We start from the raw sequence: 62,034 nt of genomic DNA on the forward strand, positions 1-62,034 counted from the left end.
CTGTGCACTGTCAGAATCTGCAGGCTAAATTGGGTCTGTGTTCTCAAGGTCTGGGCCATTTGGACTCCAGAAATGTAATTTCTGTCATGGTTTGTCCTGCTCACATCAGGACCTGCAGCCCTGTGGAGCCTGGCTTTGCTCAGACACTGGGGTCATGATGAGTTTTAACTTATTTTAAAATGTAGAGGCCCCAGAGTGTAATGTCCCATGCAGTTGTGATTGGGATTAGTGCGCCTTACCCTGACAATATTATGGCCTGCATAATTTCATTTTAATTCTTGCACTTGGCTTTTTCCTGGAGGCTGTGACGGGGCAGTCAGGGCCAGCAGAAACTCCAGGACAAAACATTTCTCCTCCTCTTTTGGGGGAGGATTGAGATGTGAGAGCAAAGTGGAACCTCCAGGAAAAGAGACCTGGAAATACAATGAAGAGCTTTAAAAACAACCCATGCAATTTCGCAGAATTGCTTCTCTTCAGCAATTCCCTGTGAATTTGGGGAAGGGGGGGATTGCTGCTGCGCAGGGTTCAGGCACAGCAGTGGTGTAAATTGCAAATTGAAGTGCCAAAACCAGTCTGGCCTGTGCAGGTCACTAGAGTAGACACAGCTCTTGCCTGCAAGCATTTGTAATCTAAAACCCCAGCTCTATTCCCACTGGAGGTAATGACAAAACTCCATGTGATTGCAAACGGAACAGGATTAGACCCTAACTAAATAAAAGGAGCTTTTTTTTTTTTTTTTTTTCCAGTCACTAGATACTCCTTCCCTTCGACAAATTCAAACAGCTTTTGTTCAGGAGTCCAAGAACCGAGTTTAGTCTGGAAAAAAACAGCACAACTTCTTTCCTCACTTTCAAGCGGGTTTGGAAAGACAAGATTCGAAAGAGAATTCCCATCTGTTATTGGAGCATTTAATCATTCTCTAAAAGCCAGCACAGTTTTATTTTCTCTGGGGAGCGAGCAGCATTAGCTGAGGCATAAAGCAAACTCCACCAAGTGTAGAAAAAACTCACCCTGATGTCCTGTTTGACAAACTGACCTGCGGGTCACAACCTGAGTTTATTGATCCGTGGGGCCTTGTCTGGGTGCCGGGCATGTTTTCTGGACTTTGGTTTCAGCTGCATTCCTCACTTCTCAAAAGAGGGGGTGTGGATTTCTGCTAGGAGTAACCACTGGGAAGGAAGTAATGTTCATTAAGTGTGCAGGCAGTGCAGGACGAAGCATGCTCAGTGCAAAAAGCTTCGCTCCCCTGCCTGTCAAGCCCGAGGTTTGAACTCGTTCCAGAACGCCGGATTTACTTTTCAGGAAGAAACACTACCTGCCTGGGCTGCTTTTTTCCCTTCCCTCCTCCTTGGAGGAGTGCAAACAATGTTCTTTTGATGCTTTCCTGCGAGTGGGAATCTCGCCTTGGAGAAGGAGACAAAACTTTGATACCTGTGAAACGAAGACTGCTTAGGTCAGTACGAGGGGGCGCAAAGGAACTTTGCGAGCAGCTTTTGTGACTTTTGAACTCCCCCTGTTTCTGCTCTCCTCTATCCCTTCCCATCTGGAGCAGAGCTGAACTTTTTGGGGGAAAAAAGGAATAAAAAAAGAAAAGTTCAGCAGTTCTCTGCTCGTTCATTCTCTCTGCTGAAGGTAAACTTGGTTTAAGTGAAAACTGCCCAAATTTGCTGGGAGCTGAGCTTAACTTTTGCAAAGTCGACTTGCTGATATAACAAAGATTTGTTTTCTTTACTTTTTCTTCTCTTTCTTCTTTTTCCTCTAAATGCAATCCTGGGCTTCCAGTGTGTGCTTTAAAAGCCTGTTCCCCCCTTTCTCTCCCCGCCCTCTGCCTTAGAGCTGAAAATGAGACTCGTTCTTGAATAATAAACTCTGTGTTATCAAGCAAATCTTGTGGCTTGTCCATGTGATTGTTCCCAGTCCCAGCATCGATGTTTTTTGCCTTTTAATACATTTTCCAGTTCTTTCTGGAAAAGGAATTGCAAAACTGTTGGAAGAGAGGTGAGACAAAGCAATTTTCTTGATAACTAAATTTTACTCGGTGGCTGAATTTTTAAGCTTTTCAATTTTTAAGTGCTCTCTAGTGTTTGCTTTTAAGAGTATATTTAGAACTTCTGTCTCTCAAGGATTCAAAATATTCCCAAGTTTAGAATGGGAAAAGAGAATTTTTCTTCTTTTCTGAGACTTTGTGCTGCCTAATGGAGATTTTTCTGAACATAGGCCAAATGGCCAAGAAACAAAATGACCACTGAATAAGAAGTGAAATGAACTTAAATAATTAGAAACTGCCTGTAGTTAATGATTGTTTGAAGTGGGTCAGAAACATTTGGCAGCTCCTGGTGTTAAATTTTGTCCTCGGATATACTTGGGAATAGTTATGTGGTTTATCAGAAATTGGGATTTAAGTTTGTGTGTTTGAGGAGTGGGTACAAACTTGGATCTTTGTTTTAGAAACAGAAGAAATGACTTAAACATATGCAAACGTGAAATCCTTGTGTTTAAAAGCTGAATATTTATTATTTGGTTGTTCTAAACTGGGAGTTATCCCATGCAGAGGATCTCGGTAGGAAAAAAAAGGATAGCAGGTATGATGAATAACTCCTAGCTGGAGCATTAGGGGTGGAAAATATCTTTGTAAACTCCACAAATTTTGCTAAAAAACCTCTGCACAACCCTCTCTGTGCAGAGGGGGAGAGGAGGAGTGGGTTTTGCTGGATCTCCTGGGGGATTCCCACTGGGATTACCTGCCTGGAGCCTGGGGAGGGATGGGGAGCAGCCAGGCCAGGCAGAAGGAATCTGCAAATACCCAAAGCTGGAGCTCTCTGATCTTTCCCCGCGTCCACCCCCTGAGATCCAAGGGAGTTTTTGATGAGGGAAGGCTGGGGAAATGTCTTTGCCTTTTGATTTGGGGGCCTGGTGGGGATGGTGGTGCTGCAGATGGACACGGTGTGGCCACGGGACTCTCTCCCCCTGTACATTCCAGCCCTCCATTTCCTGGGAAATGGGGAGGGCCTTTTGCGAGGCACTTTGCATATTTATGGGAGAAAAAAAATGCCTTGTGCTTTGAGAGATGAATAAAGCCAGCCTGCAAAGCTGCACATCCTCGTCTGAGTTTTGAACATGGACTTTTGGTGCCTGAGATTGATCCCAGATCCAGAGGCCATGGGAAGGCAAAGCATTGTCCTCGTCCAGGCACAGACAACGTGGCCTCCCCCATTGTTCCTTTGCAGGTATCCAACGTGCACTAATCCAGCTTTGTACAAACCCACTTCATGTGGAAAATTACAATTCAGGACAGGAAATATTTTGTGATTATTTAATTTCCCTCCCCAGCGATGAAATTTTGCAATTTGTCGGTTTGCAAAGGTTGGAAGTGGGAAAATCTCTTGGTCCACAGAGGCCAGACTTTCACCTGTGATGTGGAATATTCAGGTTCCCCATTGTTCCTTTGCAGGTATCCAAATTCTACAAATCCAACCTAGTACCAACCCAGTTCATGTGGAAAATTACAATTCAGGACAGGAAATATTTTGTGATTATTTACTTTCCCTCCCCAGGGTTGAAACTTTGTAGTTTGTTGGTTTGCAAAAGTTGGAAGTGGAAAGCAGCTTTTGGCCCACGGAGCCAAGACTTTCACCTGTGATGTGGAATACTCAGATCCATTAAATGAGGATCAGCCAGGTTTTGGCCAAGAATCCATTTAGTCTCCTGTCCTTCTTTGTTTTCATCCTTAAATAGAGATATATTTCTTCCTCCACCTCCCCAGGTATTCCCAGGGCAAGTCTGCTCCTGTTTGTTGGTTGCATTTAAATCTTTCTTAATTTCTAAACCAAGGGAGGGGAATTCCACAGTTCCTGGAAAGGCCCAGGTCTTTCTAAGGTTTCATTTACCTCCAGAGTGGAGCAAACCATTGCAAATGTGCTTAACCTCATTTTCTGTCTTGCATTTTTGTGCTGAATCCTGGGGTTTTTGAACTATTTAAATAGGGAAAAAACCTTAATGCGTCCCTCCAAAGTTCCATGTATGGTTTTACTCTTTGAAATGGAGATGTCTCCATCTGAATCCAGCCACAATCAAGAGGGAGAGGTGAAATTTGGATGGAGGAAGCAGAAGGAGAGGAATGGGCTGGGTCCCATCCCTTTGAGCTGAGGGGCTGCTCCTGCCTTGGGATGAGCAGAGCAGGAATTTGGTGCTCTTGGAATTCTGGAGCACTTCAGGCACCTCCCAGTGCTCACACATCCTTTTTTTTTTTTTTTTGAAGATGGGGATTCCTCAGAGCGTTTTGAGGATCGGGATGTCAAGACCCACCCTGGCTAAATCCCTTGGGAAGGAGAGGCAACCCCACATGGGGGTATTTCTGATGGGTCATTCCTAAATCCTAAACGGGTTTTAGGAAGGATCACATTCCTAAATGTGATCTGTGCAGGCAAAGGACCCTGTGGTTGTTGGGATGTTCTCCCAAGAACAGGACTCTCCACATGGGAGAGCTCAGGGAGGTGGAAAACAAGGGATGATTGATTTTCGAGGAAGCTGCACTAGATGAGGACGTGGAATCTCTTCGGAGGAGGCATTAAAAACTGTATTTTTGCATGTCTAGAGCAGAAGTGTAAGGGGAAAACTGCAAATGGTGCCTCAGGCAGTGTTTGAGGTATCTCAGGCAGAAATGTGCATTATCATCACCCTCTTGTCCTTGAGAAGAACCAAGGAACATCAGGGCAGGTCACTGGAGACTCCTCTGCCTGATGTTTGCCCAGGATCACGTGCCCTGAAACACCCCTGGGAACATCCAGAATGTGCTTTTTTCCCCACCTTCCTGTTCCCACGATGAACACATGGAAGTTGCTGCAGGGAATGAGCCATGGAGGAGCTGGAAACCTCTTTACAAGTTCATAATAAAACCTTTTCCCTCAAGGTGTTGAATTTACCCCGATTTCCCCTAAAAGGTGGAGAGGTGTTGCAGGTGTTGCTGCATCGTTTGACACATGGGACAGTGACTGTGAGCAAAAAACAATTCCTGGTGTAAATGGTGAATTCCTCCCTTTATTTTTGCAGGTAGCAGTGGAAATGAAAGCAATTCCATTTGCCACACAGGCTCCACAAATGTAAGTACAAATACAATTTCTTTTGCCATAGGTGGAAGTGTGAGTCTAAAACAAGATCAAAGCACAAGACACGTGTTAATGTTTTGTGGGGTTTTTAAAAAAGCAAACAAACAAGAAGGTCAGGGGAAAGTTATTTATTTGGCATTTTCCTGCTGGCTTTGCAGAAAATCAGGGTTCATTTGGATTTAGATCCAGCTGCATTTGGGCCAAAGTTGTCTCTGGAGAAGTCCAGGAGGGACAGGAGAGGAGAAAAGCTTTTAGCTCTGTCTGTTGAGAAACCTCCTGGGCAGCAATTTCAGAAACTCCTGCGGGACTGAGAAGTTTAACTCCTATTTTTAGAAGTATTGTGGGAGCTTAAATCAGCCTTTAAAGCTTTTAGAAACCTGGAAAGGCAGGTGGGAACCCCGTGGGATCTGTGAAGTGTCTGAACAGGTTGTGAGCCTCACTCTGAGAGTTAATACTTAACTCACCATAGGGACATTAGCAAAACCCACTTGACTCCTGCATCAATCTTCCCATATCCAAATCCCTATAAATCTTCTATCTCCTGATTTCAGAGGAGCTGGCATGCAGAAATTCGGATCTGAGTTTGAGGCTCTCAATGGTTTTGAATGTATTATCCATTGCTTTCAAATCACAAATTAAAGTAATGAATGTCAAACATATTTCAGTGTCTGTTTGTGCCTCGATTTGGAGTGCACCAAAGTTCAGGGGAGTTTTTTTTTTTGTTTGTTTGAGGTTGGGGAGTGCAGCAAAATTTATTCTGAATTCAGTGCAGATTCTGCTCTCCGCAAAAAAGTTTTTAGAGTTGCAACCTGGGCCAGAGTTCAGCATCTGAACCCCCTTCCCTGGGCAGAGGTGCAAAGAAATGGAACTTTCTGCATCGAGATGCAAATTCTCCATAGAAATGGAGCTTTTCTGACTTGCTCTCGGGGTTCAGGTGGTTGAAAAAATGAGCTTTGTGTTCCCGAGGCAGCAGGGACCGGGGTTTCTCCAAAGTGCCTTTGTCTGGGGATGTGTAAAGCCCTCAATGTGTCATTCTTTCTGCTTCAGCTGTTAGAGACTCCCATCTTCTCTATTGATTTTACCCAGAGTTCTGCCTGCCCTTGAAGGTGTGACCTGTACCTCAGGCTAATTTATTTCTGTCATGGCTGCAGCGTGTTTTAGAGGGCAGCAGGGGTAGGAGGGAGAACAATGAATTCAGCATGGAATATAAATCCCGAGCCCGTAGCCCTCAGACATTCCAGCACACAGCCCATTCTCCTGCCTGGCATTCTGCACGGTCTTGGATTAAAAAGGGGGAAAGAGAAAAAGAAAAACAACAACAGCACAAAAAAAAAAAAAAAAGAAAAAAAAAGAAGGCATTTGTATAACTAATCAGGTGAGCCATTGTGGGTAATCCCTTTGGTCACACACGCTGGCATGGATATTAAAATTTGCTGGGCTTCTAAACCACTTACAATGACATCTTAGTTTGTGAACCTGAATGAAAAAGCCTCACCTTGACGGCCTGGGAGTGTTTTTGGAGCTGAGCACTGGAAATTTGTGTGTGGATGCACAAATGTTTTGGTTTTGTGCTGGAAACTTATTTTGGTGGGCAGGGTGATGGATTATTTTTTTAATTTAATTTAATTTTATTTTTTTTTTGTTGCATCACATTTACTTTCCTGTTCAGCTTTTATAGACTTAAATATAAATTTAAATGAGGTTTAAACTCTGCAAGTCCTGAGCTGAAGCTGCTGGCCTCTCTCACAGTGGGGTTTTCTCTCATGCCCTGCCTGTGCCCTGCAGCCTGCGCCTCCTGCCCCACGCAGCTCATCAATAACTGGATTTCTCCAGGGAAAAACATGTTGCTCTTGAGTTTCCTTGGAGGAAAGCTGAGCATCCTGTGCTGCCCTGGCTGGAGGAGAGCTCTGCTGGAAAGCTTGGTCGGGCTGGCAGCGTGTGCTTGGGGTGCAGGAAGCACTGGGAGGGCTGCAGGGATTTCCAGCCTCCCTCGTCCCACCTGCCCTGAGGTTTGGATCAGATCAGTGGATCCTGGATGTGATGAGAGTGATGGTTTGGGGTGAATCCCTGCAGTTCAGACTGCTCAGGTCAGGGTTCTGCAGCACGGGAGGGGCTTTATCAAAACGTGAGTTTGCAGCATTCCAATTTACTGCCTTCCCTGGGAATTCAGGGCTCATCCTTCAGAAGGGCTGAGCCAGGAGCAGCTGCCCTGGGGTTTCTGCTGTGGGGCAGGGCAGTGGGGCCAGCGGGGAAGGTCAGGATTCAGAGGAATGTAGAGCACCCTAGAGCTGGGTTTATTTAATTTCCAGGTGATTTTCTGGGAGCTGCTGCCACAGAAAGCACTGAATTAGCCTGGGTGAATTCAGAAAGCACTGAATTCACAAAGCATTGAATTTGGTGAAAATTCAACCACCCTGGCCTGGATCCAAAGTTTGCAGTTAAATCTGGTTATTTTCTGTGGGATTTGGGTCCGAGTGGGTCTGTGTGCCACAGCCATAAATGCTTGGTTTTCTTACCCCAAAGATTTTGTGCAGAAATATTTTGGTAGCACCTGTAGAGGGGAAAAAGCAGAACAGGAGGTGTCAATTCAGAGTAGAAACGTGAATAAAAGGAAGGTTTAGGATTTATGGAAGGGACACAGGGATATAATAAGAAATTAAGTGGTATCTTTTTGCACCTTTGCTGTCCTCATATGTACACAGATATGATCTCTGCCAATATATTGATTATTCCCTGGGAACAAAGCAGCCAGGGCTGGGCATTCCAGCTGCAGCCTCCCAGTATCTTGGCATCTTTGTGTTTATGGGTCTCACCCTTTTTACTTGGCCCCCAACAGCAATAAAGTCAGCCAAGATCCGGCCTTTTCAGAGCATTGCCACTCTCCTAAAACAGAGGGAGGGAGGGAGGGAATGAGAGGCAGCTCCAGCACAGAAAATACCCTGGGTGCTCCTCTGAATGATTTCTTGGACTTCCAAGGAAAACCTGAAAGAAAGAGGGAGAAATATTAATCCTTAACTGATACATGGCACCAGCCCAGGGCTGGGGGTTCAACCCCTCTCTGAAACACTCAGACTCCCATGGGGGTTTTTGGGAGCATTCCACTGGAGAAAAGTTGCCCCAGATGCTATTTCCCTGATTTTTCCTTGAGGAAATTTTTTAGTTGAAGTGGAAAGCAATGAGCAGTTCATAAGCTGGAGGGAACCTGAGGTTCTCAGGGTTTCTCCCTCCCTCGTGCCACCTCTACCAAAACGCTTTTGTGCTTCAGTCATGAACTGATGTTTGCAGCTTGGTGGTTTGTGGGATTCCCTCCCTGAAATCCAGGTTTTGCCAGAGGTTTCAGCTCTTGCTGCAGAGGGTGGTGTGGGACAGGGTGAAAATTTCTGCTCTGGCCACTTTGGTTCCTACTGAGACTCAGTTTCATCTCCACATCATCCTGGCCTTTATTTAATTGATATTTTCTCCCTGCATGCACTGGGCAGCTTTGGAAATTAAAGAAAGGAAAAACAGAATAAATAAAACGCTCAACACCCTCAGTGGAGTGCAAGTGCCCTCCAAGGAGCTGCTGTGCCGTGGGAATTCTCCTCCTTTAGAGCCTCAGAGCTGTCAGCACTGAATCCAGTTCATGTTTCCTTGCTGTTCTGGAGGTTTTGGGGTTTTTTTCCTCCTTTCCTGGGTGTCCTAGAAAGGTGTTGGAGTGCTCAGGAGTCAGTGAGGGGAGAAACCAATCCCAGGGCTGATGGCAGGAGCAGAGAGCACCAGCACACCAAAACCCTCTAGATAAGATGTCTAAGGTGTAGAGGGGGATTTTTAGGACTGAAAAGCATCCCATTAAAGCAGCTGAGATTTTATTAATGAATATCTTATAAACTAAAAACATCACTCTATTTTTTTTTTTTTTTGGTAGCAAAGCAAAGGGAAAAAAATACCCCAAGCTGGGTCTGAGAGGGATGGTTGCAAAATAATTTAATAGCTGAGGTGGCCTCTCATGTGCTCCACAGATGTGCAGTCCCAAATGTGTGTTCTGTGAGGCTGATTATGGATACATGCATTTAGAGCTGGGAGCAAAGGGAGAATTGATTTCTTTCTGGAGTGGTGTGGCTGTTGCTGTGTTGGAGATAATTAAACATTAGAGCAGAAGCAAAACTGAGCTGGAAAAGGAGCATTATTGCACCTCTAGGTGTGGGATTGCGTGCACTGGGGTGGGCAGAAGTTAATTTTTATTAAAGTGGTGATGCACTGATGAAGTGCATTGGAGTGCACTGAGCCCCTTTGTGGTCTCTCTTGAAGTGATTTTGTGTAAACTTGACTTGGTTCCAAACTAAATTCAGTGAAACCAAATTCAAGCCACTCTGATTGTGAAGTCTAAACAGGGTTTTCAGCACTTCTCAACTAGCTCACCTCAAAAATTAATATAGTTTGGTTATCTTGAGTGCTCTGGTGCAGGTGCTCAAAGTCCACTTTTGATTTTATCATTCTCTCCTTGCAGTACTTGGCTTTTCTTGCCTTTCAGACTCCAAGATAATGTGCTAATTTCAGCTTTCACAAGAAAAAAAAAAGGTGTTGCAGAGAACATCTTTGAGAATATGAACCCCAAAGGTGTCAGTATCTGAATTCAGGTAATTTTAGGCTAATTTTAAAGGTGTTCTTGCTTTTGAGAGTTCAGATTTGTAAATGCTGGGGTTTTTCTGTGCCCTGGAGGGAGTGATGGAATTTCAGTTGGTGTCATAACTGGGAATCTGATTTCTGTCAAGTGGAGCTCATGGCTTAGCACTGATTATCCCATGCAAGGAGGGAAAGCAGCTTGGCTGAGGGATATCCATGGTCAGGATGAAACAAAGTCCATGGAATGACAGGATGGGTTGGGAGGGACCTTAAATCTCATCCAGTGCCATGGGCAGGGACCTTCCACTGTCCCAGGCTGCTCCAGCCTGGCCTTGGGCACTTCCAGGGATCCAGGGGCAGCCCCAGCTGCTCTGGGAATTCCATCCCAGGGCCTGCCCACCCTGCCAGGGAACAATTCCTGCCCAAAATCCCGCCCATCCCTGCCCTCTGGCAGTGGGAGCCATTCCCTGTGTCCTGTTCCTCATCCCTTGTCCCCAGTCCCTCTGCAGCTCTCAGGTGCCAGCTCAGCCTGCAGGCTCCCAGGACAGGGGGATCAGAGTTCCTCAGCTGCAATTAAACCCCAGAAATGTGCAAAGCCCTGTGATGGACACCTGAAATTTTGCTGTTTCTCTGCTTAGGAGTGGAGGCATTTCCCAAAACTGTGATGGGTCGAGGAATGGTAAATTTATAGAGATTGGGACCAAGAAAAGCAGGAGCCTGGTGGGTTTTATTTCCACTTGTGCTGCTGTGATTTTGGGGGGCAAGTAATTGAAAAGCTGTGTGTGTCTCAGTTTCCTCACCTGTCAGTGGGGGAATTACTTCACAGGGGACTGGAAATATCATTATAATGATCCCTGGAATGTGCTTTCATATGCTGGGAAGGAGAGTGGGAGCATTCACATGTACCAGAGAAAAGGGAAAAAGTAGGTTAGGCCTGTCTGAGCTTGTCATGCTTCTCCTGTGTCAGCAAACTCGGGGAGACAAGAGAAAGGAGAGGAAGAGAGATCAAAAGAATACATTAAATTAAAAGGTAAACAGGAAAAGTTAAACTTAAAGCAGCCAGGAGGGAGCTGCACGGGGCTGCATTCCTCTGGATTTTCCAGCGTGGGCCAAGATCGTGGTCATCAACAAAAATCCCAAGGAAATCCCTGTGTGGGCATGAGCTGGGGGTGCTCTGCATGTGAGGAGAAGCCTGTGGAGGAGGTTTGGAGGGATTTTCCCCAGGTGATGGAGAAAGCAGGGACCGGGTGGAGCTGAGATGCTCAGGGTGTGATGGCAGCAACACCTGTGTTGTCACACCTGTGCCTGGTCACTGGCAAGGGTGAGAGGCAATAACTGTTTATAAATGTGTTTTTTTTTTTCCTCCAAACTCTTGGCAAACTGGGTTTTAGGGAGTTCCTAAAGCACAGTCTGCACCTGGAGCTGCTAAGCTGAACTATAATGCTGAATTTGAGCTAGTCTAAGTGTCCAAGGCCATGTTGGACAGGGCTTGGACAACCTGGCCTAGTGAAAGATGTCCCTGCCCAAGGCATGAGAGGAACTTTAAGGTCCTTTCCAACCCAGGGTCCTGTGAGCAGACAGAGTTCTGAGCTGTGCTTATGTTCTATTCACTATCATCTGTTCTGTCTGTTGATGAAATAGGCCAAGGAAGCTTTAAATGCAGATCTATACGGTGAATTTTCCATATCAAGTAGATGGAGGAGAACAAAAAGCTCATGGGGGGAAATTCCTGACAGTCAATATATGGAGGGTTAGTTACATTTTTACAGAATGATAGGTCAAACACTAGGCTGCCAAAAGCAATCATACCACTTGTAATCTTCTTTAACTGTATCCAGTCAGAAAAGATGAAAAATTGTTTTTCTGCCTTTGAAGAATGGAAATATCTGCTCCCATTCCCACCATGACCTGTTTTACTGTGAGAGATTCTGGATCCACTCACTCAGCTAAATTGATGGAAACAAATTGCACCATAAAGACTGTCCTAAAACTCTGCCTTTTGCACCTTCAGCAGCTGGGGAGGGTTTTTATTTTTTGAAGAAAAAGTGCTTGATTTGCATGCTGAGCCTTATCTGTGGCAAAGCTGGGCACTTGGAGGCCAGCTTTGTGTGGTATAATCTTATTTTTGCACATGGTGAGGCTGTTTGGCTGTGTGTTATGTCAAGTGCAGCCTTCCTTTGGGGGAACCACCGCTCACCACGAGTTTCCTCCAAGGGGCTGGAGAGGAGTGGGTTGTTAAACAGATTCAAGGTAAATAGGAGTGGTGGGATGGAGTAGAAACCTCTTGGAAAACCAAAAAGGGGAAGATTCCCCAGCCAGCTGAACAGGTGACACACCTGTGCTGAGGTAACAGAGCCCAAAATCAGGTGAAGCAACCACGGGGAATGTGGAGGGCAGGACTTGAGGCACTCACACCTGCAGGACATGAGGAGCAGAGCATTCCTGCTTTGTGAGCTGCAAAATCCCTGCAGCAGGAACATCTCACTGGCAAGGGAATGGGGCATGGAAAGGTAAGGAACTCTCTGTGTTGGTGTTCTAATTAAAATGAAATGTGGAGTAGCAAAACCATCTTGGATGTATTTTGGGAGATTTGTGCTGTGGTGGGGCTGCAGGGATGTTGTGATGAAGTAATGGCAGCTTCTTCATCTTTCAAACCTTGCAAAAAAGAGGTTAATTTATTTTAAAAAAACCAACTTTTTGGGAGGTGTGGAAGAGTCATCCAAGTGCCTGAGGATTTTGTGTGTGATTTTTGTGTGTTAGACTCACGTTATCTGCAAGGGCAGGTGGTGACAGGACAAGGGGGAACGGCTTCAAAGTGGCAGAGAATAGGCTGAGACTGGATATTCGGGAAGAAATTCTGCTCTGTGAGGGTGGTGAAGCCCTGGCACAGGATGCCCAGAGAAGTTCTGGATACCCCAAATATCCAAGGCCAGGTTGGACAGGGCTTGGAGGATAATGGAAGGTGTCCTTGGAAGATTCCACGGCCTGATGAAGGTGACCATCCTCACCAGCAGCAGTGAGACAGAAGCTGCAGGCTGAATTTGTGGTAAAATATTTCTCCCAGGGCTGTCAGCAAGCAATGGAGCCAACTTCAACCCAGATGAAAATCTTGTGGTGCTGCTGTAGGGCTGTTTTGGATGGAAAACAAAAACGCATAATTTTAATTGCCGCCTTCATGGAGAATAAATGGCAATATTCTGGTGCATTTGCAGAATAGAGTAACCCAGAACCAACTTGGGGTTCCTCAGCAGGGTAAGCAAATTTAGGGTGAGGTTTGTAACTCTTGCTTTGAGATTCAATGCAAAACTGAGTTATACCAGAGAATAACTGGTTTTAGCTTTTAATTCAGAACTGCACGTGGCGAGTGAGTGGTATCTACTACAGCAAAAACTGGGTTTTTGAGGTGCTCTCCAAACCTCTTCACCTTTTGATGCCATTCCTCGGTCAGCTTAGCTGGTTGATTTAGTGATGCCATAAAACAGGAGCCATCTCTGCTATTTACAGACTTGTTTTCGTTGCTCCTTGATGGTGCTTAAATCTTCTTACCCCTCGTGCCACCTTCTGAGAGTGTCAGACCATCACAGCCTGGTTCTTGTTGCTCTTTAAATCCTATTCTTTTTTGCTTTTTTGCAAACCCAACAGCAACCACTTTCCCTTTTCCCAGTAGTCCCCAGGCAGTGAGGAATGCTGGCCACTGGCCAATTCATTTAAACCTCTGGAATAATAGTTTGCTCTCTAATGAATAGTCTGGCTTTAAATCTCTCCATTCAAAGGTGGTGGCACTCCTGAAGTTGACAGGTACTTATGAGACACTGAGGAAAGGTCATTTGTTGGGTGTTACTTTCATTGATCTGTCCAGAAAACCTCCTGGTCATTCCTCTGTGCTCCTTGAAGGCAATAAAAAGAGGCAAAAAGCAGGCAGAAAATCCATTCATTTTCTCATATTTGCTTCAGAAGTGTTCCTATTTAAATGTCCCAGAGTTCAGCCTCACAGTTGGCAGCACCTTATTCTGGTCAGGGAAACTGAGGCACGGAGCAGGGGGATTATTTTTCCCTGGCCATCAGGTGTTAATCCCGAGCTGGAATCTGGGAGCTCCTTGCTCTGGCTCGCAGAGAGCTGGAGGAACACCACTGTTGAGAGATTTATTGCTCATTTCATCCTTCTTCCCCCATACCCATAAATAAAACACTACCATTTTCTTCCTGAAGTTGGAGCTTAATGAACCTAAAAGCAATCTGAGGAAGTAGCACCAAAACCTGGCTGTTCTAAAGCCCTAGTCCATTTACAAATGAGAACCCGGAGCATTGGTAAAGTTATTTTTACTGTAACTTGAGTTTACTTTCCATAGGAGTTGCCAGACCCATATTTCAAGGCCCAGGAGAGTAAAGTGACTTTGACATCTCCTAAACCCGGCTGGGAGGGAATGGCTCCTACCTGGATTAATGATTGTGATGCTTCAGGTTTGAGCTTTTCTATTTTTCACATTCTGTGCTGCTTCAGTGTGTGGGTCTGGGGTTCACATGAGGGGATGGTGAGCTCTCTGCACAGAGCAGGGAGACAAAACAATTCCTGCTCCAGCTGGGCACCAAGGACAAATGATCCAAATCTCAGCCCCAAAAGCACAAACAACGTGGGCTGGAGAGAGGAAAACAAGCAGGATGGGACTGCATGGGCTAAAGCTGGAATGGGACAATGAACTCCAATGTGCCAATGGAGCAGAGCTGATCACAGTGAGAGCCCCCGGGAGCGCTCGTGCATTTTGGGACCATTTTGGTTCATCTTGGGTGCAGCCCTGGCTGGGCTCTGGTGCTGCCCAAGGTGGATCCATGGAGGAGATCCTTTGAATAAATCCCTGCTTTATTCTTCAGCTCTGCCCAGCTCTGCTCTAGATCAGCCTTCATAAGGCATCCGTTGGACTCCACAGGCTTTTCCAATCTTAATGATTCTCTTTTATTGTCTTCTTCAAGTGGACAAGCATGGGATTAAATCTCACCCCTTTTGCCTTAAGTCTGAATTTTTCTGTGTAAAATTTTAAGGTTTGGAGGAGATAAACATGATCAGTGTTTGTGCAGGGCTCTCAGCATGCTGTGGAGGATTTCTTGTGGATGTGGAGCTCCAGCTCACAAGTCACTGGAATTCTTCTTGAAAGACTGAATTTGTGTAAGATGAGGGTGGTGAACTGTTAAAAATTTGGCCCTTCAGAATTAAAAATTAATAAAAATCCTTTATTAGGACAGGTCACCACAACAGAGAGATCTGTGGACCTTTGGAGAGGATGTTGGTACAGAAGATATGGAAATTGGGGTAGGAAAAGGGGGGGGAAAGGGTTTTGGCATTGTAGGATGAAAGCTGAAGTCAGAGGGAGGAGGAAGGTGTATGAGGAGCTGCAGGTGAAGCTGGGAAGGCTGAATCCCAAGGATAAGGCAGGAGAAAGCTTGTGTAGCTGTGGGCAGAGCAGAGCCTGGCAGGAAGGGGACGTTTCCCACAGCAGAGAGGAGCAGAGCAGCCCCAGGAGAGGAGTTCCCAGCCCAGGGAGGTTGTTCGGTGTCTGAATTCTTGGCCCGATTACATGGTGAAGGAAGGAATGAAGTCAAGCATGGGCTCCCACCATCACTTGGCTGATATTTAATATTTTAACCTTTAAAAGTGGAGGGAACTGTGCAGGAGCAGCTCTGAAAGAAGAAGGAGCAGTCCCCAGTGATGCACTCTGTGCATCCTCCATGACTTCTGTTCAGAGTCATCCCAGCAAATGAGCTTAGGCTGAAAAAAAAAAAAAAAATCTGGATTGATGCTTTCCAGTTGATTCTCCAGCCCTAATTGCTCCTTCTCTCCAATTTTTGCTTGGCTTTGTGGCAGTCAAGGATGGCAGAGTGTGATCAGAAGCAAAATAATGCCTGGTTTGGGTTTTGCTGTAGCAGTTTTATTTCCTAGAGGACCAAACCTTCTGAGTTATCCCTGTCTGACAGAGGGGAGTGGAGGACTGGGGAAAGGAGGTCACCCAGCAAAATGATGGTGTAGCCAAAAATGACAGCAAGGTCTGCTCCTGATGGAGAGAAATTGGTCAGACTGGAGCACTGTGTTTTCTCCAGGGTACAGAATGGAAAATCTTCAGAAAAGGGCCACTTTGTACATCAGAAATGATATTTTGGTAATGAAACAAAGTGTTGGTCAAAAGGTGACTGGAGTCACTGGAATTCCTTCCATGGGAGCAAATCTTTGTTTGACAGTGGTTGGTAACAGGCAGGAAAACACCCAGGAACTGCTTCCCACCTCAGGCTCTGCAATAAATACTCCTCACTTGGACCATGATCAGCTGTTGGATTCCCATGTGGAAAATGGTCCCTGTTGGTGATGAAGAGTTGTAAGACTCCCATTTTTAAACTCTGTGATCTCTATATATCCCTGAATTCTTTCACAAGGTCAATTCACTTCTGTTTGGAGGACGAGGCAAGGAAAAAACGGAGGTAAATTGCAGCAACAAAAGTGAAAGAGAGAGGAAGCAGAAGGTATTTACTTCTCACCTGCTACAAATTACCCTGCAGCAGAAAGCAGGGAGGAGGAGGAGGAGGAGGAGTGGGATGGTGCAGGAACAAAAGGCTTTTCTGCCTCCAAATGCACCAAGGTGGGAGCTCTGCGTTTCTCAGGAGTTTGGTTTCAGCAGCCAGACACATCCTTGGGAAGGGCTGGCCCACGGCTCTGGGGGCTCTTTTTGCTCCCTAATGACACTCAGGCTTTGTCCCCTGGCCGGGCAGCGTTTTGCTTGCAGGCTAAAGTTACAGTTGTAGCAGAACTCGTTCCATATTGGCGTTTGATCCTGGGAGAAGGGGGAAAATCTGGTCAATGCGGTTCTCATTAGCCAAAAAAGCTGTAACATGCTGGAGTCATTAGTAGTTTGTTGATTGAGTTAACCGTGCAAGGCGGGCTGCAATTGATCATCTGCAGTCTCATTAAATATGCTGCAGTCTCGGGGAGGTTGTTATGGAACTGCTTGGAAGGCAAGCACGAGGAATCCTGGTTTCAGCCCAGAGCACCAGTTTTAAAATCTCTTTTGACTCAGGCTCAAAGTGTATAATTAATATCAGAGATGGGACTGAGGTGTGACATAAAAATAATCTTTCACTGGAGTGTAACTACACAGGGTCGTGTTTCAGCTTGAAATGGGGAAGGAGATGGAGGCTGAAACTTGAATCCAAATTTAAACTTTCCTAGTGCTCCAAGAGGGAAGTGGTGAGGGGTCTGTGGCTGCAGGATTTCCACTTGGCCCTGTCTAGTAGGTATGTGAAGGAAGGAAGCATTGCTGAGCTTCATTTAAAGATAATGAGGTCTAATAAACCCTAACCAAAAGTCAAATTCACTTCATCTTTGCCTTGCTCATAAGTGAGTCAATAAGTGAAAAAGATCTATATAGAGAGAGGTGATAGAATTTCACTTTCAAGAAATGGGTGAACAGGAGTTGCTGAAGAGTGTTACCTTGAAAATATATCATGATCACTTTAAACCTTGTCTATGTCTTTCAGCTTTTGAAATGCTGAAGATCACATCTTGAGGGAATTTGTTGGAGCCTTTGAAGTATTTTTATGTTAGGCCCCTATGGCAGAAGATTGTACAGATCAAGAAAGTACCGAGTAGATTTATTCACAGAAAATGCATTTAAATTACCCAGCTATACGGGCGCACATTCTTCATTTATAGCCTGGTGTCTGGGCTCTGAAATCCTCCCAAGAACTGAGGTCATGGAATTGGAAAATGAGCTTCTGTACACCATCCTTCTGGCCTTTCGGATGTAATGGAGTCTGCACTGTGTGGTAAATTGGATGGAATTCAGAGAAGAGCAACAAAAACAATTAAGGGAGGAGAGGAACTGACTTACATGGAAAGATTAAAGCGTTACAAATTTGTGGCTTGGTGAAGCAGAGACTACTGCGAGTTGTTGGAAGTTTCTGGAGGCAGGAATGCAGCTTCAAAATCCCTGGTCTTGTCTGAGCATGGTTTTGTTTGTGTGTTTGTTTTAAAGGAAAATCTTATCCGAACAATATCCTCATCTGGTGTAACTTACCCCAGTGCCAGTGAAAATAATAGAGCTGGGGGATCTGGGCCAAATTATACTGTCTAAAAATGTGGCCCTTGCACTCTTTTAAAACTGGCACAGCAGGGGTGGAAGTGGTAGTTTAGGGAGGCAACTGGTGTTTTAACTCCTGCAAGGTAATTCCTGGTGTATCCAGAATGCAGAGCGGTTAAATGTGGAAGATTTTTGGACATCTTCCTTCTATAGCACCTCTGCAAAATGCTGGCAAGAGCCAGCAAGCTTAGAATGTTTAATTGCTCAGGTGAATATTGGCAAAAAATGGGCAGAGAGGGTGTTTCTGTTACCTTGTTCTTCACATGCTCTTGCAGAAACACAGGCAGCTTTTGAAGCAGCAGAGAAAAGTCTGAAGCAGACCCAGAAACTGTGGGATGAATTACTGAGGGGCTGCAGGTGGAGCCCAGCCCTGAGTGTGAGTGGCACTAGCCCAGAGGAGCGGTCCATAAGTACCCAGGTACTGAGTGGCGCTGGCTGGGGTGGGCACAGCAGCTCAGGTTTGCAGCCCCAGCAGCCCTGAGTCCTGTCCCTGCTGAGGGGACCGGCGTGGTGGCCGCTCTGCACACACAAGGCACGGATTGTTCGCCGGGATTGAGTAACGGTGAGGCTGAGCAATTAAAACTGTGGGCTGGCTCTGAGGAAAATGAGGTGTGAAGCCCGTTGGACTGCGAAACAGCCTCAGAAGGGAAGTGGTGGAGGCCCTGGTGCTTGGGAAGTGGGACTTGTCCTGAGGATGGAGTGTTAATTGAAGCGTCGTGGCCAAATTTGAAGTGAGAGGTTGATTCCTGGCTCCCTCGCCTGCTCCCTGTTCCAGCTGGGCAGGGAGAGATTCCATCCCAGGGCTGAAGCCTGGTGAGCTTGGCTGCACGGGGAGTTGAGAAGCTGCCACCTTTCCCATAAGTAATTGCTGTTATGGGATGGTGAAGCTGCCAGGGAGCAGGAGGAGGAGATGGAAAGGTGGCAGCTTCTGTGTGGAAGTTGCTACAAATATCAGTTTCCTTTGTAAGTCATGGTCTTTACTGAGGGGTGAAACAGGCCAAACCTCTATGATTAGGACTAATTTTGAGTCTTGCCAGTTGCACCAAAACAGCAAAACCCTAAAGGGCCTGTGGAGATTGTGTTGCCATTGCCTCCATCCTGATTCCTCTGGGTCAGGAGTGGGGAGCAGCAACTGCCCCATCCATTCCTGCCCATCCCAGTGCCGCCAGCTCAGTGGGGAGCACTGACTGCCCCATTCCTGCCCATCCCAGTGCTGCCCAACTCAGTGATGGGCAGCGACTGCCCCATCCATTCCTGCCCATCCCAGTGCCGCCAGCTCAGTGGGGAGCAGTGTCAGCCCCATTCCTGCCCATCCCAGTGCTGCCCAGCTCACTGGGTGAGCAGTGACTGCCCCATTCCTGCCCATCCCAGTGCTGCCAGCTCAGTGGGGAGCACTGACTGCCCCATTCCTGCCCATCCCAGTGCCACCAGCTCAGTGGGGAGCAGTGACTGCCCCATTCCTGCCCATCCCAGTGCTGCCAGCTCAGTGGGGAGCAGTGACTGCCCCATTCCTGCCCATCCCAGTGCCACCAGCTCAGTGGGGAGCAGTGACTGCCCCATCCCTGCCCATCCCAGTGCTGCCCAGCTCACTGGGTAAGCACTGACTGCCCCATTCCTGCCCATCCCAGTGCTGCCCAGCTCACTGGGTGAGCAGTGACTGCCCCATTCCTGCCCATCCCAGTGCCACCAGCTCAGTGGGGAGCAGTGACTGCCCCATTCCTGCCCATCCCAGTGCTGCCAGCTCAGTGGGGAGCAGTGACTGCCCCATTCCTGCCCATCCCAGTGCTGCCCAGCTCACTGGGTAAGCACTGACTGCCCCATTCCTGCCCATCCCAGTGCTGCCCAGTTCAGTGGGGAACACTGACTGCCCCATTCCTGCCCATCCCAGTGCCACCAGCTCAGTGGGGAGCAGTGACTGCCCCATTCCTGCCCATCCCAGTGCTACCCAGCTCACTGGGTGAGCAGTGACTGCCCCATTCCTGCCCATCCCAGTGTTGCCAGCTCAGTGGGGAGCAGTGACTGCCCCATTCCTGCCCATCCCAGTGCTGTCCAGCTCAGTGGGGAGCAGGAGGGAGCAGCAAACATCACCCTCCAGAGATGAGTGTTCGGAGAAGAGGGATTTTGAGTGTGAGAAGGAGGCAGCCAGACAGGAATACCGAATGTGGACTGAGGATGCCGGGGGAATTGTTTCCATAGAAACCCAGCCATGGAGGCTCACACTGCTCCCCCATCTCAGACTTACAAATTCGTGTGATTGCCTTCGTGGTCAACAGAATGCATGGAGGGGAGGTGGGTGATTAGGAAGATTGGAGTTTGCTGCAGATGTGGGAGCGTTGTGCTGCATTCCCTGTCTGAGGGAACTCGGAGTGGCTGCTACACTGGGATGTGCTGCAGTAAATCAGGATTAACTCCTGGGCACTGAATGGTGCCCTACTGGTGTCGAACAAAGGGAATCAGGCCTCGTTTCTTTCAGTGAAATGAAGGAAAAAAATGGGTTTTCATTTGTTACTTGCTGCATTGTTCTCCCACCTTTGTTGGCCAGGCCTTTTGCAGACTTCATCTCTGCCTGTAAATGCACAGCATTCAGAAATGCCTCAGGAAACGCTGTTCTGAAATGTCCTCCGTGGAAGAACAGGCCTCGCCTTGCCAGAATTTATGAGGGGCCCTGGGAGCCTGTTTCCTTCATTTGTTCCTGGAAAGATTTCTTCTTGGAAAATGCAAGATGTTTAGGACTAATTTCTGTTCCTCCAGCCCCTTCAAGGAAAGCAGCACCTATGCGAGCTCCCAAAAACCTCCAAATGCAGCACCCATGTGGGAGTCAAATTTTGTGTGGGAGAAGAGGCTAAAGGAGGTCAGAGAACCCCAAATGAAATGTGGAGGTGCCAAGGCTTAGTGTAGGTGTGGGGGTTGGGTTCCTCTGACCATCTCCTGAAGTTTAACTTCGGCTTAGCTGATTTGGTCTGTCTGATTTTAAGCTTCACAATTCACAAACGTCATATTTTATCCTCTTTTTCGAGGAGACTCTGGGTGTGGAGGGGAGAAGAGAGCAGGAAGAGGAGATTTGGACAATTTTGGACATGATTTGGCCACTGTCCTGTTCTCCAAGGAATGGCTCCACAACCAGAAATTTATGTGACGTGATTTTTCTGGCTGCACATGGAGGGGAAAGGAAAATAAAGGCTGAAATTCTGAGGGAAATGGCTCCCATCTCTCCTCCTGGTTTCCCCAACCTCTCAAAAAGTTCCTGGAGACCCTGAAAGCCTTAAGAGTAACCCAGCTCTGCTCTCTTGCTAAGCACAGATAACGCTCCTGCAGCTCCGAGAGGAAAACATCTGAGGTTTGGGAAGGGTCAGCCAGGAATGACATAGCTGCAAATGTGCAGGGAAATCAAAGAGCTGCAGGGCTCCACCCAGGAGAGAGGAGAGCCCCAGAGACAGCCCCAAACCAGGACTTACAGGAAGGGATGCCCAGAGAGGAGCACTTTTCCTCTCAGATTTGTGTGAGTTCAGCATTAACCCCACCCATGGTTCACTTGTTTTGTTTTGGAAATGTTCTCAGGACTCACGGCTGAGATTGTTCTTCCAGGGCTCCTCAGTTGCCTGTTTTTGTGGTGAATTGGGCAATATTTGATATTTTCCTTAAAGGACCTGGACTGTGGAGTGAGAGGGGAGTGTGTCTGTAGCGTTGAGGTGCCCTCATTTCAGCTGAAACCTCTGCCTGATGCTAAAATTGAAATTTTGGCTGCAGTAGAGTTAATTTTCCTCATAGAAGCCAGCGCGGGTCTGTGTTTTGGATTTGTGCTGACAACAGTGCTGATAACACAGGGGTGTTTTAGTTCCAGCTGAGCAGAGTTTACACAGAGCCCTTTTTGCACCTCACCCCACTAACGAGGCTGCACAGGGAGCTGGGAGGGGACACAGCCAGGACAAGTGACCCCGAGTGACCACAGGGATATCCCAGACCATGTTCAACATAAAAAACCTGAGCAGCCACTGTGGATTTCCCAAAACAAAGAGAGAAAAGGTGCAGCCTGCCCCCAAACCCTGTCTCCGAGCAAACATCTGCTCTCTCACTGTGGGAAGGAGAAAATTCTTCATTTACTGATGATTTTTTTTCCCATCAATTAGTGAGGAGAGCAACTTTGTCAAGCTTTTAATCTGGGCAGACTTTTTGCTGAACTGCCTCTGCATGCGAAATGGAATCAGTTCCATCCCTCACCCATCTCCAAAACTGTTTTTTTTTTTTTTTATTGTGTTGGGTGATCTTTGTGGAATTATTCCTTGACTTTTATCCGAAATCCATTGATAATGGTTATTTAAGCTTCTTCTGTGCTCTCCGGTTGTTTTAATTTCAGGGAGTCCATAGAGGAGTTTAAGGATGTATTAGTTATCATATTGATGGATCAGCCAAGCAAGGAGCATTTGGAAAAGCACAAATTCCTGTTCCATTGACCTGTGAGATTTGGAGGATAAGGCTCTGCATGCCATTAGCAGTTGGAGCATCCATAAGCATTCCTCGGCAGGTTTCCATTTGGGTTTGGGATATTTGGAGTGTGCACATGGAGATTTTTGTTTCCATTAATCCATCCAAGGGTATTAATTAGTTTGTTTGCCATTTATTTAGCATTTTTCACTTAAAGGGGTATTGGGTTTGTGCTTAACAGACTCAGGGCTCTGCTCCTGCTAAATCAACCCCGCTGATGGAAAATTTGGTGGGAAATAAATCCCTCTGGAGGCACGAACAGCATAAATTCTTTGCTTGTGAGCCTGCTTGGGGTTGATACAAGGGAAAAGAAGAAACTGTGGCCAAAATTTGCTTCCCATGATCAGGTGTAGCCTCAGTGATGGTCTTTGACAAATATTGTGATTTTCCCACTGCTTCACCCCAACTTCTTTCGGATGTAACTCTGCTAAAATAAGTACAAACTGGTTAGAACTTGGTGACTTGGTGATACATGATCCAAGGAGATCTCTCCAATCTTTAATTCAGGTGATCCACATGTGAAGTCAATATTTACACCCTCTCTGGGAGTGTTTGGAGGCTAAACTCACTCGAGTGTGGAAATCACTTTGTGATCCTTGGATAAAAAAATATAAAATGCACGAGCGCAGGCTGTGGGAGTGTAAAGAATATTCTTCTCTTTAAAATTCCACAGGCCCCTAAGGTCTCTGCCACAGTGCCTCTCCAGAGTCCTGGTGGCTGCACCAGGAGTTAGACCTGGTCCATAGGCAGAGAATTAATCTGGATTATTCTTACAAAACCCATCTCAAGTGAAACTTTTGCCGATATTTTTCCCAGAAGATTCTTCTCTTTCAGTCCAGAATTTTATCAGCAATTCTTATGCTAACAGGGGTCAGGAGATGAGATGTTTCTCACGTTACACTTGAAGCTTCTCATGAATAATGGCCTGTATCACCTCCATTGTCTGTCCAAAACATAAGCAACCAGACATAAGGCCAGAGGAGAAATTTAAAGAGTGCTGAATAAGCTGGCAGGACGGACCAAGAGCTGAGATAGTCGGGGAGTGCAACAAATACAAGGTGGAGCAGATGGTTATTTGGGGAAATATCCGAGCAGATTAACTACCAGGCACTGCAGAATGAGCCAGGCTCCAGCTCAAAAGTCCCCTGAAATCTTCAGAGTGAGATTAACAGAAGCACAGACGAACATCACTGTAGCCAAAATAAATTAGAGGTCATTGTTCCCCAGTGAATTTTCTTAAGTGTTAAGTAGAGCACATCAGGCTTTTCACAGGAATCTGAGGGGGGCTGCCATGCTTAAGACCATCACTTGCTCCTGTGCAAGGGCAATCTGTCCACTTGAAAACAATTTTTATTGTCCCTCTCTCCTTTCCCTAATTATTTTCTTTGCCTTTTTGTTCTCACATATCTCTGTGTGTGTGTGTGCATTATGGGAAAAAAAATAAAAATAAAAGTAGCTGCAGTTTGAGCAGGATGAGAATCCCCAAAATACGTGGCACTGGAAATTCCCACCGTGGAAATTTTAGTTCCCCCCAGGCCCTTCAATCTTTTTCTTCAGTGAGACTGCAGCTGCCATCTGATTTGTATTTATATATGCTCTTTATAGATATTAATGCAATAACAGATTAAACCTAAAGTAACTGTTACTACACAGAGGCATCTCAGGGGTCTGATCTCGCAAACATTAATGCCTCTGAATAACTTTAATCTTGTGCATTGTGTATTTGAATTTAATGGGGACTCTTGCATGCCAAAGTTTCTCACATTTGCGAATGTTTGCTGCAACTTCAGACTTCCCCCATATGTTGATGTCAATTTGTTTTTGCAACCTCAATACGGTTTAGAAACCTCAGCCTCTGATCACGGTTGGTGGATGGCTGTTTTTTCACTTCTGCTGCATTCATTGGGCCAGACTTGCAATGGGAAAAGTGGGAAAAATGGGAAAAATGGGCTAAATCCTCTCTGCTCACCCCACCTACTTAGACCAGGCTAAATTTCCCTCTCAAGGGCTTCTCCAGGCTTTTCCTTCTTTTTTAGCAAGCCTGTAGGTAATGAGAGTTATGATGTGGTAATGCTGTTTCTTCCCAAACCTCTTTCTGAAGGTGAATTCCTGAAAGAAACTGGATTGGAAAACTTGGAAAATAGCCCCGTGGTGCTGGATAAATACCTGGAGTGTCCAGGACACGAGGGAGGTGAATCCAGCTCGCCCAGGGCAGGTGGCCTCTGCTCCCTGGGGAAGGGCTCAAGGTGAACACAAGAGTCCAGACCTTCTGCTGGATTATCTTTTCTGTGTTTTTAGATTATGAGAGCTGTTTAGAGGATATTATTTTCATTATCTTTTTACTAACTGTAAGGTTTTGATGAAAAAACCTTAAATAGGGTTGATCTGGGAATGTTTTTACAGGCAACCAAAAATCTTGACCTCTCCTAGACAGGTGTTAAAGCCCCTGCACATCCTCCAGAGAGCCCAAACAGTTTAAATTCCTCATCTTGTGCCTCTGGAGCTCTGAATCCCACTCAGAGCTGCTGTAATCCACTGCTGAAAAGCAGTGCTCACTTTGGAGTTCAATAATAATGGTAATTTTACAGCCTAACGTCAGGGTAATAAACTCTTCCACCAGGCGACTACTGTGACCACCAGGAAAGTTTTATTTCTCCAGGTTCAACAGTTTCCCTGTGACTAATGTACCCTTGGAGGAGAGGTGACTTCCCTCGAAAAGGAGCACTGATACGTCTGTGTTTGCAGTTAAGGCTCACTAACCACTGGCATCAATCTGATAAGCATCTGATAGGGCCCAATTATGCCATTTCTCAGCTTTGGAGTGAATAAAATTTATTTTCTAGCCCACAGGAATGTGAATAGATTGGTTTTACTCCTGTATCCTGGTATTATTTAAGATTGAGCTCCTTTTTCTGTGAGTTATCACCATATCTGCCAAGAGCAAATCTATCTGTGTGTTATGTTTAAAAGTGTAGGAGAGGGACAAGAACAATAAGAGGGTGAGAACCAAGGTAACAAACAGAAGGAAATCATTAGACACTTGAATTAATGAGATATTTGCTTAACTAGCACAAATAACATTGCCTTTAAGCACTCTCTCCCAAGCTCACACAATTCAAGGAATTCAGGAAACGCATCAGTCTGAATGGCACAAAGTTGTGTGGGACAGTTAAAATACTGGCCAAAGCTTTGGAAATTTATTATTTTCCAGTGTCAGAGGAAATTGAAAAGTTTTATCAGTTTTTAGCTGCCACAGCCCTGTAGGAAATCTTCATGCTCCTCCTCCAAGGGCTGCACACTTGGAGAGGTCTAGAGGTAAATATCTGAAAATTAGGAATGCTGCTGGTCAGTCAAAATCTCCTCAACCAGTAAAGAGAAGGGGGCAAGTCCAGAGATGGAATGATCTGAACTACTTAAAAATAAATTTCTTAGAAGTATTTCTACTTTTGTGGGGACACTCCCTCAATCATTTTGCATAAAAACCATGAGTGCAGTGTCAGCTCTAAACATGTAATGCCCAGAGTTTTAAAGTTTAGTAGTTGGAAGATGCAGATAAAGACCCAGAGGCTGACTGGGGACTTTTGTGCGTTTTTAAGTTTTCCATCATTCTGGAAATCTTTCTAGCATCTCTAGGCACAACTTTTGAAAGAAAAAAAAAAATATAAAAAGATTCTTTTTAGAACCAAGTTGGCGCCACTAAGATATTTTTGTTAATTAAATGACTGAGGGCATGCTGCTGATGAGGGAACAGGAGCTAATTGCTGCTGTCTGGCTGATGATGGACTCTGAGGGCTGTGTAGGGTGCTGGTTCTCGCTCTCAGCTGTGGAGAGATTTCATTGGGAATCCTGCTATGGTTCAGTTTTCCACACCTCCAGAAGGAGAAATAAATCCAGTGGATTATCACCTGCCCCAAGCCGTGTGGCTCTGAGTAGAGATCCCAGCAGGGAGATTGAGAGAGGGCAATGGATAAACTCCTTTCTGTGCCTCTCCCTCTCCTTAGGTGTGTCCTTATCCTGTTCCAGATGGGCCTGGGAGCTAAGCTTGTCCTGGAACAGCCCGGGATAGGCTGTTCCAGGCTGGGAACTGCATTTTGGTATAAACTGAGAGCAGAAGTGGCCCCCAGAGATCAGAGCTCTGGCAGGCAGAGTCCCTCCGGGCCCTCTGGGAAAAACAAACCAGGGAGCTGACAATATTTGGGGATGTGATTCCTTTGTTCTGTCAGAGGATGAGGACAGGCTGTGGAGAGAGCCCGGAACAAAACTTAAGGGATTTTTTAATTTCATGGCTTGGTGAGGAATAGGAAGCTGGGATGACCCCTACCCTGCCCTGGGCTTTGACTCCTCAACCTGTTGTCATTCCACTTTAAAGGGTCCCCCTGTCTCATTGAGGTGCCTAGAAAATACAGACTTGTCCTAATACCTGTCCCTCTCTTTATTTAAGAACTTAAACCATGTCCAACCTTGTAATTCCATGCACATCCTCCAAATACTTTAGCACCTGGATGATACTGAAGGTCCCTTTCAACCCAACCCAACCTTTACTTCTGTGGTCTCACCCACCTTCAGGTTTTCATTTTCTCATCTACCTTTCAATAACCTGGTGCTGTCAGATCATTATTTGTAAAAGGCAGATACTGGAATACTTTTATTTGGCTGGAAAGGGACGGTTGCAGCACTCTGGGTTTGGGTTCTGAGGTTGGGGTCCCAGAGGAGGAGGCACCAGGGACGTTTTAAGGGTGCTGGCTGAGGAGCAGAGCCCTTGTTGCATTGATTGTTTTAATGCTCACCTCTAATTGTTGTATTAATCATGGCCAGGCGCACCAGGAGCATGGAGAAAGTGTTTTTGCAGTGGAAAGCAAGCAAAGGAATAATGACTATTGCAATTCTGGGATTGCACCTTGGCAGCTGAATTCCCAGAAATGCACGGGACAAAGGGCTGGCCCCCATGGGCTTGGCCATTGCTTTGGGAAGTCCAGGGAGAGATTTTAGTCTCTTGGCATTTTTTGTTTTGGGCAGTCCAGGTGGGGATTTTTTCTTTGGGTAGTCCAGGTGGGGATTTTTTCTTTGGGTAGTCCAGGTGGGGATTTTTTGCCTGTCTGTCCAGAAACACGGAGATACCCAGCTGTGCTGGGAGGGCCCCACAGTTTTTGCAGGCAGATGCTTCACCACGAGCCCAGATGCTGCCTTTGCCCCAGCCCTGAACAAGGCAAGCAGTTAGAGAAGCTTCTCTTCATCAAATTCATTTGCACTGATCACTCCCCAAGCTCCTTTGGAGGGAGGAGGAGAAGGAGCCTGAGAAAACCTCCTGAAAGCTTGTCCAAACCTATTTTAAAAGCAAAAAACCCAGAAAATAGCAGTGTGCAAGTCTGTCTGCAGCTACAGCAGAGGGAAGCAGATGCAAGCAAGGCTGCCCATGCCTTGTGAAGCTCTGTGAGCTCCTGGAAGGCAGCCAGGGCTGAAATCATGGCTGGAGGCAGCAGCACCCTTTTCTCCCCTCTGCCTGAGCTGCTCCTGACAGGACATTTGTACTTCATTGAGCCGTGGAGCACAGACTGAGCCGTGCAGTGTGGTGGCTGGAACTGAAAAGGTAAATTGAGGAGTGTCTTCTGGACGCAGCGGAATGTTGAAAAAATAATTTTTTAAGTTGATGACAACAAGAGGGTAGTTTTTTGGAATTACTGAAAGGGAGAGAAGTCTAGGTTGTAGAGGCTTTATGTTTTCTACGATCTTGTTGATCTTCTTTAGGTCGTGGAGTAATTTCTAGGAATTAGAAGTCTTTTTATGAATGACTAAACACCTTCTAATTATGATAACATAAATTATAACATCTGTATTATCTCACCCTTCTCATAAAACTAAACATAAAATAAAAGTTTTAAAGCACCTCTTAGTCACCCCATCTCTAGATCAGAAAAAAATTATTATCCAACAGCAGTGGGCAGGGCTCTGCTCAGAGCTGGAGGTCTCCAGGCATGGAAGAGCTGTGGGAACCCTGTGCAATGGCAGGAACAGCCCCCCAGCCCCTGGGATTAGAGACACCTCCCTGTGTGGGGCTGCTGGCACGCTAAAACCACTTCGGGTTGTTTTTCTGTAGGTCAGGAGTGGTGGTGTGGTTGTTCCTTGGAGGTCACTGAGGTGTGGGTGCTGCCCCCGAGCTCCAAAATCTGCTCCTCCAAACCACTGTGGGATCCTGGCACACCTACAGTTGTGTCTTTGTGTCCCCTGTGGAGAGAGGACAAGATGTGGTGATGTGCAGTACAAATATTTTGCATTTGCCTTCCCATTCAAAGTCCCTGCCAGCCTCTCCCCTCCTCATCCCAGATTTCATTTTTTCAGATTTCTTTAGCCTGCATTCAGCTCTCCTGTTTTATTGCAGAGGGATTGCCTGTGCTTCGACATGATTTATTTATTTATTGTTCTTTGTCTGGGCACCTCAGACTGTGCCTGAGTTGCAGTTATTTTGCAAGTCAGCTCATGGGCACCGTCCCATTTTGCTGTTGTTGCCCTGGCTGGAGTTTTCAGTTGCCATCCTGTGTGCTCAGCCTGAGTCTGCTCCCTGTGTGTGGCACGGATGGGCACATTCAGCTGCAGCATTCACAAAGCCTTCTTCTTGTCTTCTTTCCTTTTTGATTTTTTTTTTTTTATTATTTTTGTTTTATTTTTTTGGGGAGGCTGATGAAATTTGAAATTGCTGAAATTTGATCGTAAGAGATGTCAAGAGGCAAAGCCAGAAATGATCCTTTAAGGGCACTCTTTGATATTTGGGGAAGTGAACCTTGAAAACCTCCCTTGTTTCCTGTTGTTCCATTCCTTGTTTTCTCTCATAAAGTTTTTTTTTTTTTCCTTTTCTGAAGACTTCCAAAGTACACAACCTCCCTGAAAGTCTATTGCTCCCAAAAGAAGGTCTTTTTGTAGGTTTTGACCCAGGTCCATCTCCTATCCCAGCTGCAGCTCCTTTTCCTTTGAGGTGAAGCCAAAGCTGCTGAAATTCATGTCAGTGCTGGAGGTTGAAGAATTATCTGACCCGGAGGAAGGGTTGGGGCTGGTGGGAGCATTTCACCTCCAGTTTCCTGTCCAGGACAATACAAGGGGATCTTTCTGGGGCCAAGATTTGTCTCTCACCACTGGAGATCTACTCTTGTCTCCTCCAAATCACTCTTTCCTCCCACGGTGGTGAAGCCCCTTGGTTCGAGTTCTGTTTTCAGAGACGGTATTTTGTAAGCCGGGCATTTTAAGGCACACAATCTACCTTTTAAGAGGAAAAATTTGCAAATTAGCTCCTTTTAATCATGCCTGTGTTCTGGTGAGCTGCACTTTTCCCTTGCCTGTAGCTCCCTGCTTCTCCAAACAATCCCCCCAACTGCAGGGAGGGAATTGAAATGTGCTTGGCAGCTCCCTTCTGCAAAGCCTCGATAATTTTTTGTCATCGATCCAAAATATCTTATGCCAGTTCACCGACGTGAGGTCACCCTGATTTCATCCCAGGGCTGCTGGTAGAGGTATTTTTTCTGTGTGTGTGTGTGTCCTGACTGCCCTCACCCCCTCCCCAGCTCGTTTTGTTGGAGGTTCAGTCGCTGCGTGAGGTAGCTCCGTCCTCGGCGCGTGTTGGGATCTGGGAATTTGGTGGCTAATTACTGAATTACTGCCTTTGCCCTGCAAAACGAGGCTGCACATCCTACTCTGGGACACCCTCGACCAGGAAAAACAGGCTCCTCTTTAGAGTGTCTCCCTAGAAAACACTCGGTTAGCAGCAGAAAATACCTGCCTGCAAGAGAGACTGTGCTGCTTTCAAACAACAACAACAAAAAACCCGTGTGATTTCTGCTCTGAGCAGGGCTTGGGGTGACACCCAGCCTTGTCCAGCGTGGCTTCAAGATGCCCCAAAATCTCGCCAGGAGGATAAAATTTTCTTTCTCTTCCCTTTCTGGTCACGTTTTACCACTGGAGTTACTCAGCGAATTAATAGGTATAGAAATGCAAAGCTCTTTTCTTATTACACGCCATCGATCTGATTGCAGTGTCATTAATTGAAAGACTCGGGAAATGTGATGGATGGTTCAGTTCAGGATTCCACATTCGTTTTGGCATAGCCCTGCAGGAGAAAAGCTGCATGAAGCTGATTGAAGGGCTCTTTTTGTCTGACATGAATTATTCTTTCATTGTCAAACCTTGTAACAGCATTCAGACATAGGGAGATTTACAATGTGAAATCCTAAATGGGGTCTATTCTTAAAATAAAATCAGGGAAAAAAAAAAAGAGAGAGCTTTATCTTGCAACGTTGAAAATAGCTATGTTTAAAAAAAAAGACAACCCCACAACTATTCCTCCAAATTAAATATCTTCTGCAAAACCCAAGGGGCTGATGTTTCTCACTTAATTTTAAATTATTCTGATGGTGAGGCCTTAAATGAATAAAACAATTGCTTTAATCACATAACAGTTGTCAACATTTTTATTACATTCAAATATATTTGTTTGTCTGAGAGGGTTTGTTTGCTCTCCCCACTGCTGTCATTTCCCCAGCAGAACGATTTGTCCGATTAGCTGGGAATCCTGCTCGTCCTGGAAAATTACACGAGGCTTTCCTTTCTCTTTGGGGAAAACCTAGGTGGACGCTGCCAAAATGTTTGTTTAAGGGAATCATTCAGCATTTTAGAAAACATTAAAAAGGGGAAAAAAAAAAACAAAACAGCAGCTCTGTGTGCAAAGATTTCAGCTTTTCCCAGCTGCTGGCTGCAGGCAGATCTTATCGAAAGAGCTTTGGTGGGATTTGGGTTCGTTTATTTTTTATTTTTTTGCTGTTGATCCCATGCAGTTCCGTGGTTAAATTCTGCGGGCTCTTTTGTCTGTATGAAAATTCGTGCCAGGCTCTGAGGGTTGGGAGATGGAACCACTCAAAAGCAGCAGAGAGGAGCAGCCCCGCTCCTCTTTACACCCCCAGCTCGCCGTGCAAAGTTGATGAAGAGTTTGGAATGCCAAGCAGCCACCCAACTTGTGGGCTCATTTAAGAATAAAACACTGAAATAACATTATCCGAGATGGGAATCAATGTCATGCCTGTTACAAATGCTGGAGCTGGGAGAATAGCGAGATTACACAGAGCAGGCAGATTAGATGAAGAAGAGTATTCGATTACATTACATCTGATTAGTGCTGTCTATTCATCTGCGTGGGGCTTTTTTGATTCTTAAAGAAAGCTGGCTTATTTTATGGGAATGGGGTGTGTAGAGAAAGCTACAAGCTGGAAGAATTGGATGTAAAATAGTGTTGGGAATAGGCAGCTCTCTGTTTTAACCATCTTCCTCCCTCAGCTCCTTTCCCATACCCAGATCTGCGTGCCCAAACGTTTTAGCAGGCAGATCACCACAGAAATGACCATTTTTTACTATTATTTAACCACTTTTCACGCCCAGAAAGGCATCGAGTGATCACTCTCTGCCTGACCCCCTAAACAAACTCCCCTTCCCACCTGAGCTGGACATTCGCAGGCAGCCAGACCGGCCCGATGACCGAGATGAGTAATTCCCATTAAAGTGGGGAAAGAGCCTTTTTTCCCCGAGCCTAAGGAATAAACGGCAGTGATGGGAAATGTTGTCCTCATCCCCCGCCCCCTCCCCCTGCCTATCTGCATGGAATACCCTCCCGAACGTGGATTTTTTAAGGTCTCATTGTTCGGCGAGAGGGTTGAGATTATTTTTGTAGGTTGTTTTTTAATTTTTTTGGTTTTTTTTTTTTTTTTTTTTGGGAGGGTTTTCCCTGGTCCTGCCAGGGATGCAGAGCCCGGCCGCTGCAGGTGCTGCTCCTCAGGCTGGGAATCTCCAGTTCTCCTAAGTTTGGGAATGGAGCTGGGTCAGAGCATAGCACCCACGGAGCAGCAGGGTTTTTCCAGCCCCTTCTCGCTTTATTTTCATGCTCAGCTCTGGGATGCTCCCACCCAGAGCTTCTCGGGCTGTTCCTGCAGCTCTCCTTTAATCTTGAGCACCTTCAATGTCGTTAGCAGCTCCAACCTTCCAGCCACTGGCTGTTCCTAAAAGGTGAGGGAGCTGGGGAGGGGTTGCTTTCATTAGTTATTTGAAATTGAAGATGATTTAATTTCATTTGTTTTCTTTCTTTATGCCGTCTCAAGCTAAATAAACTCAGTTCCTCTGAGCCCAAAAAGCAGCGAGGATATTTTGCCTTTGGTGTCACTAATTAGCCTCCCACGGAAGCTGAGATCAGGAGAAAGGGACATAACGAGAGAGTTTGTGCAGCCTTGCAGGACTCTGAGCATATTCTACAGGAGGGGGGGAAAGAAATGTTTATTCTCAGCCCCAAACTCTGTGAAACTGCTTCATTTTCGGAGTTTCCCGCACTCCGAAATGCGGGCTGGATAATTTCTGCAAATTCAATTAGAGTTTGGAGCCCATGGCTGCTCTGATCAAATCTGTGTAAATAACATTGTCCCCAGCCTGTGTTGTCACCTCTGAAATGCTCTCTGGATCGCAGCCTAGCTCTGTCTTTTCTTGTGGTGGAGTCAGGGTGGTGCTGGATTTCGGAGCTTTTTGCATTTTATTGCTCTTGATTTTTTTTTTTAAATTTAATTTTTTTAGGGTTTTTTGTTTTGTTTCTTTTTTAGTCCGTTTTGACTCTGACAGTTTTTAAAGGTGAGGCTCATTTTTTGTGAGGTTAAGAAGAAGGAGAGAGTAAAAGGTACCGTATCTTTCTTCTTAATTGCTTGGCTTAAGTCTGAAACATCTGAAAAAACACCTTTAAAATGATCTTAGAAGTAACAGTCGCTTAATTAATAAAAAATAGTAACAGAATTAGCTTACCCTCTTTATGGACTTAACTTCAGGAAATCAGGCATCCACTCTGTCTCCTCTGCAATAATCAGTTTCTTATCTAACAGATATGAAATGACCAAATACCTCTTGTATAATTTGCATCCTTTAACTCAGGAACAATTGCTCCAAACAAACAGGAAAACAAAAATATAAAATTGAAGCACTGCTACAGCTCAGAGCATCTTTTACTTTAAACCCTTTAAAGTCCTCCGTTTATTCCCATCCCAGCTCAGCTTAATTCCCTTTATTGTGTCGTTGGGCTGAAAATATACAGTGCCATGCCTAATTGTGCTGCTATTCCACATTAATAACCTGGAACTTTGCATCCCAACCAGCGAGGAGCACGGAAAAAAGGCAGAAACAGATGCAATTATTTGTTGCTGGCTAAGTTACTGTACGTGACCCAGGTGCTGGAGGACTATTTGCATGTGTTTCTCACCTTTGTTCACCCAGACACATGGGGATCTCGAGCTATTGCTGACTAATTGATAGTTGTAGTAACTGCTATAGGCTCCTTAGATTAGAAATGCATGCAGACGTGTGTCTTGATTCAAACATTAAGGAACACACACACTCTCACTTACTTACACGGGCAGAAAGTCTTCGTACTATTAGAGGTGTGTGATGGAGATAGCAGGACATAAAACAGAAGAGAGAGAGACACAGGGAGAGAGAGAGAGACAGAGACAGAGAGATGGCATGCAGCATATATACCCCTACAAATAGTTCTAAAATGCGTTTGCAAATGCAGAAGTCTTCAGAACCATCCAACAGTTCAGCACAACCCTTTTTATCTCTTCTCTGCGGGACGTCTCCATCCAGATTACTCGAAAAAAGCGGAAAAGGTGAGAGCTCTGCCATCTTAGCTCTGAATTCATCTGATTTCCTTTTTTTTTTTTTTTTTTTTATCCCCCCCCCCTCTCCCTTGTATTCCTTATGCCATTGTCCATTCTTATGATGGCAGCCGCCCTTGCTCTTGAATGCAAGTGTCACAGCGGGAGCAAAAAGGGTTCAGGGCTGCATTGTCAAAGCCATGGTTGCCTATTGTTTCTTAGCCTTTCACTGCTCTGCTTTTCCGAGCCTCTTTCCCTATCAGTGGCCCCTGTCAAGGGGAGGAGTAGGGAGAAAATTGCAAGAGTTAGTCGTCCTTTTTATTGCACACTGTTATGATAAACAGCCCCAGCAATACATCCCACAAAATTAGGAATTATAACGACGGGACGGGGGGAAAAAGAAATTTCTTTGTAGGTTTGCGTTTGGCGCTGCCCTTATGTCAAAAGCTTGGTTTCCTTAGGAAAGACTTTTGTATTGGTGTTTTTTTTTTTTTTGCCCAGCAAAAAATAGAGGCAGCTGCAAAGTGAACAGTGAGCTATTTAGCCACAAGGTAAAAATTTCCTGTTGCTATTTGGATACTGATGCTTTTCAATTTTAAAGGTGTGTGTGGGGGGGAGGAAGCATGACTGAAAGCATTTCTCTAGCTGTCCATCCATCCATCCATCCATCCATCCATCTCCATTTTATGCTTTAAAGCAATTGAAAACGGGTTTTAAAAAGGCCAGGGAGGCTGTTTGCAAGTTGGTTTTATTTGGGGAGAAAAAAAAAAAATATTCTCTCAGTGCAGAATGAGGTTTGTGTTTCAGCTGATTGAATCTTGTGCTGGGAGATGAAGGGGGGATGAGTGTCCTGCTCGTGCCAGAAAGTGCTGCTTTGTCAGGGCATTCAAAGTAAAATCTTGTCACAATTTCTTCCTTTGGTGGAGGGGGGAAAAAATGACTATAGACAGGAGTTGACTTGACATTTAAGCATGTGTTTGATTGTCTTGTGTGCCCAGGCCAGCTCTGCCCGTGCTCAAAACTTCAGGGAGGTTACAAAGTCATGGCCTCAAAAGTTTTTTTGTTTTACTGCGTTTGAGATGAAATTGCTGAGAGGAGAAAATTATTCCTAAAAGGAGGCCGCTCAGAAGAGTGCAAACATATTTATGTGTTCAAGCTGTAAATATTTTACTCGTTTCACTTTCATTATTTTTTTCACTTGCCTTAAAAAAAAAAAAAAATTAACAAAGTGGAAGAGAAGCAAATGCAATTTGGTTTGTGCTTTTAACTGTTTCTGTAAATTTGAGCATCATCCTTTCAAGCCTTAAATTTTTCCTCACTGCCCTCAGTGTAAAGGGTATTTAACAGTCTGGGGGTTTAATTTTTGCAAGCCTATTATTATGTTCTTTTGGCTGAGCTGTTATATGATCAGAAATTATTAAAAGCAAACACTGCAGACCGTTCAAATATGTGCTGCTTGAGGCTGAATATCTGAGCCATTGCAAACGTCTCGTGCTATTTTATCATCTCTAATAATACCAGGCAGAGTGCTTGCACACATGTAAATATGGTTTAAGTCTTAAAGAAGCTCACAGAGAAATTCTCCTCAAACTGCTTGGGCTTGCTTTGGCTCTATTGCAGAATATCGACTTGGCCGAGCCTCCCAAATGAGAGCTTTTGGTGGGAATTTAGAAAAGGGGCCAAGATATTTCACCTGGGTTCCCTCTTAACTCTCAGGGTGCCGAAACAGAAGTGATTTGAGGACCAAATTCTCCCAGCCCATCCTGCAGACAACTCGCTTTGCCTTTTCTCCCCCGTGCTGGTGCTTTTCCCACTCATTTATTGTCCTGCACCGCCAAGTTCTAGGTCAAGTATGCGCCTGTTTGGAATATCTTTATGTTTGAAACTTTTTTTTTTTTTGAAGAAATGATGAAAGAACTCTGGCCTTGTTTTAAATCAAGCTCTGAATGCAGCCGAGGCCACCCTGGGAGCACAATGTTTAATTTCCATTCGACATCTGCCTTATATTTACCATTGCAGCCCAGGGTCTGCGTGGAAGGAGCACTTATCGCTGATAAAAAGTTTGGCATCTCTTTTGTCAGAGGTTGTAATTTCTGTTCTCTCAATCTGGACTGTCATTTTGTAAAATCTTTTGTCACCGGAGCTGAATGGAAAACCTGGAACGTGCAAGAGATTAAAGAAATGGGGGAAGAGGATTCAAATGTGCGGAGCAATTCTGCTCGCTTCCCTCTCTGAGACAGATGGTGCCTAATCCTGATTTTTCCTTATTCCAGTGTAAATTCCGAGCTGTCCCGCTGAATCCACAACTGAATACTGATGAATCAGGATCAGGCCTGGCTCATTTCTTTGCTTTTTGAGGCTGTGGGTTTATCTGGCAGGGCTTTCTGCAGGCACAGCTCTGGGTTTGCACTCCTGCTGAGAGATGCCCACTGAGTGACTCCACCACACGGGTGCCAGCCCCGAGTCCCACTCCTCCCTCCTCCTCCTCCACTCTGACCTTCCAAATCTAGGGATAAATATCTGAATTGAGGTGCTTTCTTTAGGTAGGTCTGGGTAGGGAAATCTTAGAGCTGAGGGGGAATTTGGCACTCCAGAGTGGCAGGGGAGTGTGGTGGTGCTGGCTGAGATATCAGGTTTGCCAGGGGGAAAAAAGAAGTTTTTTCAGAGCAAAGGCAGAAACATTTGGCCCCACAGATGAATTTTGCTGTAAAAAGGATGATTCAGGGGGAGAGGTGTTCCAGTCTGATCTGTTTCAGGCAGAGAAGGGAAAACTTTACTCTGTGTTTAATTTTTTTTAATTTATTTTGTCTCCTTATTAATCAAAACAGCTTGTGTTCACTTTAGTTTTAATATGAGGATATGAAAATGCTCTTTTTGCCCCAGATTCTGTTCTGTAATTTGAAGTTGAAGTGCTCTGTGTGGTGTCAGGTCAAGTTCCATGCACCTATTTCACTCTTTCTTGTGGGATTTCAGTGAGCAACCCTTACAGTTCTGTTCTACAAAGAAATAAATATATCTCTTTTTTTTCCCCCTCTCATAGGAGTAACTTCAGTGGGAATTGCTCATGAAAAAGAGAAAGGATCACCTGGATTCTTCTGGAGCTGGGAGTCAGGGCCAGAAATCTCCAGGAAAGACCTGCCCAAGGAAGAAGAAGAGGATCTTACCTCTCCAGAGCTCCATCCCACCTGGAGCTCCAGGCAAGTACAATTTCCCTGCTTGGAGCTTCACTGCTGAGTCCTTACGAGTTCTCACACGCAGAAATTGCGTCAGTAAAGTTGTATTGCATTAAAATTTGCTGAGAATTCGGTGCATTAATCAGGGTTCTTGTCCCCTGCCAGTGGCCAGTGTGCCATTGCACACTTGTGGAGGGTTTAGAGAGTCCAAAATGCAGCAAGAGCTACCCCAGAGAGTTGTGTCAGGAAAAGCTGAACCCTTGAGGATTATGAGCCTTTTGCTAATCCCAAATCCATTTCCTGTTGCCACTTTAAATCACTGATTAGCAGCCCTCTGCCTTTTCAGGATTCTGGTCTTTGCAAACGCCCAGAACTGAGCCACTGCCATGAATTTTGTGTCCAGGTGGGCTCTGCATGCCATGGGGAGCACCTTCCCAGGGGATTGTCACTGCTTTCCTTCTTCTTGTTCATGGAGTTGATCCCTTGAGAGGAGCAAAGCTTGACAGGTAGAAAAGAGGTTCTTTAAAAGTGGAAGAGTCTGAAATAAGGCATGGAAGAACTTCTTCTCTCCCACTGGGAAAAGCCTGCTCAGAGAGACTCATTCAGGCAGGGGAAGCTGTGGGAGAAGTGTGGGGTGAAACACCAGCCAGGCAATTCTCCTCCTAATGGGTGAGATGATGCTGGTTTCCAGGAAATCAGGGCAAATTTGTGGTTAACTCTGTGTGCTGGAAAGATTCAGGGTGTGCAGGGCCAGCCCCTGATCTGATGGAAGCTGCCACAGCATCAGTTGGATGGCAGGTGGAAGTTCCTGTGTGGGAATGTCAGGCATGTGTCCTGCTCGGGCTGCAGCTCCCTGAGTTCAGACAGCTTTGTGCTGGCAGATTTCCCTCCTCCTTATTCAAAACACGTGCCAGAATTTAACCAAACCAGATCTCTGAAAGTGAGCCCAGCAGAAAACTTTCATGTGACAATGTGGGCAAGAAAGAGAAAGAAGGGTTTTTTAATGGTTGTTGCTTTCCTTCCAACTCGGATCAGTCGCTCTGTTTTGGTGTGTCAGAAGTGCCCCGTGTGCTCAAATCTGTCCCAATTCACATCTCAGAACATTATTTCCCTTTGCCACGAGGTGCTTTGGGTGGGAAGATGATTTGTGGTACAAATTCAGTTGTTTTTAATACTCCTGCAATCTGCTCTATTGCTTTCTTCAAGCTGTGCATGGAATTCCCACTTTTATTGACAGGCGTGTGTTTTCCTGAGCCAGGGTGGTCAGGGTGGAAATGTTGGGCATCTCCTGAAGATTGTGGGCATTGTTTTCTTTCTTTTCATTTGCTTTGACTATGAAGGACTCAACCTGGGTGTGAGCTACAGGTTTAAAAAGGGAATTTCACAAATTGTGTTTCCACCTGTTCTTTGGTTTTTCCGTTTTTTTGCCCATGGTTTGAGAAGGGACACTCGTGTCTGGTGTCACCTTTTAGGGCCTGCTTGCTTTTTCAGTTGCTGCAGGACTTAGAGGCATTTAGAGAGTTTGAGATGGGATTTTGGGAAGGAATTCCTGGCTGGGAGGGTGGGAAGAATGCCCAGGGAAGCTGTGGTTGCCCCTGGATCCCTGGAAGTGCCCAAAACCAGGCTGGACAAGGCTTGGAGCAGCCTGGGACAGTGGGAGGTGTCCCTGCCCATGGGATGAGCTTTAGGGTCCCTCCCAACCCAAACCATTCCATGATTTCTGTAAGTTGAAGAGGCCTTTTCAAGGTCAAAATGTAAGTTCAGGCCTTTATCAAGGTCAAAATGAGCTCTGTACTCTTGGTAGTTTTTCCACCCTTCACAACTTTTCATTTTCTTGTCCGGCTTCATCCTGTTTTGTGTGGCAAAACCACACAGGACTGAGATGAAGAAGTCACAAATAATATTCTGGGTAGGACTGGCTGAGGTAACCCTGACACAGGTGGGACCCAGGCCCTCAGGAATGTGCCAGTGTTGGCTTTAAGAGCAATGAACCACTTGCAAGCCATGTTCTTCTTCCTCCAGGATTGCTTCTGGTTCTCTCTGCCCTTGTTTTGCTGTTGATAACCATCCTGATTTCCACCTCTGGCTCATATTCCAGCCTGTGCATGGAAGATCCTGCCAGTTTTCTGCCAAGTCATCACCTTTTCAACATGCACATCCCTCCAAAACCTCCCTTTTTCAGTATTGACCACATGAAATGATTTATTCTTCTGAAATAGCTGCATTTTTGTCAGGGCTGTGGAGAGATGAGCCATCTCTGGAGGAATTGGGTGATATTTTCACTGTAACCATGGTTCTTTCTCCTCATTTCTGGTTTTGTTGTGAAATAAGCTTGAGTTAAGGCATCATGTCAAGAGATTTTAGTTATTCTTGGAATGCCTTTTTGAATTTTGTATAAATAATGGGTGATTAAACAAAAAATTAAATTGATTCAGGAGTGCAATCTGCAGCTCAGGAAAAAAAAAAAAAACAAAACAAAGCAAAACACCCAGCTGGTTTTAAAATTCAAGAATGGGGAAGGAAAATCAAATGGTGGCAGTGATTACCCAGAGCAACGGGTCTGGGGGGAGGTGGCCTGGAATTAAATGGTTTTTAAGGTTCTTTCCCACCTTTCAGGGATTCTGTGAACACCAGTGGAGGATTTTCTCTTGCTGGAAGCCACAAGGTGGATGAGGAATGGGATAAAACCCAAAATATTTTGGTTGGATCCCAGGAAGTTGCACCAGAGACCTCCTGAGGTCCTTTCCCACCTGATTTGGCTCAGACCCTTGGGTGGAGTCACAGAAATTATTAAATTAATCTATTTTTTTTCCTCTTTGGACAATATTCATGTATTTAAAGGTCCTGAAATCTGCTGCTGTCTGCTTGTTTGATAAAAATGCATTTTTCTATTTGCATGTCTTGTCTTTTAGTAGGATTTCTTTTTTTCTTTTTAGCTACAGCTTGTGTTCCCTCTTTGAATTATTGGGCAACATCTAATAATAATAGTAGTAGTAATAGTAATAATAGCAATAATAAAATAAAATAAAATAAAATAAAATATAATAATAATAATAATAATAATAATAATAATAATAATAATAATAATAATAATAATAGGGATATAAGAATATCATATAGCAGAAATGTTCTATCAAACCCTAAATGTCTCAGAGAATCTCTGGTATAGATCCTATAGGACAAGCTGGAGGTTTGGGGCTCCTCCAGGAAGAAACTTGCCCAAACTTTCTCTTACCTGATTTATTTTAGCCATTCCTACTAAAATCCTAAAATCCCAATCCCTGGAGCTGCAGAAAGTGCCTTCTGTGTATATTTCTTTTTTTTTTTTTTTTTTTTTTTGGCTGCTGGGATTATTGCTCTCTTTCCACGCACAGTAATGGGGTAGAAGGGATCCCAAAAATGAGATTACATCTGGCAGGTTGTCTTTTTTTTTTTTTTTTTTTTTTTAAATTTATTTGTGACTTGTAGAAATCAGGCAACTCAATCTTGGCTCTTCAGCCTCTGCTTCTTGGTGCAAAATGCTCAGATTTGGTTTTCTGGGAGAGTTCCACTGTGCAAATATCACCCCTCTGAGGCTTTAGGAACTTTAGGAACCAGGTCTGGATCATGGAACATTTCTTCATTGTAGGAATATATTAGAATATATTTAGAATATATTTGTATTCTAAATATAAATAGAACATTTTATTCTTATTCTTCTTACATTCTCAGATTCCCTTAGAGTATATGTATAGCCTTTTTATTATTTTTTTTAATTTTTATTTTACACCTGTCAAAGCTGTGAGCAAGGAGAAAAGATTTGTGTTTAGCAGTGGATTCAGTCTCAGATAAAATCTAAGCCCTTAATTTAAAGCAAAAGCTGATGAGGAGTTTTTCACTAAGACATTTTTCTATTGAAAGCTGTAATAGCTCAGTGAGTTAAATCCTGGGAGAGGTGGGTTTTTTTTTCTTTTTTTTTTTTTTTTAATTTCTCCTTGCAAAGAAATGGAGAAAGAGTTCAGTTTTGCTGAAGTTTTCAAAATTGCTGGAAGAAGCACGAATACTTGTGTGTCATCTCACGTGATTTAAGATGATCCCAGAGCTTTGTAAACTTTCCAGGGGTGACTCAACTTCTGGAGATGCAGTGGGTGTAAAGGGGAAAGTGGAATGGGGAGGCACAGAATGGAAGGAATTAGAGGGAGGGAGGTAAATGATCAGGTTTATAGTTGAACTCAGTCATTAATAAAACCATGGTAAATAAAAATAGTGAGAGTTTAGTGTTCAAAGCCAGTGTTGGATGGGTGTTATTTAAGTTTGTGATAGAGAAATCAAAGCTTTTGTAAATGATATTTTGGGACCTTCTGGGCCATCTGGTTTGGGGCCAGTGTTGAGAGCAGCTCAGACCAGGGGCTGGGTGACAAACCCTCGTTGTCCTGAGGTTTGAACCAGACTTGTTGTGGCTGCAGATGACAGGCTGAGCTTCCCAGAATTCTTGTTGTCCTTTCAGTGTGTGCTTCATCAACCAGGCTGTGATTAATTGCAGCAGAGCTGCTTTTAATTTGAAACAGGATCTCAGGCTGAGCTTCCCCTCGATGTACAGATCATATGTGGGCTGGCTGTGCTGATCTGTAAAAAATATGTATTCACTGTCCATAATATTATATATTTTAATTGTAGCAATGTATCTATCAAATTCCTCTATTTATCTATTTAATCAATACACCTCAATCCATATAAACAGATATTTGCTCTCTGACTGAGCCAGAATCTCACCAATACTTCTGCCACACGTGTCTGTGCTGCTGTGGCAGGTCCAGCTGAAGCCACAGAAGCTCTGTGTGAGTTCAGCTGCTTGTGGGACCCGCTGGAATGTGCCTGATGTGTGTCCCCTCTTCCCGGCAGTGCTGTGAGCTGTGTCCTGCCCCTTCCTGCACAAAACCAGGAATCTGTGGCCTGTCTCTCCCCCAGCCTCCCCAGGGACCACATTTGCTGCCCGCTGAGCTGGGTCTGACCCCTGAACTCAGCTCCACTGGCTGGGGGGGAATGAGGTGGGGAGAGCAAACTGGAAATGGCTTGGTTGGGATGCTCAGAGCAGGGCTGGCGTGGATGCAGAGATTAATTATGCCAGGTTAATTAGCTCTCTCCATGGAGCTGTGCTGAGCAGGGAGGGCATTGTCCCTTTGTGAGGTCACACCTCGAGTGCTGTGTCCAGCCTGGGCAAACAGGACCCGGAGGGGCTGGAGAGTGTCCAGGGCAGGGAATGGAGCTGGGGAAGGGTCTGGAACCCCAGGAGCAGCTGAGGGAGCTGGAAAGGGGCTCAGCCTGGAGAAAAGGAGGCTCAGGGGGGACCTTGTGGCTCTGCACAACTCCTGACAGGAGGGGACAGCCGGGAACAGGGACAGGAGGAGAGGGAACGGCCTCAGGCTGGGCCAGGGGAGGCTCAGGGTGGAATCAGCAGGAATTTCCCCATGGAAAGGTTTGTGAAGGGGCTGCCCAGGGAGGTTTGGAGTCCCAGGCCCTGGAGGTGTCCAAGGAAGGTCTGGACGTGGCACTCAGAGCTCTGGTGGGGATTGGGCACAGCTTGGACTTGAGGTTTTTCCAACCTTAATGATTCCACACGTCACTGGAGTGCCCAAATCCCAGAGGAACTGTCTCTGTCTTGGCTTTTAGACTTGGAAGCTGCAGCTCAGGCTGGAAGGGATTGTTGGTTTAACTCTGAACCAGTCCTGGGACAGCTGGACAAAGCAGCTATGACAAACCGACAACCGAAAATGCCCCGGACTGCACACTGGGAGATTGAAACCTTATGAACTACTAAAATAATTTCATTTCTGTGACATTCCAGGCTGATTTTAAGAGGAGCTGACTTCAGACATCTTCATGAACTAATCCACCCTAAAGATGGGCATTGATGATGATGCTCACTGGGTTTTTTACAAGAGGAGTAGAAACAATAACCCGAATTCTCATCTCTCGCTGCTTTGTCCCCCATTGTAACATCAGTTCAGTTCAGTGGGATGAACCACAGGCTCTAGAACAGGGATATTACAGTAGTTGCAAAGGAATATATGATTTTATGGAAAATTATGGAATTACTGTAAGTTGTGAATCTGTTCTCGGTGATTTCTGTATGGATTTCCGTGAAGTCCAAATCTTGGGAAGTGATTCTGGCCTTAAGAAAAGACTGACAGACACTGGCAGCATGTGCAAACCAGAAACACAGACGAGGAAATTTGTGTCAGGATCTCTGTCAGGTACAATTTAAGCTGGGATGTTTAAATAGAATTAAATAGTTTGTGGGGAAAATTCACGACAGGAATGCTGGGCTGGATCCTGGACTGGAAGCTTGTTTCACAGCCAACAAACTTCTGAGAGCCTTTCAGGGAGCTCCAATGGAATTTTGGGTCAAACTCTTCCCAAAATGCGGATGGTCCTACCTTGACTTATTGACAGTGGGGTTTTCACCCCTCTAAAGAAGAAGCTGCTGGCAGAACTCAGCCCCTAAACGGTGCAAAGTGAGCTCCCTGTGGCAACCTCAGTATTTTAAAAGTCACCAAACTCTGGGTGATTCCTCTCAGCAAAGTGATCTCGAGTTGTGCATGGCTGTTGCTCCCAGCCTGAGCTGTGCCAGGAAAGGCACTCTCGGGTCCACAGCTTTCATTTCCTATTGAGTTTTCCTAGAGAGTGGAGTCACATTCTGGTTTGGTCTGCAGGAGCACCCACAGGAGGAGCTCCAGGAGTCCCTCAGCCCATGCCCTGAGTTGTGTGGCCCTGGCAGATGAGGGGTAATTCACTTCCCTGAAATGATGAAGGACTTTGTTATTGTTTTATTGAGTTTACTGAGTGCAGTGAGCTCAGGGATGGGGCTGGTTTGAGCAGAAGCCCCTGAGTACCACAGACATCCTTCCTTCCCCTTTGCAATTTCTTCTCATGCTTTTCTGGTTCCCTTTGGCTCTGGATCTTCCATATTCTTCAGAATTAAGAATCAGCCTTGCTGATTTATTTATAGATTAGTGCAGCCTGATTTTAAAGTTGGAGAAGGAACCAAAAAAGCAGAATTTGCTCTTCATCAACTTGAATCTCTTCCTTTGCTCAGATAAGCAGATCAGCTGTAACCAGAGCAGCAGCTATGGACACAACATAATAGTTAGGATATAATTTATATTCTTATTAAAAACAAACTGACAAAAAGCCCTAACTGATAATTAAGCAGTTATTTTGTGGTTTAAAATGGGGTAGAAATGTGCTTGTTTTTCCTTGGCCATGGTCTCAGCACAGATCCAGGAGCTCTGCACTTGTTGCCAAGGCTTGGGACTGGAGCAGCTGGGATCTGGATGTGGTGGCACTGCAGCGTGCCTCCTCTGTGGCCACAGGTGAATTCCTGAAAACAGCAATTTGAAAAAAGAGATTTAGGAACCTGTCCTTAAAAATAACACAGTGCTTCAGCTCAGGAGATGGCATTAATTAGAGGCAGTTAATTCCCATGGCTTTCAGAGTTTTTTACTCTTTGTTGATGCTGAGCTGAGTAAATCACCCCCTGGTTGAGTAAATCACCCCCTGCTTGTTCTTCGTGCCTTCTACGCGTGTAGGAATAGAAGTAAAAAGCCTTGGATAGTTATGGGATGGGTCACAGGGACTGTGTGATCTTTTTGCAGGTTACCTCCCTTCCCTGTGGTATGTTTTGTTCAGGCAGAGGTGAAAGGCTGGAGCCTTTGCCTGCCCCAGCTCCTGGGGGTCTGTCCAGTCCTTCTGTCCTGTGTGAATTTGGTTGGGAGCTCCTCCTGATGAGCTCTTCTCTGTCCACCGTGTCCTGGGCTGGCTGTAAACTGGAATTTATCCCAGCCTCAGGTGCCCAAAGGGCTCCAAACTCTCAAGGTCAGCGGCTCAGAGTGGCACAAGAAGCTCCTGCTGGACCCAGTGACCACAGCAGAGCATTCACGAGGCCGCTTTGACTTTTCTCCAGCAGCAAAAGTATTAGTGGGGATTTTAAGGGCAAAAAAATCACCAAAATTCCCCTGCACAAAGAGCCCAGGGGAAGGAAAAGAACCCCCAATCCGTGGCACTGCTTACTTCCCACCTTGCTGCTCAGGGCTCAGGTACCTTCAGCTGCAGGGGGTGGAAAGAACTGAGAAAACAAGCCCTGAAATGATATTTCCTTCTGCTTAAAAGGCAGAGAGGGGGATTACCCATCCTGCTAGGCCTCCAGCTTGTCTCTATTTGCACATTTGCAGTGCCTTTATCTGCTGTTGGCTGTTCTTTTGGGTAGGTGCTGCCTTTTCATATTTCCCAGGAGGTAATTTCTGGATAAAAGGGAGGCACTGCAGCATCTGTGGGAGCGAGCAGCTCCTGGTTCCTGTTGGTGACACATTGGTGGCCCTGCCTGCTGCCACCTGAAGGGCTCTTTTCCAGCACTCCTGTGCGCTGGGGACAGGGAGGGGGGACCTGAGCCCACAATATTATGTCACAAAATAGAAAACACCCGACCCCACAGCAGCTGTAATGGCATAATAGGATAAGTGCAAGGGAGAAGCAGCAGGGTATAATAGGTACTCAGCTGCCTCTGAGATGGGGCCTCTGTATTTACCTGGATAGAAGAAAACTGGGAATCTGGGCCAGCACAGGGACAGTGGCAGTGTGAGTGCTCCAGGAGGTGGCTGTGGGTGAAGAGAAAACGCAGCATTCCCAGATGTTATATAATAAATAACAATAATATTTGTGCTCAGGCTGGCTCGGCCTGAAAGGCTTCACCCAGCTCCGAGTGCTGCTGGGGCCTCTTTGGTGTTGGGTTTCCTAATTCCTTCTCTCCTCCTGGCTCTCTAAAAGCCTCTGCGTGGTGGTTTTTGTGCTTTATTATGTCTGGAGTGGAGAGCAGCTTTCATCTGCCTTTCTCTAGGCAAAAAGCCCTGGATTTCAGCTGCTTGTAGGGCAGAGAAATGTGGACGGATGGCCAAGGCTGTCTGGGGTGTTTCCCATCCCTGGAAACGTCCAGGGCCAGCTCGGAGCAAGCTGGGCCAGTGGGAGCTGTCCCTGCCCATGGCAGGGGTGGGATGAGGTGAGATTTAAGGTCCCTTCCAACCCAAACCAGTCTGGGATGGGGAAACAGGAAACCAAACAGGGGAAATCCCAACATTGCCTTCCTCATCCACCCCACAAACGCCCTCCCACAGGAGGCATTTTGCTGCAGGTCGCAGAAATCTGGGCTTGGTGGGGCTTTGGTGTTAAGTGTGGAATCTTTCAGGCCAAGACATGGCTTTCTGGCACTCATAACCATTTTTAAGCTGGGTTTTCTCTGCTGCTCTTTGATGGAGACTCAGCTTTGCTCGTGGCTTTGTGGCTTATCTACGTCCCTAATTTCACTTTTCACTTCTTTGCTGACTTGGGTGAAGATCCTCCTGTTTAACTGATGAGTCATTTTTACTTGGATGAAAATTTGCATTTTTTTTTTCCACAGGGGCACTTAGAAACAGGTTAAATGAACCATTTAGATGATTGAGAGAGGGAGATGCCAGGGGAAGTGGAAATGTGTGCTCTGCTATTTTGTTCCTCTTTGCTTCAGATTGCTTTTATTCATTTAATTCCTGAGATGGGGATTGCTGAGTAGTGCCTCGCTCTGCATTGCCTCCCTTTCCTGGATTTCTTGAGCTGAATTAGGTGGAATTCATTGATGGATTCGAAATTGTTGTTTTCCCTACAGTGCTGTGCCATCTAACAGAAAAATCCACGTTAGAATTCCAGGAATTGTCAAGGTGGACTGAAGTGTTGAACATGTACAGAAAGATGCACGTAGGAGTCTTTAGGACTGAAAGAGGTGGAGTTAAAAAGTAGAAAGTGAAACTTTAAAATATATATTTTGTGAATTTTCTCAAGTGGAGCCAGTGGTTTTTAGGAGGAAAAGCTAGTTTAAAAAAATCCTAAAGTATGAAGCATAATGAATTTTAGAATGTTTCCAAGAGGCAAGGGATCTTTCCATAGCTTTTGTGGGGAAAAAAAAGAATTGTTTGGGGTTTTTTTCCATGATGTGCTGAAGTACAGGTGGTCAGACAATTTACAAAGGGAGGAGCTGAGGGGAATAACCTGAATTTGAATTTGAAATAAGGAGGGAGATTTGTTCTTGTCCCAAATATCATCCCAAAAGATAATGCTATCACCTGCCAATTTGGAATGAGAGGTGGAAATAACTGAAGCATTTTGAGTAAAGATGATTTGTAAACCATCCCGAGGCCGAGTCTATCCTGGAGAAAAAGAAGGGCCTGTTGAAATATCACCTCTAAGGAGTTTGCTGCTTTTCAGTTGTAGTTAATTCTGAGTAAATGGTGTATTAATAATTGGGTTAAACCAATTCTTCCCATGGAAATGTAGGTTCTTGCCTGGCCTATTTACTGGAATATCAGGGGCTGTCCTATTTTCCAGGAGTATTCCTCTCACAGGATGCATCTATCCTGTCCCACATAAGGGAAACCGAGGCATGGAGGGGACAGGTGGCCTGAGCAAGGCTACACAAGGCATTTTAGGGACTTGAAGGAGGAGCATCCCAAATGTTAGGCTCCAATTCCTCGTGGCACAGCCATTTATTCTTCCAGCACCTGGTTATTGATGGATCATTTGGGTGGGGGTGAGCGCACAGGGAGAATTGCACATTTAGGAGGCTCTGACGGTGAGGGGGCGTTTCGGGAAGTGGGGTTTGGTATTAAACAGCCTCAGTGCGTGGGCACTCCTCGCGTGCCTCCCCAAACCCGAGCTCTCCTTGGGCGTCTAAACATTCTAAGCATTCATTCTAAACATTCATTCTAAGCATTCATTCTAAACATTCATTCTAAACATTCGGGGGTGCCCAAGCGCAGCTGGGTCTCACCCAGCCGCGCTCCCAAAGGCAGCTGCGGGGAGCTGGGCATCGCTGCCGAGGTGTCACACGAGGGCTTTCCATCAGCGCTGCCGAGGTGTCACACGAGGGCTTTCCATCAGCTGCAGCCCTCTCTAAGCGCATTTGCAGCGATTTGCTCCCCGGGCGAGCCAGACGCGGGGTTCTTTAGCATTATTGATCCCTTTCGAGCCACCGGGCGCGGGGCTTGCCGTTGACCCTGGCACCTTGCCGGGCCAGACCGGCCCGACATGCGATGCTGCCTGCCTTTGTCCTTGCTCCCCGTCAATTCCTGTCGCGCTCAGCAGATGTCTTTTGTTCCTGACAAAGATTGCTCATCCGATTGTTCGGGGTTAGCGGGTGTGCCCCATCCCGCCCCGGCTCCCTGGGCTCGGCCCTTCCCAGCCAGACTCGCCCCCTCCTTCCCCCAGGCTGGGAACACCAGAAGGAGCCTGCTTTGCTCAGCTTTGCTTTGCTTTTTTCCCCCCCTTCTTTCTCTTTTTTTTTTTTTTTTCTTCTTTTTTTTTTTTTTTATTCCTCCTCCTACTCCCCAGGGGTCTGCCTGGATTATTTCTGAAGCTGGTTTCTTTCTTCTGTGAAAGTGAGCCAGGGAAAATAGATTTAATTTTTTTTGGTAGGTTTTCTTGGGCAACACCTGGGTCCCACCTTGGCTAAATCACCGTTAATCCCTCCTCAGTTTTTGATGTAAATCTGGCCCACAACAACTAAATAAATTGGTTTTTTGGGGTGGATTTTTTTTTTTTTTAATCTGCCGTGTGGTAATGCATTGCATCAACCTGCCAGAAGGGATGGGGGAAAAATTGAGGGACAATGGCAAGGATTTGTGTGGCAGCCTACAGGATTTGGGTGCCTGATCCACTTCTCTGTGGTGCCAGAATCTGCTGAATTCAGCATTCAAATCCAGAAAGACAAATCCCTGTAAACCAGGAATTGCACTCTTTTGTGGCCTGTAGGGAATTGGGGGTGCACTGCTGCAAGTGAGAATTTGAGGATGCTGGAAAAGCAGGGATTTGGCAGCTGCCGGGTGTCCTGGAATGTCCGAGTGAGGAAGATGGGTGTAGGGGCAGGTGCAGGGCAGCAGAGAGGGAAGGATGACTTGTGAGACTGCAGCCTGGGGCAGGGAAAGCTGATCAATTCTTAATTGTCTCCTAACGCCGACAGAGTTCAAGGTTTTCCCTTGAATTCCAGGATTTTGGCAGGATAATTTGAGACTTTTGCTCCTTGTGGGGTACGTGAAATCCAGGCCAGTCCAAGGCTCGGTTTCTCCCCTACTTGAGGAAGGGCTGGGGAAGTTTCTGCCCTGCTCTCTCTCTGTGCTGTGCTGTTGTTTCTTCCTCCAAAATTAAGAAAAAGAAGAATGCATGTGATTTCTGCACCAGCCCCCCCAGCCAGGCTGTTTGTCAGCATTTTGCTACTTTATTGGAACTTGTGGAACCCCAATCAGGTCCACAAGAGCTGCTCAGAGGCCCATTATTTTCCATTATTATTCCTTTTTGTTCCACTATTACTTCTTCTCAGGAAGTAATTTATTTTTTCTTTTTAATTTAGTGTGATTTCACTTAAACCCACACTTTTCCTCCTAAAACCACTATAAATCACTCTGTTACCACCTCGCCTCACTGACTGCAGCTTTGTTCACATGGGATTCTTGGAGAGAAGGGGATTTTTTTTCCCCCCTGTCACCAGTGGGAATTAGAGTGGGGAAAGGGCAAATTTAAATTAATAAAAAATCTGTTAAAGGAAAACGGCTTCTGGTGCTTAAGTCACCTTTTGGTCAGTCCTGTATGTGATCCCCCTCTTCTGGTTGTCTGCGGAATTGGATACGGAGGGAAGTGGAGACGAGCGCAGACAATGGGATTTGGGCAAACCCGATCATTTTCATTTTGCAGGTTGAAAGAGCTGCCATAAGGAATGAAGGAGCAGGATGTGATTTTGCTGTGTTTTGGATTCAGCCCGGTGTGAGATGTGCTCTGTGCGAAGCTCACCCCAGTTATATTTGACCTGACTCTATTTTCAGTCTCTTGCAGCTGGGGGGGACGGGTTTGTGCCTGGGAGAGGTCAAGGTGTGAAATGTGAAATGCTGCCCGCCTGGTTTGGTCGTGCTTTACATTTTATTTGTCTGCATAAAAATCCTGGTGGGAAGGAGGCAGTTTTAGAGCCAATCCCAGGATACCCTCAGGAGGGGCTGTGTGAGGCAGGAGTAGAAAAATAAGCAAGAAAAAATTCCCATCAGGTGCTGTGGATGGTTGCAAGGAGCAAAACTGAGATGGAATGTGAGGTGAGGGAGTGAGATGGGACCTCAGGTTCGGAACCTCTGGGCTGGAATTACTGCAGAATTTTTCTGGGTGTAGGAACAGAGATTTTATTTCAAAGCCATGTTTATATCCATGTCTCAGCTCCATCTTCCAGAAACTGAGTCCGATCATAAAGGTCATTAAGCACAAGCGAGTTCCTGACTAATTGAACAACATTTGCCATCTTGCTCCATGGTATTCCCTTCTTTCTTTGCAGCAGGAACCACACTGGAGTTCATAACCTCTACCCAGATGTTTTAGAGGAGGCAGGAAAATATTCCAGGGAAGGTGTTAAATTACAGACTGGGGTCGGATGGAAGAAAGAACTAAAAGCACTGAGAGATCTCATAATTCCCTCCCCTCCCAGCTTAAGGAAGCAGCATTCCCTTACTGCTACCCATCCTTTCCTGGGAGAACCATGAGCTGAAGAGTTTTCTCTCTTCTTTTGTCCTTCCTGGGCTCAATTTCCTGCAGTTCCTGGTGTTAGAGATTGAATGTGGATGCTGAGTATAAAACAAGCCAGGGAATATTCCTGGAGTCCAGAATCTTCTGGAATAGAAAAGTCCCCTCTGTTTATCAGGGCTGTAGGAAATGCTGACCCTGGAATGGGGATGGAAGGAGGCTTCTCCTGGCTCTCTGTGTGAGCTCCTGGCGCTCAGGGAGGTGTCAGACAGGAGTTGGTTTCACAGTTGTGCCAACTGGGGGAGACACGTTTTCCTTAATGCAGTGGGAGATGAGTTTTGAGATGTGTGAGTGCCAAAGCATCCAGAACACTGCAAGGTAACTTTGTCCCTTGTGCCCCCAATAAAATTGTCCTCTCGGCCTTGGCCGGGAGGAATCAGCTCCAGGCTGAGAAATGGACTCAGTGTGACGAGATGATGGCATGAACGTGCTTGAAATCACCTCACCCCTCTGCTTCTCCTTCTCCCCTCCCTTTCTGTGCCCAGCAATCTAAATAACAAAACCTGGGCCAAACGGTGCCTCTGGGAAATGCCACCATGCCAGGAGCACTCGTGGCACCCTCAGAGCTGGACCTGCTGCTCTTAAATCAGGTGCCCGACACCTTCTGGGGAAGCAGCGTGGGAAGGGGCGACTGGAAAACTGCTGCAACCCTGGGCTCTGCCCCTGTAGATCCACCTCCCTCTCTGCTGGGAACTTTCCTAGGAGTAATAAATCCACTCTGGCTCTGCTCTGAATGCAAAATTGATCGGACTGCAGGAGCCAGGGGGATCAATGGGGCGTTGGGAGAGCGCTGGAGGCGCGTGCGCCGCGGACAGCGCAGCCCAGGGTGTGCCCTGCGCATCCTCTGTCCCCTGGCCCTGCTCCCTCCTCCTGCAGATGCCGCTGGAAATGGATTTTTTATGAAATCCGAAGGTGAAGCGTGGCATTAGGCAGCTCGGAGCCATCTGTCTGGTCAGGGCTCCTGTTGGTGGGTGTTTGGGGGTGTTCGTTGGTAAAAAAGCGCAGAAATTGCACTAAAGGTGTTTCCCTCTGCGTGAGGGAAAATTTCCTTTGTTTCCCCTACAAAACCCATCAGGTTCCCTTCCCCTGATGGGGAAATCAGAGTTGCACGTTTGCTGCACGCATTTTCCAGCCACCCGAGAGCCACGTCCTGCCAAGGTGCTGAATCATTCCTCCCCAAAAAAAAAACCCCAGGCACCTGCAACATCCTCCACCCCACAGGCAGACAATTCCAGCTCCCCAGAGCCAGGGATGTCTTTTAAACAGACCCAATGCAATGAGAAAAGAAAGCAACAGATGCTGAGTCATCAGCCAGCACTGTTGTAGCACCGTGTTCACCCCAAAAAGCTGGATTTGGGTTGGGTTCCCTTAACCTGGGAAGCAGGAGAGGATAGGAAAGAAAAAAAAGGGAGCAGAGTTAGGGTGGTTTTGGTAACCACTGTATGATTTTCAGCACTGCTTTGTTTTTGAGGGCATATGTATGTATATATTTAATTTTTATTGGTTTTCTCTATTTTTTTCCCCCATTTTAATCTGTCTCAGTTACTGCTTTTTTGTTTTGGTTTTCTCCTTTTATATTTTGCTGCAGTCTGTAGGCAGCTCCTCAGCCATGGCACAATCATGTAAACTGCTCTGAAGTTAAAAGCAAAACGAGATTCCATTGTCCTCCTCCTTTATTTCACGATGCTCACAGTACCTTGAAGAAATCACCGAGTTTTTTTGGAAGGGATTCAACTCCCAGCCTGCAAACGGGGCTCTTTGGCTTTCCAAGGGGCGAGCTGCATCTTCCTTTTCTTATTTCAACCTTGCACCTCTGTTTTGAGATCATGACAAAGCCCCACAAACCCCTCTCCTCACCCCGAAGAATCAATCAACCCCAGCTAATACTTTAACGACTCCTTTTCCTACCGAGGACACAAATTCAGGAGCACACACACATGCATGAACAAAAAAAAATTTCTATTTTTTTTTTAAAAAAAAGGAGCTAGAGGCTGAGGAGGACCTCGTCTGGTCAATGAAAGAAAGAGACGGATGTCTGGTGCCATGGCAATGGAGCAGGGATTACTTTGCACTGGAAAATAGGTTCTTTTTTTTTTTTTTTCCTCTTTTTTTTTTCTATTCCAGTTTTTTTTTTTTTTTTTTTTCTCAAGCAGCTAAGAGTTGTCACCGAGTCTGAGAGGCCCATTTAGAGGAAAACGAGCCTCTGAGGAGAATTGAATGCTTGCTTTCAGCGGCTGCTGCTTGAACAGTCTGCTTTGCTTTTCGGGCAAGGCAGGATGCAAACACCCAGATTTGTTTGGAGCACTTTCCCAATCCCTGTGTGTGTGCATATGTGTGTGGAGAGAGCCATAAAAATCCCAGCAACTGGGAGGAACATACATTAATAACAAAACTACATTTCAGTGCAAAAGCTCTTGATCCCGCCTATGATTCCATGGGATTTTCTCCCTTGATTGTCTGATTTTTGGGGTGTATTTAGCATTTTCTTACCATTAGGCTGAATTTTGACCGAGATTAATTCATTCCATTGAATGCAAGTCAAGATATTTTGTGACAAAAGGTATTTTTTTCGTGGAAAAGGCTGATTTGTGGAGATTCTTCACTGGGAGAATTTTCCTTCTGTGCTGCTTCTTCCTTACCCCCAACTCTGAATATTTCGGGGGTTGTGTGTTTGTTTGAGTTTGTTTCTGGGGGTTTTTATCTGTTGATTTGTTATTTTACCTAGTCACTAAGTTTCAACCTGAAGAAAATATTTTGGTCAAGACTCAATTTCTTTGAAAATTCATTTTATTTAACAAAGAAATTGGCCAATGGAAACAAACCAAAGGGATGTTATTTTCAAGTGGGGTTTTTATAGCTGCCTTTTTGAATTTCTGAACTTTTAAAGTAATTTTTGGCTGGGTTTTTTTCTTCTTTTTTTTTTTTTTCTTTTTTTTTTTTTTTTTTTGCTACCTCTTGGGGTGAAGGAAAGGCTCCTTGCCTGTGTGCCAGCCAAGAGATGAAGGTGTTCTCTGATCTGTGAATCATCCACCCACCAGGCTCCAGACAAGCAGATACCGAGTAGATTATTTAAGGCAGGTAAAATGGAATAAAAGACCTTCATGTGACTTTGCTGGGCTTGGCCAGGGAGTCCCAGGTGACGCCTGAGGTAACTCTTGGTGAATTCTCCTCAATTTCCCACCCCAAAATGTTCCTTGCCATCACACATGGGGTAGATCAGGAGATAATTCCACTGCAAAATGGGATTTTTCAGTGCTTTGAGCTTCCCCACATGGATTTAGGGGCAATGGTGTTGATTTCTCCCATTTTAAGGACCAGGAAGTGCATTCATTTTGCAGTCTGGGTCATTTATACACACATTTCACTGACATCAGCAATGGCACAAGTTGCAAAATATTTATTGCTGTTCTGAGGGGATGTCGCTTTTTCCCATGGTAAAACTGCCTTCATAAATGAGCCAAAATATGGTTTTAAGATATGTTAATCTTGCTCTATATGTGCCCTGCCTTTTGCCTGGCAGAGCCACATGAAAGCCTTGAAATCCTGAAATTTTTTGTGCTCTCTGTCCTTTCTGGGCTGAGCTCTGTTGTTGTAAATGGAATGTGTCTCCTTTCTCCTGTCTGCAGTGAAAAATAGCTCCTCTCTTTGATCTTCCCCTCATTTGCTAAAAAGTAACCAAAAATAACCCCCCCTTTTTTTTTATGTTGGGGGGTAGGTGGTGAAATGTGCCAGGATTAAAAAAAAAAAAATAAATGTGACCCTCCTTTTCAGCGATTCCGAACTGTGAAACAGAAAATCTCTGTCCAGGTAAAAAATTTGAGTTGTCATAGCAACAGCAGGATGGCTATTTATTTTTGGATTTCCATTTTCACTGATTTATTTAACACATTGACAATCCATTTATAATGAAGAGGAATTCAAGAGGGTTTTTGTTTCTGCCTGGGTTTATAGCGAGCCAAGGTTGGGTTACTTTTCACCAGAGAAAATAAGCAAAGATAAAAGAGGTAAATAAAAAGGAAAGCTTGTGGCTTTTGGGGGCTTTTCTTGTAGGCAAATACGGGCTCACAGGCGAGTGAAATCATGACTGACTTGTTTATTTTGTCTTTTAGTGCTGTAAAACAGAACAAAGCTTTGAGTGCAGGGCAGCTGCGAGGCACAGGAGCCACAGATGCTCACCTCCACCTGCCCTTACTCCGTGCCCAGGCTGCCAGGGAGAGGTCAGCAGAGCCTTTGGAAGTGATTCCTCTGCTCCATCTCTCTGCAGGAGCCAGGGAGAGCCCCCAGGGCAGGGATAAAATCTGTAGTTCTCCTTTTGGTGGTGACCTCTGTGCTCTCAGAGCTCCCTCAGGCTCAGCCTTGCCTGCTCTCTGTGGTGTTTCTGTACAACCAAGGAGGCTTGGGAGGATCTGCTGCAGTTTGGGAGCCCAGACATCCGTTCTGGTTGGGTCCTAAAATTATCTAACTGGTTGTGCCTCATTTTGGGGTGTTAGTGCCAGAATGGGCTCGGCTTTGTTCTCAGGAGGGGTTGGTTTGCCAGGTCAGGAGTCCCTCAGCCAGGGGATGTGTCTGGAAGGTTTTGTGCCTAAAGATTTGAGCCATCCCTGGATCCAGCTCTGGATCCCACAAAGTCAGAGGTGCCTGGGGATTTTCCTACCTCCCAGCAGTGTGAGAGCACTTGGACAGCAGGGAAATGCAGCAAAACACCCAGGAAATCCCTGCAATTTAGGAATTCTCGTGTACCTTCCTCCCTGGAGATTCAATTTCTGTGCATGCCTTTGCCGTCACATTTACCTGCCACAATTAAACCAAACCTTCAGCATCTGGTGACTTGAAAACCTTGGAAGATTGGGAAGTTTGGGGCAGGTTTTGCAGCAGGGAGAGGTGGAATCCAAGTGGAATAACCCAGGGGAAGCAAACCCAGCAGATTCCTGCTGCAGAGCCTGTCTGGGAGTGTGGAGATGAGGCAAATCTCTGCCTGGGTTTTCTCCCAGCCTGTGTCCCTGCAACTGCTCTGCAGTTTGGCTCTTCCTGGGATGGATTTGGGAGACTGAGATGGATGGCTTTAAAAGAACTCAGTGAAAATTGTGAGATACTGGGGGAAATCTCCAGTCATTTTCTCCCATTATTGCTGGTTGTGGCCTCAATCCTGGCTGGCTTTCAGGACAGGAGGGCAGCACCTGCCCAAAGCATGGCACTTTTTGATGCCAAACCTGTTAATTTGTGAAACACGGGCTTGGTTTTGAACCAAGCACTCCAGGAAAAGGTGAGGTTAGGAAAAAAATAAAACAAAATAAAATCAAGTGTTATTTCTGGCTGGGATCTTGAGCCTGGAGGGAGGAGAGTGTCCATCAGCACTTCCCCCTTTTCTCCTGGCGGAACATCCAGCTTGCAAATTGTCTTTTGGGGGCTGGCAGTTGTGGGGGGGGAAGGGTGGGAAAACCCAAGGAATCAACTTCCAGACATAAATACAATATGGACAAGTCATAAACATTATTAAAGCAAGTCTATCCCTGCAGGGCAGGTTTTTGCTCATAATGCTTTCCTGATTGCGCTTCCGCAGCGCCGGGGAAGTGAATAGCAGGCTGATTATCCACGGCCTGATCTACAGCAGCGGAAAACTGCTCCCTTTGTGTGCCAGGGGGAACTTTGCATATTTACTGCCGGGGAACAGCCGTCCTGAACATCCACAGCGGGGCTGAGCCCAAACTGGCCATGGGGGTTTTGGCGGGGCTCTCCTTGTGTCGCCTCTTACCCCAAAGCCTGGCCCTGTTTGGCAGCTTAAATGTACAGTGATGCCTCAGGTTTTAGGTTTTCTATTTTTCAGATTCTGTGCTGCTTCAGTGTGTGGGTCTGGGGTTCACATGAGGGGATGGTGAGCTCTCTGCACAGAGCAGGGAGACAAAACAATTCCTGCTCCAGCTGGGCACCAAGGACAAATGATCCAAATCTCAGCCCCAAGAGCACAAACAACGTGGGCTGGAGAGAGGAAAACAAGCAGGATGGGACTGCATGGGCTAAAGCTGGAATGGGACAATGAACTGCAATGTGCCAATGGAGCAGAGCTGATCCCAGTGAGAGCCCCCGGGAGCGCTCGTGCATTTTGGGACCATTTGGGTTCATCTTGGGTGCAGCCCTGGCTGGGCTCTGGTGCTGCCCAAGGTGGATCCATGGAGGAGATCCTTTGAATAAATCCCTGCTTTATTCTTTAGCTCTGCCCAGCTCTGCTCTAGGTCACAGGCCAGGCTGGGCCACCAAACACTTTGGATCAGTGGATGGGAGCTGTTGCTGGAAAGGCAGAATATAGGGGAAATTAATAGTAATATTCATCATCATCATCATCACAATAACAATAATAATACCGAAAAAAGACTCTGTGACGTATTAACAGAATTGTCATTAATTTCTTTTTCAAACCACAAAACTAGGGAGAAATCTAAGTCTTTTTTCATAATATTTTCTTGGAGCCAGTTGTCCAGCTCATCTGAGGTATCTTGGAATGTCCTGAGTTACAACCCTAAGGATCAGAAGTGCCACTGATTTTGTTCAATATTCCATGTACAGCGTGGCACTGCTCACTGGGAGACTAATAATAATAATAATAATAATAATAAAAGACTGTGATATATTAACAGAATTGTCACTAATTTCTTAAAAAAAAAAAAACCCAAACCTGAGAGAAATCTAAGTCCTTTTACAAAATCCTTTCTTGGAGCCAGTTGTCCAGCTCATATGAGCTATCCTGGAATATCCTGAGTGGGAAGGCACCCACAAGGATCAAAAGTGCCACTGACTTGTTCAATATTCTGAACTGCTCACAGGGAGAGTCCAAATCAGATCTGTGGTTGATAATCAGAAAATAATAATCAGAAAATATCTGACTTTATAATCAGAAAAAATCAGACTTTATACAAAGCTTGGTGTTGGCAGAAATATCCCATAAAAGGCCCCTTGTGCTGGATCCAGTCAGAGCAGCAGAGAGTTTTTAAGCAGATGCTCAAGGTGCAGTCATTTCATTATTCAATTATGACAGAATTCTCCCCAACAACTTAATGAACATTCATTTGTGATGTATTAAACCATTTTTTCTGTTGAACATAAAGATCAGTGCTAGGAGCTATACATTCTGCAAGATAATTGCACTGTGTAATTCTAGTGCTTCAACAATTTATACTGAAATATTGATGGATATGTTCCAACATTCTTCTTTTTTTTTTAATTCTTTTTGCAAGCATATTTCATAATCTTTTAAATATCTCTCCCCTGAAAACTTTAATGTAAAGTACAAATCCTCTTATGTAAGAGAATTTAATGCATCTGGATATTGCTAAGCAAACAAAAGCATTTCAGAGCCATTTCTGTTCTCAGAAAGAAAAGAAATTGGTAACAGAAAGTATTGTAAATATGAATTTATGAGGAATATGCAGTAGCAGAAGGGCATGACTAAGAAAAAGTTTAGGGCTTCTCTTTAATATCAGAAATACAAAATATCTTTCTGATTTTTCATTAGCATAATTAAGTAAAACACCCTTCCATTTTCAAATAGGAATTTATGCTAAGTGACATTTTGCATAATCTCCTTAGGAGAGGCCCTGTGGAATTTTGCTGTGTGTGGTTCCAGCATTGACCCAAGACTTGAATCGAGAAATTGAGATGCAGTGGGGTTGTACAGAGCAGTGAGGAGCATCTCCGAGAAGGAGCCTTGCTCAGAAATGGGTTGGAAGAGTTCATTCAAGGGGTTTGAGTGTCTGCTTTGAAAATCAAACTTCAATCAAGTTAATAAGTAGCCAGGAGAAAGGATTTTGTTGTGAATTTATATAAACTGTGTTGAAAACTCTTGGGTTTGCTCTAGGAAGAAAGTTTTGGAAGATTGCTGGGAGCTTTGTTTTTTGGGGTTAATTGGCACAGGAAATTTGAGGGTTTACCTGTCACATGCTCTTGGCTCCAGGTGTGGGAACAAAACATAAACTGGAGAGAAGGACCTGTGAAATCCATAAAAACTCCTGCAATTTGTCCGTGTCCTGTTCAGGTGTGAACTCCCAATGCAGTTTCTGTGCCTGCTGATCTGGGTTTGTTGTTTCCCTGAGCACACCATGCCAGGATGGTTTTCTGGGTACTTTCCTGCTTTTTTCTCTCTTTTGGTGCATCTTTCCTGCACTTTTTCTCTGCCCCACCTAGGAATGTCCAAGGCCAGGTTGGGTGCAGCATCCTGGCCTATGGAAGGTGTCCCTGGGCAAGATCACCATTAAGGTCCCTTCCAACCCAGGCCATTCTGGGGTTTCTGCTGAGGATTTATGTACGACTTGTCCAGACAAAATTTCTGAACCCTCCTGCTTGTCCCCAGCCATGTCCTGGAAGTCCCCTGGCTGACAATGAGCCATGGATCAGCCTTTTTTCCCCTCAGCTCTTCCCTAAGCCCACGGGGCTGGATACTCTCTGTGAGAATGGTGACATTCCCTCACCAGGAGCTGCCCCCAGCCCCTCATTCCATGTCACACAGGTCTTCAGCAGGAATTAGATCCTAAAGATGCCAGGCCAGATGCAGTGTCCCAGTCCCAGTGTCCTGAGCCCATTGTCCACTGGAGCTGCAGTGTCCCAGTCCCAGTGTCCTGAGCCCATTCTCCACCGGAGCTGCAGTGTCCCAATCCCAGTGTCCTGAGCCCATTCTCCTCTGGAGCTGCAGTGTCCCAGTCCCAGTGTCCTGAGCCCATTCTCCACTGGAGCTGCAGTGTCCCAATCCCAGTGTCCTGAGCCCATTCTCCACCAGAGCTGCAGTGTCCCAATCCCAGTGTCCTGAGCCCATTCTCCACTGGAGCTGCAGTGTCCCAATCCCAGTGTCCTGAGCCCATTCTCCACCAGAGCTGCAGTGTCCCAATCCCAGTGTCCTGAGCCCATTCTCCACTGGAGCTGCAGTGTCCCAATCCCAGTGTCCTGAGCCCATTGTCCACTGGAGCTGCAGTGTCCCAATCCCAGTGTCCTGAGCCCATTCTCCACCGGAGCTGAAGTGTCCCAATCCCAGTGTCCTGAGCCCATTCTCCACCGGAGCTGAAGTGTCCCAATCCCAGTGTCCTGAGCCCATTCTCCTCTGGAGCTGCAGTGTCCCAATCCCAGTGTCCTGAGCCCATTCTCCACCAGAGCTGCAGTGTCCCAATCCCAGTGTCCTGAGCCCATTCTCCACTGGAGCTGCAGTGTCCCAATCCCAGTGTCCTGAGCTCATTCTCCTCTGGAGCTGCTGGGCATTGCTGCAGCCCTGCCCTGGCAGCAGAGATGTTGCCCAGGCAGTGCCCACCCAGGGCTATTCTCCTCGGGCTGGGTGCCATCCTTTCTGGGAAAGGGTCCTGAGCTGTGCCAGCCACGCTGCTTGTGCCTCATTTCTGCGTGTGAGCCTGGCTGAACAGAAAAAGGAGCTCTCTCTATATATTTATATCTGTACCCGGGGTGTTTGTGGATCATCTGACACCTTGGGATGGTCCTGGGGCATGATAACGAGACACCCAGTGCTGCACAACGTGTTTTGGCAAGCAGGAAGGGGTGGAAACCCCGTGCCCGCCTTTCCTCCTGCAAGTCTTCATGTTTCTTTTTGGCACATCCCCGCAAAGAGGAACGAGATGAAAAATCCTGCCAAAGCTTCTTGTGGAATAGATGACATTTATATTGTTATGCAGTTTGCTGATCTAAACATACCATTGCCTTGCCTTGATAGCCCAGGGCAAGTGATAATCAGCTTGTTTGGTGGGCACCCTGCCATCTGAAAGGGGGGACACAAATAGAGACAGTTTGTGCATCATCCACGAGCCTTGCAGGAACACGATTCCCAGCTGAGAGCATGGAAATGTGTCTGTCTCCTGAGCGTGTGCATGTTGGCATGGAAAAGAGAAGTGACAGCATTAAATAGAATGGTTTTGGAATAAATCAGGGTTGCAGTTCATAGCTGCTCCGAGCTGGCTCTCACTAAGTCACTGGTGGGAATGGTGGAAGCGCTGGGGGGCACCAAATTTGATCAGCTGGGCTGAGACCCCATGGGACTGCTCTGTGTGAGGAGCTTTGCTTCCATCTTCATCCTCTGGGCATCACCAAAAGATGTTTGGTCTCAGGGGTGACAGGGAAGATGAGGAATTGGGGTTCCTGGATTTTCTTCTGGGCAGTTTGCCCTCTCTGTGTACCTGGCACCACCTCGTGTGTGTTCCAGGACTTGGTTTTCATTGGTGTTTCAGGATGAAGGACTTCAATCAGGCTTTGCTGGAAGGGTCTGGATTCCTGCAGTGGATGGATGGATGGATGGATGGATGGATGGATGGATGGATGGATGGATGGATGGATGGATGATGGATGGGTGGGTGTATGATGGATGGATGATGGATGGTTGGATGGATGGATGGATGGATGGATGGATGGATGGATGGATGGATGGATGATGGATGGATGGATGATGGATGGATGATGGATGGATGGATGGATGGATGGATGGATGGATGGATGGATGGATGATGGATGGATGGATGATGGATGGATGGATGATGGATGGATGGATGATGGATGGATGATGGATGGATGGATGATGGATGGATGGATGATGGATGGATGGATGGATGGATGGATGGATGGATGATGGATGGATGGATGGATGATGGATGGATGGATGATGGATGGATGGATGGATGGATGTATGGATGGATGATGGATGGATGGATGATGGATGGATGGATGATGGATGGATGGATGAAGGGATGGATGATGGATGGATGATGGATGGATGGATGGATGGATGATGGATGGATGGATGATGGATGATGGATGGATGGATGGATGGATGGATGGATGGATGGATGGATGGATGGATCCATGAATCCATAGATCCATGGGTACAACTCTTTGACAAAGACATCCATGAAAGCAAGGAGAAGGGGCTGTGTTTTGCGCCAAGGAGGATCTTGAGGCTCAGGAGCAGAGTGGGGAGGGTGTCGTGGTGGTGACACCTGTGATTGACATGATTGAGTGAAGCTGCCTTCAAAGCAGAGGAAAAAACCCTTCTATCACTCCAGGAGAATTTCTGGTTGGATTTAAGGAGAGGAGGAACCCCAGACCTGGGACAGTGGTGCAGCTCAGTGAGGCTGTGGCGTCTCTAATCTTAGGGATCTTCAGAGCTTGTGTGGGCACCAGCAGATTCCATTTTTAATTAAGCCACGATTTCAGTGATGGTTCAGGTGACTTCCAGCCATCTTTTACACCCTCTGCACTTTTGTTCTACAAACCTCTTCTGAGATTTTTCTGGATTTGCAGTCAG

General features: G+C 45.8%; 1 long non-coding RNA gene across 1 annotated transcript; it reads left to right on the plus strand.

Moving 5' to 3' along the window:
• Positions 1–1,317: 1,317 nt before the first annotated feature.
• LOC137462025 (uncharacterized) lies at positions 1,318–37,273 on the plus strand. The gene is made up of 3 exons (XR_010993558.1): positions 1,318–1,453; positions 5,050–5,099; positions 37,007–37,273. It is a non-coding gene; the product is annotated as an uncharacterized lncRNA (long non-coding RNA).
• Positions 37,274–62,034: the final 24,761 nt, after the last annotated feature.

This window comes from Anomalospiza imberbis, chromosome 24 (genome assembly GCF_031753505.1).
Source record: "Anomalospiza imberbis isolate Cuckoo-Finch-1a 21T00152 chromosome 24, ASM3175350v1, whole genome shotgun sequence".
NCBI classification, from domain to species: domain Eukaryota; kingdom Metazoa; phylum Chordata; class Aves; order Passeriformes; family Viduidae; genus Anomalospiza; species Anomalospiza imberbis.